Source organism: Camelus dromedarius, chromosome 15 (genome assembly GCF_036321535.1).
Source record: "Camelus dromedarius isolate mCamDro1 chromosome 15, mCamDro1.pat, whole genome shotgun sequence".
NCBI classification, from domain to species: domain Eukaryota; kingdom Metazoa; phylum Chordata; class Mammalia; order Artiodactyla; family Camelidae; genus Camelus; species Camelus dromedarius.
The window spans coordinates 60,626,012-60,697,283 of record NC_087450.1 but is presented as its reverse complement, the minus strand read 5'-3'; the positions used below and the strand labels follow the sequence as shown (position 1 = coordinate 60,697,283).

General features: G+C 50.8%; 1 long non-coding RNA gene across 3 annotated transcripts; it reads left to right on the top strand.

Moving 5' to 3' along the window:
* The first annotated feature begins 36,517 nt into the window (after nt 1-36,517).
* On the top strand, nt 36,518-69,578 carry LOC135323091 (uncharacterized). Of its 3 annotated transcripts, XR_010384310.1 has the most exons (3): nt 36,518-36,749; nt 53,230-53,370; nt 68,371-69,578. It is a non-coding gene; the product is annotated as an uncharacterized LOC135323091 (long non-coding RNA). The 3 variants fall into 3 exon arrangements; XR_010384308.1 differs by lacking the exon at nt 53,230-53,370; XR_010384309.1 differs by lacking the exon at nt 36,518-36,749 and having other exon boundaries at nt 46,741-53,370.
* The last annotated feature ends 1,694 nt before the right edge of the window (nt 69,579-71,272 follow it).

The following is a 71,272-nucleotide window of genomic DNA, read 5'->3' as shown; positions in this document are numbered from 1 at the left end:
ACGTCACGAGGACGGGGCGGGCTGACTGCAGAGGAGCAAGAGGGAACTTCCTGAGTGACGGAAGTGTTTTGTATCTTTTTTGGAGCGATCGTCAATGCACAAGTATGTATTTGTCAAAACTCATCAAACTATACACTGAAAACGTGCGTGCTATGTAAATTATGCAAATTATGTCTCAATAAAGTTGAGTCTTTTTTGTTAAAGGGGCCATTTTACCAAAACCAAGCAAAAACAAATTCCAGGGGCCGGATTAATCTCAGAACACACGTGGAGTGATTCCTTTGCTTGATATAGTGTCAGACACTGAAACCTTGACCGTCTACAGTGTGTCCAAATACTCCGGCCCAGAACCTCGCCTGCCGTCCAGTTAGTGGCCAGCATCCGGCATCCGTGATTGGCTTCACTTGTCTTGCAGTTTATGGATCTTCAGGCATCTTCACAATTGGCTCATTTTCTGCCTGAAGCTCTTGTGCATCCATGCTGTCCTTATTTTTTTTTTTTTTTATAAGAACAAGGAATAACTTGAAAGAAAACAAATCGTTTCTAACAGTTGTTAGGAAAATTTATCATGATGGTATCAGCCAAAGATCCCGTTTTCCTTGCAGAAGCCCTTTCTCATTTGATACACACACACGTACACCTACACACGTTATCAACTTACTTCACTATCTTGTCCTCACTACAAAGAGCAATTCCAAAACTACGCTATGTGAGTTGTCCGAATTGCTAAGTAAAAGGAGAGCTTGTTTTCACCAAACAGTACCGATCCAGCTGAACAACAACCAGGCACGGGGAAGGGGGACCTTGCGGCGGTATACCTTATTTATATATATATAAATCTCCTTTTCTTCAGACAAAAAAATGCCCAAGACTAATGAAATAAAGCTTGAACATTTATGTTAGTCTTGGTTCTTAAAGAATTGTGAATTATAAACAAGACATTATCAAAAATGTCTTCAATTCACATCAAAGAGCTTGTGAAGACAGCAAATCGGTTATTAAAGGAATTTTTAAATGAGATCTCAAAAAAAATGTTATTCATTTCATCCTTATAACAACCTAGTAGAATACAGGCCAAAGTGATAATTTTGCAAGTGACGACACACGGCCAAAGAGTTTCTAAGTCTTCTTATTTTAAAACAAAACTCCAAATGTGTAGCTAGCAGTCCCTGGGGGTAAGCATTAGCCTCGCACCTGTCCTCCAGCTGCTCACAGAGCAGTGGGGGCGGGGCGGGGGGGGGGGAGTCTAGTAACTGGTGATTTCAGCGCGTTCCCTACAACGAAGTCCCAGAAGGCACAGACCTTGCAGGCAGAGACACAGGACACCACCAGTTCAGGGATGGTGTGGTAGGATGGAAGCTGGTTCCTGGGATTCCTGGAGACAACCCTGGAGCTGAGATGTGAAAGAGGAGACATATGAACAGGGGAATGAAAAAGTAGTATGTGTAAGGAAAAGAGGCAAGTGTGAGAAGGAACAGTCAGAGAACAGGTGGGCACAGGGGAAGGGCGAGAGAGAGATGGTCTTGGCCAGCCCCCTAAGGGCCACATTTGGTAACGTACCACCACTGGCCTCTGCGTTGTGTGCTTCAAGTCACTGAAATTGCAATAATTGGCTTTATAACTGCGTTACAAACCCTACCCCGTGTTCAGGGATGTTTAAAAGTACGTCAGCAATATACTAAGCTACACAATCAGGATGCAAGTAACAAAGTCAGTCATCAACAGGGAATTGTGAATTAGCCAAAGGGAGTCACACATGTGAAATGGACACAGTCCACACTTTCAGAATTGTCAAAAAACAAGAATCTTCCTGAAAGGCCGGTGTAGCAGATCCCAAATGTTTTATCTAGTGCTTAAAAAAAAATGAAATTCCAAGAAACAACCAAAAACCCTTGTCTTCTTTTTCGTAATTCTATAATGCAAGGTGAAAATCAAGTTTTACCCGTAATCTATTTTTGAATGCCTAGTTTTCAAAAGCGATCAGAATGAGTCAGATCCAAGAATCTGTTTCACCACATTGCAGCCTATTAAATTTAGTGTTTGGTGGGGTGGAGGCATAAACTTGAGAGAACTGCATATTGAGTATGTAAAAGGTATTCTACTCTGTGGACTTAAAATATCGTTTCTTATTTTTCCTTGTGAAAACAGAAGCGCATGCCGTGAATACTAAATGGCTTTGTATTGCTTAAAAAGACTTTGGCTGCTGTTCAAGGCATTGACTTCACAAACATTAGGAAGGGGACGTTTTTACTGCATGTTCTTACTAAGGCTGTTTAGTACTAACGAACATGGAATATAGTGGTAATCATACTTATGTCCTTTTTTTTGTTCTTTTTGTTCTTTTTTTTTAATTGAAAGCAGAGAACTTTAACAACCATTTAAACATGTCCTTTTAGGCACATGACAGATATTCATTCAAAACTTACAAAAAAATGCAAAGATCTCTATAAGGGAGTGCTTGGCTGTTAATTATTAAAAGTAAGAGTCAATTTTATCCCCAATATTTTGGGAAACTGAAAGCTAGACAGTTTCCCTCGCTTCTCTGTTACACAAGAAGGATTTGAAAAAGTACCGCAAAATATACAAGAATGATAGGTCATTAACTCATGCCTCGCTTGATAACTGCCTGTGATGACCACCGACAGAAGTGATCCTGCTTGAAAACACAATTCCGACTAGCTCTAATTTCTGTTTTCATTCAAAATTAATCACGACAATGGAGACGTTACCTACAAACAAACTTTCCGATTCAGGGCCTGAGTTATTGACAGCCACCATAAAACCCTTCCTACGTGTTGTAGTATTTCCCGTCCTCAGAATCCCTGCCCAGGGCCCAGCTACCCCCAAGGACCTTCCCAAACGTCTCCTGTTCCCTTTCAGACCCCTGCGGACAAGGTCTCGCTATGTTTGCTTAGCTTTCGGATCTGCAGGATTACCTTTTGCTGTTAGTTCTAATAAAAAGTGTGTCTTAGGGATCTTAGACGTAAGAGGATCCTTCTGGGCATTCGTTTCCAAAACCCATCCTGATATCCCATCTCCCTGCAGTACGAGGGCTCCCAGACAGTGCTCAGTGACAGGGAACAGCACTCTGCTTCCACAGCAGTCTGTGTTGGATAATCTAGACTATTAACAATTTTCCCTAAAATGGGAAAGTATAAACATCATTGACCAAACGAATCAAAATGAACACTGGTTGTAACTGTGTTTGGTCTCCTCTCTGTTGACTGCATTTATGCCAGTGGGTGTTTATTCGTTTTGTAGTTCAGCTAACTGGACTGGTTTCCATGAGGCTTCTTTATATTATTTGACAGGTAAATACGGTAGGCTGAACCCCGTGGGGCCACAGGAAACAAGTTCGCGTGTCCACTCTGTCAACACGCAACACCTTTCTGACTTGGCTCCTGACCGGGGTCCAGAGCGACGTGCTTCCTCTCATGGAACCCAAGGCTGCTTCTGTGTCCGGGCGGTGACATCGCACCATGCACTTGTGTACAGTGTGCATTTGTCAGTGACATACTGAGTTCTTCCCACACGTTACGTTTCATCATTCTCTACAACTCGGACAGTGGCAACTGCACTGCCTCTAGTCCACTGTCTCTGGTTTATTACAACACCCACGATAAGTACAAACATTTATTAACTGCTTCCTATGGGGTGGGGAGCGTTCTGAGACTTTTCTGTTCTTTATTTGCGCTGTCTCAGTTAATTCTCAGGGTAGCTCTGTCTGGTAGACCTGTGGTCATTGGTAGCAAATAACTTGAACCTCGGGAATTCAAGAGTTGTATTTGACTCTGTATTTTATCCACTCGTACTGGTTGTGGGAACTTGGAGAAACCACTTTCACTGGAGAAATCTCAGTTCCCTAAATGATAAAACGGGTACTGTAATTGCTCCCTGAAATTATAGAGGCTATTCTGGAGGTTCAGAAATTACAAGCAGAAAACTAAGAATTAAGAGACACTTAAATTTCTGAAAAGTCTGATTTAGCAACACAGGTAGTACCGTGCAAACGGAGCGTGGTTTGAGACCAGCCGCGCTGCCTGGGAACTCGGGGGACAAGCCGATTCTCAGGTCTCACCCCAGATCGAGAGCCACTGAATCAGAGTCTGATTTAACAAGACGCTGGCCATTCCTACGCACACGCAGGTTTGAGAAGCGGGGACAGAGCTGTGGGGCGGCGGGGACGTGGGGAGGCTGCACTGAGGGGCCAGGGCTGACCTGAGTCCTAGCTCCACACACAGCAGCTGTTTGAAAAAACTACTTCAGTCTCTTCATTAAAAAAAAAGAAGAAGAAGAAGAAGAAGAAAGGCAAATGCCACTACCTCAGAGCTGCAGTTTAAAATAAACTAGATTAAATATATGTACGTGATCAACCCCACCCCCAGAATGTCACTAATGTCTTTTACATCTTTGTTGACTCCAAATATGGTATTTTAAAGCAATGCTTTCCTTCCTCTGACCTTAAAAACAATACCTGTTCATTATGGAAAACGGGCAAAATGCGCACTTTCGCATGCAGCTTTATCTCCGCGTAAAGCTGTGTGAGGAACCGGACGTGTTTCTGGGGCTTCTGTCAGGTTAAGTGGCTGTTAGAAAAGAAACCTGTGCTGCACTTTGGGAAATTGGGTTCTATTTTCTTAAAGTAATTCTGTGCTAACACACAGTGCCTAGAATGTGTTTTGCATACAAACCTTCGGAAGAGGTGGAGCCCAGCCTGGGGTGCAGAGAGATGGAAAAGGGGAGTGGCAAGGCCACTGGGGGCTCCTTCTGCCAAAGGCGGAGGAGACCCCACGCCCCAGGGCACGGTCTGTCTTCCCTTTGGGGAGGTTTGCCATTCATGGACCTGGCCTTGTGCGTGCCAAGTGCTGTCTTCTTAACACCGGCCCAGCGGAGGGCGTGACTAGGTTGTCACAGAGCGGCTGCCAGTCCTCTGCGCTAGGCTGAAGGAGGGGGCTTTCCATGGGGGCTGCGGTTGGCTTCTCCTGTGATGAGAACAGTTTTTGGTCACATGGCGCTCCTGGAATAATGCAACAATCAGCTTTATTTTTGCTGAAGGACGGTTGTCTTCAGAACCAGATCTCTGAATCCTCAGCAGTAAAGATACTTGCCACGCCACCACTTTGAGAAGGTAAAGGCTTATGCCGTTAGGTTCTTCCAGTGGAAGGCACCCATGCATTTAGGATTGTAGCTCAAATCATGCAGGGTTCCAAATGGCCCCTCACGGCAAGATGTTTCAAGGTCAATGGCCGGACAAATTGTCCCTGTAAGAAAATCTGAGAATGACTTGATTTCAAGGTAAACTCATAAATTGGTAACTGAGGACTTCTATGCCTTTGGTTCTGCCTTCCCTTGGAGATCATCAGAGTAGACCTTGGTACTGAAAACTTCAAGGGACTAATCTCTCACCTAAATGTCTCGTTCCTCCCTCCCAGTCAGTTGTCACAGTAGCTTCCCTGCTTCCTGAACGGAGTTGTGTCCCTTAGGACAAACCCAGTGACTGCGAGTGCAGACCCAGCCTTGGTCTCCCCAGACGGCGTGGAGTCTGTGGGAGCACCGAGCCAGACTTCGCACATATGGGACTTCAGGGAAGTGGGGGCTCTCTCAGGAAGGCAACTCCAGATGCCAATCTGTCACTCGGCACAACAGAGCGAGTTTAAGAACAGTTGAGTTGAATGCACACACGCACGGCCTGCGTGAGTCCCCCAGGAAGCATTTGAAGCAGGAAGCAAAACGTTTCTTACTATGTAAAGCTCTGGGTTTCCTGGGTGAGAAATCTGTTCCCGCATTTCTTCCTTTATGCGTGTGCTTATCTATATCCACAGAGAAGAGGCAAGTATTTTAGGCAGGAGCATCTCTGAGAGGCAGGCTTGCATTTGTAAGGAAAAAGTTTGGAGGCTATTTCAGTGATCCGAAGTTATTTCGGAGGGCCGAAGGGCTCTGCGGCTCTGTGCAAAATTCAGCTGAAAGTCAAAGCAAGTAAACCACTTTCCAAGATCCCGCAGTGAATTGCTGGCTGCTTTGAAATCAGGGTCCTCTGTCTTGAGTCCCTGCTCCTGCTATGTACTCCTGTGTAACAGATCGCCCCCAAATCCAGCGGCTTAAAACAACAGCAGTCATCCCTGTTTTTAGCTAATTAGCTTGGGCCAGCCTGTTCCATGCAGGCTCAGCTGTGCTGGTTTTCTGGGACCGCACGGGGGTGGGACTGCTTCCAGAAAGGCTCTGCTCTTGGGGCAAACAAATGGGCCAAGGCTGTTCCTGAGGGGTTCAGGTGGGGCTGCATCCAGGGACGTCATTACTTCTTCACCTCGGTCTTTCCTCTGGCTTCTTGACAGCACGTGCTACAGTTTGTCCGTTTGCTTGCCTGTTTGTTTTTTTTAGTAGACTTGTTTTTAATAGCAGTCTTAGGTTCATGGCAAAAATGGGGGGAAGGTACAGAGGTTTCTAAGATTCCCCCTGCCCCTGCACAGGCATGGCCTCCCTCATTATCACAACCCCCCCCCCAAATGGCACATTTGTTACAGTGAGGAACCTACATTGACACATCATATAATTCAAAGTCCAAGGGTTCACTCCTGATGTCGTAACTGTGGGTTTGGGCTGGTGTATGACATGTGTCCAACGTTACTGCATCCTGCAGGGTAGTTTCATGGCCCTAAAATCCACTGTGCCCTAACTATTCACCCGTCCCTCACCCTCCCTTGCCCCTCTCATCCACTGATCTTTTTACTTTTGCCATAGTTTTGCCTTTTCCGTATAACTGGAATCAAAGTCTGAAGTCTTTTCAGATTGGCTTCTTTCACTTGGTAAGACACATTAAAGTTTCTTCCTGTCTCTTTATGGCTTGATCGCTCATTGCTTTTTAGTGCTAAATAATATTCCATTGTCTGGGTAATTTATCCACTCACTTACTAGACCTTGGTTGCTTCCAAGTTTTGACATGTTTCAGCAATTATGAAGAATGTGGCTGTGAACAGTCAAGTGAAGATTTCTGTGAGGACAGATATAAGTTTTCATTTCCTTCGGGTAAGTACCAAGGACCACAACTGTTGCAGTATGATTACTGGATCACGCGATGGGTACGTTTAATTTTGTAAGAAGCAACCAAGCTGCCTCCAGAGCGGCTGTACAGAATCCCCAGCAGCAATAAGAGAGACTTCCTGTCGCTCCACATCCTCGCCAGCGTCTGGTGCTGTCAGTCTTCTGGTTCGTGGCCATTCTGATAAACATGCGGTGGGGTCTCATCGTTTTAATTTGCATGTTCCTGATGACTCGTGATGCTGCCTTCAGTCCTCACGCTTATTGCCATCTGTGTGGCTCTTGAGGTCTTTGGCCCATTGTTTTAATCAGGTTGTTCCTTTTTTGCTTTTTGAATTTTGAGAGTACTTTGTGTATTTTAGATAACAGTCCTTTATTAAGTGTGTCTTTTGCAAATACCTGCTCCCAGTTGGTGGCTTGTCTGCTGATTCTCTTGGTATTGTCTTCTGCAGAACAGAAGCTTTTCATTTTAATGAAGTTCAACTTACCAGTTACTTCGTTCATGGATCATGCCTTTGGTATTGTACCTAAAAAGTCATTGCCTGACCCAAGGTCATGTAGGTTTTCTCCTATGTTATCTTCTAGGATTTTTATAGTTCTGTGTTTTAGATTTGGGTCTGTGATTCATTCTGAGTTAATTTTTGCAAAGAGTGTAAAGTCTGTGTCTATATTCTTTTTTTTTTTTTTTTTTGGCCTGTGAATGTCTAGTTGTTACATTATCATTTGTTAAATGGACTGTCTTTGCTCCATTGTATTGCCTTTGCTCCTTTGTCAAAGACCGGTTGACTATATTTATGTGAGTCTATTCCTGGACTCTCTGTTCCATCCCGTTGTTCTATTCATCTATTATTCCAGCAATACCGTTCTGTCCTGACGACTGTAGCTTTATAGTAAGTCTTGAAGTCAAGTAATGTCAGTTTTTTAACTTTGTTCTTCTTCAGTATCATGTTGGATATTCTGGGTCACGGCTTTCTCTATGCATGAAAGAATTTTGTCTCTGAAAGCTCATGGAATCTCTCCCGTTCCCTCAGTCTATGAGTTTTAAATCCCTCTTAGGTCCTTCTGAGTGAAAATGGCATAAATCAGGTTTCTGTCCCAGCTGTGCCGTTGTTTTGATCCACGGGACCACAGTGAGCTCTGTTCTACAGCTGTTAGCACGCCTCTGTGTTGGGCCATTGTTTACGTTGCTGTGGTCACTTTATTCACATGCTGGGGCCCATGGTGCCATCAGGCCTGCAGTGTGATATCCCTGTGTTATCTCAGAGACACAGCGATGCTGCTGTCACTGGTGTGGTTCCAGAAACAACCTCAGGACCTACAATACTTTCAAGGAAAACCTACCCCTGACGAACTTTGAGTAAGAATAACACGCCTTTACGCATGGTGATTTCTGAAATGTGATTCTCTGGGTTGAGTGTCGTATCCGTGCAATTTTTTAGTTTTAGGACAAACATAGCATTTCAATTTGATTAAATAGGGAGTAGATGTGAATTTAAACTAGTGGAACTCAATTATTGGACTGATTAAACAAGAAATATATGTTGTCTCTTTTAATCTGCCTAATTACTGAAACACGCTTTTCTTTTGAAATGACTCCATTAGTCAAAAGAACAAAATCAATACATATTCAATTAATATTCATTATACAACAATTTGAAAGTTAAGTTTAGCACAGTCCAATACTGTGGTTTTCTTATTGGTAAATTGAAAGTTCATTTACTGGAGGAGGGCAGGGTGCTTCTGCTGCATTTAGCATCAGCGTGAACGCTGAATTCTAAATGTCAAGCCCATCTCCAGCTTGTAGGGGTTTGTTAAGTGTATGCAGGTCTGGGTGGGGGTGGGGGTGGCACGGCTCTGCTCCCTCAGCTCCGAGAACAAAAACTTTAAAAAGACCTATATGACGAACGCATGAGGTTTCTGGACATGAAATTAATTTAGCAAAACGACGTTTTAGCGCTTGAAGAGTAAGGAATGAGAAGGTGTCGAATGGACTTTCCTTAAGCTATGTACAAGTCTACCAACGAGGGGACAGAGCCGCGGTAAGATGTGTCTCTGCTGCTGTTACAGAATTCCCTGAGGGCCACTGCCCACGGCCACCCACTCTGTGCAGAAAGGAAGAATACTGTGCACAGATGATTCGCTTTACCGGCCAAAGTCCCCTGATTACTGAGGCGCGGGATGGGGCACGAGCGAGAGGCCAAGGCTGACCTGAACGCTCCTGGTTACGCCTGGACTGTGCCCGCGTGCATCTCGAGGGCAGATTTGGTTTTGTTCTAATACTTTTGTTTAAATGCCTGTTTCCGTTCTACAAGGCACTTTATTTTCTTACTTAACTTTCATAACACCTTTACCAGACTTATACACATATATGTGTGTGTGTGTGTGTGTATACATGAAGTCACATATTAACTCTTAATTATAGAACATAAGTAACACAGATAAATTAAATCAGTTTAATTCTGCATATATAGACATGCATGTGCCATGATCGGCATTCTTCCTCTGTAAATGAGTAAGCAGGCTCAGGCAGGTGGAATGATGCTATGAAATAGCTTACAAATAGCGCCAGTGGATTTCAAGCCTGCATTTTCAGTATGTGGTGTTCTTCTCTCTGCATCAGACTCCCCGCTTAGTGAACCAAGCTGCTGACTGACAGAAACAGGGAGGATATAACGGCGCCCACATACGCTTTAAGGATCATGTAGACTTTTTTTGCTCATGTCGGTCTAGTTAACATCAAACTGACCATAGGTCCGCATCTCAGCAGGCTTTTAATCTAGAGCCTAAATCATTCCGCTTAGAGGTCCCATTAAATTACTCACTCATTCAAGCATTCATTCAACACATATTGATGGTTGCCTATGACATGCGAGACTCTGTGCTGGTCCCTGGGGACAATACAACTGTGCAAAACATTGACCTGTCTCCCGCCATCATGGAGTCAAGAGGGAGCTAGACTAGAGGTCTAGGGATTAGACCAGTGGAGGAAGGACAGTTAGAAGGGGGCATGCGGAGCTGTGGCATTCATAGAAGGGAGGGAGCAATCTGGAAGATTCAGAGAAACTGCAGCTGGCATGTCTAAGGTCAATTCTCATAAGTAAGAATTAGCAGGCAAAGTTGAAGCATGAAGATGCGGGGAGGAAAGAATCATATTCTCGGCCAAGGAAATAGCACATGCAAAGGACCAAGTGCATTCTCTAGTCTGAGTTTTTCTCAACAACACAACAGCATGCTTCATTGTGCCAGAAGTACATGCGGTTCTCTGTACCCATCCCTGTTTGATCCCTGTGGATGCTGGGAATCAAGAAGGCAGAATAAAAATCTCCCCTTGCAGAAAAGAACAGAGTCAGACTTAAAACTCAGCCTGTCACCATACATATTTTTCTTTCCCTAATACTGTATTAACCACATAATACTAATTACCCATGGTTTATATCAAAATTACCCAAAGTGCAGTTTGCCTTCAAATAAGAAGGTTAACAGCTATTGCTCTGACCAATTAGACTGGACTGCAAAATTATAAATTGAGTCAAGGTCATTTATCCTTGGGCATTGACCATAGAGATGGCTGCACCATCGTGATTTTTCGGTGGTTTCTGTGTCATAAAGTCTGAAAGTGGAACAGAGTATATGTGGGCCAGACAGTTCCCCATCCTGTGTGCAAGGGCTCTCCACACACACTGAGCTCGCCCTTTCTAATTTATCAGTACTCTCACCTCATGATGACTGGACAGATAGAAGGGTAAACGCAGCACGCCTTTTGGGGTGCTTTGGGATTTGCATGTAGAAACAGGTAGAGGGCTTCCTACCTTTTTTCCTATTTTCCTATCTTCCCCTCCAGCTCTCCTGGGCACACACTTGCAAGGATCTTCTCTCAGACCCAAACCACCAAGTTATGTGTACTGTTCTCTGAAGGGACAACATGCGTACTCTGCAGATCAACCCTAAGAAATAAGTAGTTAAGACGGATAGACAGTAATACAGCCATTGATCATGCAGCATGGACTTAGGTCATCTTTGATACCTCACCGCTCATTCACCAAATGCTCACTGAGTCCTGAAAATCCGTCCCCATCTTCACCCTTTTATGTCTGTATTCTTCTGTGAGTGCCGTCAGCCTGGCCAATGGCTGGGCACACCTATACCATTTCCCACCTTCAGGCTTTTACGTCCAGCTCATTTACCGCTGATGTCTGCCACTCAACATCTATCCAAATTCCTTTTACTAAAACAATATATATATTTTTTTGGAGGAAGATTGTTTTCAAGGCTCTTCACCCATGAGAATTGGATAGAGCTGACTTCCCCTCCAGGCGTTGTGATGGGCCCACTCCAATGGCCCAATCGAAAGAATACAGGGGCATTAATCAGTTCAGAGCCAACAGGACACAGAAGACCTCTGCTGGACCTTCGCCAGATGTACAGGTTTTGTGCCTACTGCACATGAACTTGGAAGAAACGCAGTATCGCAGTTGACGCTGCCGTGTCACCCCGACTCGTGACCTGAAAACGAAGCCAAGCCTCCCGCCTGCAGGATGGACCCGACCGAGACTGAGACGAGTAGAGGCTGGTGAAGTCAGCTGAGTCCCTCAGCCCAGCCCTACCCCTGACCAAGTATTAGCATCACTATTCTGTAAACGTTCCCTTGTTCTTTAAGCCAATTTGGGTTTATTTTTGGCTGTTTTCCATCAAAAGCACTTGGAACTGGTGTGCTTTGCCAGCCCTGCCAGGCAGAATGGACGGCTCTCTTCTTCTGCATCTTCAAAACGCTTTGTTTATAGCGCTGTTGGATCGCTTGTCACATGGCTTACGGTGAGTTACATGCGTCTCTATCCTCTGGAGGGCATTAACCACGGCTAATTCCGCTTTCCGTCTCCCCAGCTCTGAGCACAGAGCCCGGCACACGGTAGGGGCTCAGTGAGGGCTTGTTCAATTAGCCAACCGGTTCACCACTCTTCCTCGGTTAGCTTCAAATTGCTTTCCCTTTCTGTGTTTACAAGCTTCGACTCCCACAGAACGAGAACATATCAGTGGATGTTTTAATGATTAAAATAATTAAAAGGCAATAGAGCTACATCATCGTGACAACCTCCTCAAAGGTGAACCACGTTAAACACTGTAAACTAATTGCCATCAGAGGGGAGCCAAATGTGGGAATCTGTCAACTGTTCGCCAAGAAATGTCACCATGGTTTTTAAGGCGCATTTTTCCGGGCTCGTATTATTTCAGTCCTTCTGTGGGCATTGGAGACCTTTTAAAATGAAGTATGCGTATTCTATTGATGAAAAGATAACCTTTAAGGGATTTTAGAAGAGGAGAAATTGCAGTCCCTGAGAGTGCCTTCCAAAGCCTTATAAAAACGCTACCAGCTGAATTATTATGGCATTTCTACTTCATTTCAGAAAATCCACCGCCCTCATGACTGAAGCACACCAGCGAGGCAGCCATCCAGACAGCGTCAGTGCTTCCTTCAGACTCGGGCGCCGGCTGAACCTCTCACCTGCTCCCACACGGAGCGCAACGCTGGTTCTAGAGCCCATGTGCGCGTCACCAACAGACCAGATTTGTCACATTTTCGCTCTGGTTGCTTGGCAAACCTAGACATAGTGAGGTCACTACACACTGCCCAGGTATTTTTTTTTTTTTTGTATCATAATTTTCACAGTAATCCTTCCTCCCTCCTTAAATGGATGGAAAGACCATAGTAGACCTTTATCAATCATTTCTTGCCCTGGTCACGAACGCCTACAGAGGCTGCTTCTGGTTCTCCCGTAAGTTCCTGGCACGCCCATCGTTTTCGGCCTTCGTAGGGCTTTCCTACCATTAGGTAGCAATGCTCCTGCATTCCACCTTGAAAGTGTCATTTCAGGAAGAGAAATAAAGAATCGTCGTGGGTGCTGGGCCAACAGGCTGCTTCTAGCTCGGGGCTCGTGGTTCCGTCCCTTGTGAAAAAGCACTCCTTTTTCCTTGACCTCACAGGCTAGTAAAAGTGAAGAAATTGGTATAGATGGTCTACGAGGATCACGATCGTGTTATATTTCCTAATTCTGCATTGCTTTTCTTTGAGAGAGCGGCACGCTGGTTCACGAGCGTGGAGTTCAGTGAACTTGGAGAACACTCGGAATTTCTTGCTTGGATGCGGCAACACAACTTTTTTTTTTTTTCCTTTCAAGTTACTTTGCCCATTTGTTACCTGGGGGAGCACACGCTCTTCTGAAGTTCTCTTTCTTGCTGTGGGAAGCAAGAACTGTAATCACGTACGAGGAGGAATAGAGCTCTCTCTACGGCTAAACCCCGAAGAATTGTGCAAGTATTAGAATGACCTCTTGGGATATTAATAAATTTCCCAAATTAATAAATGAAATGTGTAACTGTGTTAGGGGTTCTTCTTTTTATTTCCTGATACTTTAACTCAAACTTTCTGACCTAGAGAATTTCTAGGGGCTTGTGGAACCTCCACTGAGGCCCAGGCTGCTCCAGAAGGCCCTCAAGGACATCCTGAGCCTTGGTTAGACACCTCTTCTCTGTTCTCCGTGGCACATGCCAGTCATTACACCCCACACACCACTGTGTTTAAGATCCTTTAAATTAGACCAATTTCCTACACAATGAATTCCTTGAAGACAAGAGTATGCCCTATATGCAGAAGGAACCCTAATTCAAAATGACACCTGCACCCCAATGTTCATAGCAGAAATATTTGCAATAGCCAAGTCATGCAAACAGCCTAAATGTCCATTGACAGATGACTGGATAAAGAAGTTGTAGTGTATTTATAAAATGGAATATTATTCAGCCATAAAAATGACAACATAACACCATTTGCAGCAACATGGATGTCCCTGGAGAATGTCATTCTAAGTGAAGTAATCCAGAAAGAGAAAGAAAAATGCCATATGAGATCACTCATATGTAGAATCTTAAAAAAAAAAAAAAAGAAGAAAACAAATGAACTTAAATATAAAACAGAAACAGACTCATATACATAGAGTACTAACTCATGGTTGCCAGGGTGGAGGTGGGTGGGAAGGGACAGAATGGGAGTCCGAAATCTGTAGATACCGACAGGCATATGCAGAATAGATAAACAAGATTACACTGTGTAGTACAGGGAAATATATGCAAGATCTTGTGGTAGCTCACAGTGAAAAAGAATGCGACAATGAATATATGTATGTTCATGTATAACTGAAAAATTGTGCTCTACGCTGGAATTTGACACAACATTGTAAACTGACTATAACTCAATAAAAAAAAATAAAAATAAAGAGTGTGCCCTGTTCCTCTCTGTACACCCAAGACCCAGCCCGACAGGCAGCACATTACAGAACTCACAGTCAATGTATGTAAAGCAAGTTTAGATACAACTTAATAACAGAAGATAATCAGGACTGAAGTGACAAGGCAAAAGAATTCCCAGAAATGTGTACGGCAAATAGGAAACGCATTGACCAGACACGGGAGGAAACAGAGGGGATGAAACAGCATTGGACAAAGGAGAGCATAAATGCATATGAAAAGAAGGTAATGTGCTTTCTGTGATTAAAACCCGTAATTGGTTCAACATGGCTAAGGAATGTCAGAAAGGAAGGTTGAGAGGAAATTATAAGACTCTCTGAAGGTCAGGCTGAGACTTTATGGACGTGTCTACGGGCCAGGCGAAGACGTTTATGAATACATCCCGTGGGCGGTTCTTTCTGGCCTCTCCGTTGTAAAGATAGGGATAATCTCCTCGAGCCTCAGTTCCTCACACGTGAAGTCAAGAGGTTAGATTCCTAGGTGGTCCCTGAGGTCTCCTTCTCATCCGCTCCCCGTGATGTGGGGCAGGGCTGGCTTGCCCCACGTAGGTGGGGCTCTGGAAAGTGTTCCCCTCCCGGGTGGGTCTCCTCTGAGCCCAGGGCGATAAGTAACTGGCCTCCTCACTGAGCTTCCTTTCCTATCTTTTTATTTGTTTGTTTTCTTCTTTTTTACTGAGGTGTAATTGACATGTAATGTTGTGTCAGCTTCAGGTGTCAATGTAATGACTTGCTGTTTGTATACACTTCCAAACGATCACCACGAAAGTCTCATTGCTGCCCGTCACCAACCTGTCACCGTCTTATTTACAAATGCATTTTTCGTGTGATGAGAACTTTTAAGATTGATTCACTCAGCAACTTTCAAGTATGCAGGACAATATCAATCACTGTCGTCACCAGGCTGTACACTGCGTCCCCAGGACTCATTTATTTTATAGCTGGAAGTTTGTACCTTTTGATCCTCTTCACCCATTTGTCTACCCCCCACCCTTTCCTAACCATCTTGAAGATGATTCTTTACTTTGGGACTTTATGAGCACGTAAGGTAATTAGTTGAAGAGAACCAAATACATTTTGCTCAAGAGAGGCAGCCTGCCATGCAGGGAAGTGCTTGTCTGCAGAGGAAGGGCAGAGCTGAGTCAGAGGCCAGGACCCAGACCAGAGCTGAGATGACTTCTCATTGAGAAGGGCGGAGGCATTCTGACAAGGGGCTGACGCAGGAGCCAGAACTCCGGAGCAGGTCCTGTAGGTCTGGGGTGGCCGGAGCAGGCAAGTTCTGGAATGCTGATGTCAACGTGGCTGGGCTTAGAGAAGGTCAAAAGCGCCCCAAGAGGACGCAGCAGAACCACCAAGGCTGCCTGGTTGTGTGTCCATGGGTTTAAGCTCCCAACCATTTTCCATGGAAGTTTCCACTCGTGCTCCAGAAAAACGGAAAGTTCCCAAGTTACCGATGACAGTTTGGAGGCAAACCGACTCAGCAGAAGCTCTGACTGGCCAATACGAAGGCAGTTTGGCAAACAACTCAGAGAATGCATTTATCATCCTGTACCACAAGCAATCTGCATGGTTCTGTGGCAGAATAAAAATGCAGTGTGGACCTCTGGACATTCAAGTATTTTTCCCTGCTATGGCCTGGACTCAGAAGAGGGCTTTGTACGTGAGGAGCCCCTCTGACTGCCTTTTTCACAGGATGCTTTGACTCAGTCTTTTATTCACACGTGTAGGATAAAATGCTACCCAAACACATGAAGCGAAGGTTTTTGAGCTTATGGGATTTTACGAGAACAATGAGGGTCATAAAATACACGTTTATGTACAGAGCCCGATTCAGGAGCTTACAACCCGTGCCGTCCCCCCAGGCCCCGTGCTCCGCAGGGGCCCACCGCGGGTTGGTTAATGCTTTGCTGTCGTATTTTGAAAGTCTCAGTAATTTTTTTTAAAAAGGCTCAACATTTTCATTTTGTGCTGGGTCCTACAAATTACTTAGTGATTTTGTATGTATGTGTAGATGGGAAGATAGATAGATAGATAGATAGGTAGACAATGATGGTGGTGGTGATAGAAATGAATGAAGGAAATGAACCCGGGGGAAGGGGAAGAGGCTCCTGCTGTAGGCCGAGTGGCTGGACCATCATGTTTCTGCAAACTCTCTCTTCCTCTGCTCATCCTATCTAGAGAGGATATTTCCAGCCAATTATTAATAGAGAATGGAAATACTCTCAAGCAACTATTTTTTATGAGCTGCACCGAGATTAGTTTGCACGCTTCACTAAACGGAGTTAACATTATTTATGTGGGTACTTTAAAAGAGATTAGAAAGCCACTTCTTCCTGAAAAGGTAGTATATTCGTCAGTAACTTTCCTGCCACCTTTCTTTATCGCAAACTTCATGCCTAAGAAGCAGCTAATCCTCAGTGAAAAATATGCCTCGTACGTTGCCACCTCAAGCATCCCTCAGGCCCCCCCAGGTTCATTCCAGACATGCAGTCAGTGGACTTCAGGCCTGAGTTACACAGTGACTAACTGTGCTGCGGGCTGAAGCCTGTTGTGTGACAGCTGGATGTGCGGCTTGGAGACACTCACATGGGGAGAGATGCTCACAGTGATGAGTCTGTTCCAGAGAATAGATGCTGGAAATTCTCCAAGACTCAGTGTGAATTCCCATTGTATTATTATTTTGATGATTTCATATAAGTAATTTCCTATATTTCCGTCATTCAGCCATTCTACATTTGGGCTTACTTAAATGTGTGTGTGTGTGTATACATATGTTTTCTTTCTGATTAAAGAAAATCACTGATTCTGAATGATTAGTGCTAGAAGAACAATTTGGCATTATCCACTTCATTATTTTACAATTTTCAAGGATTTGGGTATTGACTATATATACATATATATATATATATATATATATATATATATATATATATATATGCCACGTCTTTATTTCCCATATACAGAACAATTATTCCTAAATATTACTTAAAATCAGTTCACTTTGAATATTAAACAAATTTAGTCTCCTTTTAAGCAACAATATCTATTAAACCTTAGGTTGAATAAGCTAGTTTTATGTTTTCAGAACACACATGGGCACACACACGTGTGTGTAACTATTTTTCCTAAAGTTTATCTGACGACCTAAAAATGGTTCATGTCTCTCTCTAAACACACACTCCAGCTTGAAGTATAGAGCTATAGTTCCAACTTCTCTTGGTACACATGAGCCAATGGAAGCAGAGTGAACTTATTAAAATAAAGAAAAGATTATCCCATGGCCCAAGGGAAAATCAGAGTGTTAAAAAAATAAATCTTATATTCTTTACCCTGTAATTTCTTACCTCTATCTCTTTGATAAGTTACTTAAAATCCCTGAACCTCAGTTTTCTCTTATGTGGAGCTTGAGTTTAATCACCATCCTAGCCCCTAAGAGATTTCTGACCCCTGCATCAGCCCACGGAGGGAAAATTAACGATGGGGGTGATAGGTACAGATGATGTGTGACCTGGTCAAGACTGTGAATATTTTTTCTGAGTGACATAGGAGACCACCGCCCAAGGTCACAAGGGTAGTTGTGTCCCAAGGCTAGCTGACAGACCATGAACAAAACCAAACTGTCTTAACTCTCAATCCAGTGACCCTGGTGCGGAATGAAATAAATTAATTAGATGTTGAATAAACGTCCCTCGAATCAAGCCTCTGTTTTCAAAGCGTTAGATTTTTATACGGCTGGTAATGCCCGTAGGACATGGATAACATTTTCTAATGAGAATATACGAACGCTGTTTTGCGAAACGATCATTGGTACCTGATTCTTGTCTGACATGATTGCTTCCTGGCCATTTATTGCTTAAGCGAAGGGTAGAATGATTGGTTCGTTTCTGATTTTTTTCTTTCAATCTAAACATATGGTTCTGTTTAAATGTGTCCATGTTTGCAACTTACAGTTGACGTTTTTGGCACGCGGGATAGTATCTTGCAATTATACTTAGTTTAGAAAGAAGGGTTTGCTTTAACAGCAGAATGCATGAAATAAAAAAGTTCAAGTCAAATTTATTGGCTGCTGAGAGCCCTGGAGAACGCAGACGTCTGGTCTAGGGGAACTCAATGGATTTCTGTTCTTGGTACTTGTGTGTTCATGTCCCACCCCCATCCTCACGGCCACTACATGAAAGCATCTGAGTGTCGTACAAGGCTAAAGCTTTTTGTGTTAATCTATCCCATATGGAGTAGGCATTAAACAGACAGCGAATTCACTCAAGGCCTGGGGGCATTTGTAACACGGGGACACTGTCAAGGGACTTGTGTAGCAAAGAATAAGGAAAAAAAAATAGAGAAAAGGGCATATGGAAATTAAGAATACGCTGTAGGCTGCATTAAGCCTGGAAATCATTGTCTGTGAAGACTCTGGTGATACTGGACATTCGCAAACAGCTACGGAGACTCCCCGGAGGAAGGTTACTTCCATTACAACGCTGTGCCCAGGAGACACATAGATTTACCCTATTTCTGTGTCTAACTGCAGAAATTAAACCCAGAAAGAGAATGATTCAGTGAAACTCAATAGTGTCCCCGCACTGGATCCTAGACATATGGAAATTAATGAAACGCAGGAGTTCTGCAAAAGTCATAGACGCGCACATGGTGAACGCTTCGTCATTTAAGCAAAAATATTTTATGTTTTAAGTACGCAATTTGAAGCAAGCGACAGAGATGTTGAGACATCTCGGTGGTTAGAGTGGCTGTACCAAAAGCAAGAGATGATCAGTTCAGCTTGTCTTGTAGCGACAGATGGTGGGGAGTGGGGAGACATCTGGGGCAACGGAGGTTTCTGAAGCAAACCGGGAGAGAGAGGCGTTTGTGCAGATGACCCAGGCTCAAGGACAGAGTCAGTCCCCAGCAGAGAGGGACTGAGAGTCAGTACCAAGGCTCCCCAGTTAGAACGGTTTATTTCCATCATGTCTTGCCTACATTTTTGCTTCTTTATTAGCTTTAAAATAGCTTGTTCTAAAATACAGATTCATTCCTTCTGGGTAATTTTACTCTTTATTTGTCCTTACACAGTCCTTAAAGGACTCTTCCAGGTGATGTAATCCCAGCACCTATTGATGGAGATCTCTTGTGCAGAATGAGCCCAAGCAAAGCCTGGAAAACCATTCGTCCAGCAGAACACATGCCCTAGTGGGTTTGTGAAGAGAGGGAGTCTGGGGCTGGATGATATCTGCAGTCTCTTCTAGGTCTGAGACGATTACTCTATGAAAGTTCTTTGGCTTCAAGGAGCCCCGCAAACACGATGAGCCTGATGGTACTTCTCCCCCTCACTGCCCGGATGGATGGATGGATGGATGGATGATCTCGTAGGGAACAGCCCTCTGAGTCATTCACATCAACATTCTTCTTATTGACAAATTTCTGCTGAACAAAAACTGAGTGCGTGCCCTGAGCCAGGCACTATGTGATGGGCACTGAGGAGACCAAAGGAGACACATGGGCCTCACCTTTGTTCTCATGGAGTATACAGTTTGGAGGAGGAACACAAATGTCACTCAAACAACCGCAGTGAAAAATATACACATAAGGGTGAATATAAGAAGTTGGCAGGACAAGAATGTGATTCCATGCATCATGCAATCAAAGAGCTTGAGCTGAGGCAGACTGGGCAGTCAGGGAAGGCTTCTTGGAGGAGGTGGTATTTGAACCTAAATCTGAAGAATAAGATAATTTAAGGAGAGAAAGGAGGGGATGGGCTTCTGGAGAGATGAAAGAGCTCAGCCCGAGGGATAGGGAAAGTTGTGACGTTAAAAAGCCAGATGGGGCCCAGTGGACCTGAGGAGGAAGTGGGAAGGAGAGAGGTGAGGGAAGTATCCTGGTGCAGGAGCTGCTCAGGGACTCAGAGACCAGGTGGAGGACTCTGCCTTGAACCAAAGTGATGGAGGAAGACACCAGAGGTTTTAAACTGAAGGTTAACATAATTAGGTTTGAACCTGAAAGCATCAATTTGGCATCCACTTACCTAGAGACAACCTAGCTGAGATCTTTTTTGAATCAACTCTATGTTACACTCCCTCTGTAGACAATTCTCAGGAAACCTTCCTCGCGAGGTGGTTGCTCTGCAAATCGGCGGCAGGGCTAATTAGCTCACGGTAGCTTAGGCCCAGTGGATGCTGCCACCCAGGGTGTCCCAGCCATTTTGCGCAGAAGAGCCTCGTTAATTTCCTCGAGAGGTTGATGTCATTGGGAAAAAACCAGGAGACACGGTAAGGTGTCCGAACAAAGACTGTGTTTGGAGAAGAAATTTAATTAGCTAATGAGATGACTGAACAACGGATCTTTATTTATTTATTTATTTTTGGTTGGGGAAGTAATTCCGTTTATTTATTTATTTATTTTAGAGGAGGTACTGGGGATTGCACCCAGGACCTTGTGTGTGCTAAGCATGTGCTCTGCCACTTGAGCTGTACCCTCCCCCCACTGAACAACAGATCTTTGAGAGCATGGGGTAGGAGGAAGAACAGCCCATAGAGGAATCAGAAATCCAGTCCCCTCCTGGACAGAACAGTTGGCCACTTTGGGCTTCTGTTTATGCGCTTAAAAAATAGGGTTTGTGCATTCACTCAGCACTTGTGTTCTTTCTTGTGTTTATTTATTTATTATTTATTTAATTGATGTGCAGTTGATTTACATTGTTGTGTTAGTTTCTGGCGTATAGCACAGTTATACATGTATGTATTCTTTTTCATATTCTTTTTCATTATAAATGATTGCAAGTTATTGAATGCAGTTCCCTGTGCTCTACAGTAGGTCCTTGTTGTTTATCTCTTCTATATACAGTAGTTAGTATCTGCTAATCCCAAACTCCCAATTTGTCCCTCTCCCCCCTTTCTCTGTCAGTAACCAGAAGTTTGTTTTCTATGCCTTGTTTTTAAATAATGCACCCATGTACCAAACCCTGTGCTAAGCTGTGGGGATAAAAAAATAAATGAGCCTGGGGCCAGCCTTCCAGTCACCGGCATCCTACAGGGGGATGTGAGAATCCGGTATCAGAGGAGTACCGACCTCGTTCTAGACCCTGGGCTCGGTGCTTCCAGGTGCATCTCATCAGTTAACTCGGACCACAACCAGGAGAGGTCAATAGCTTCCTCAGAGAGAGGAGGCACCAGACCTAAGGCCGGGCTGTCTGGTACGTGACCAAGCCAGACGTCACGGGCAAGTCTGGTTTCAGGACCTGTGTTCTTTCCACTGTAACGCAGTGTGAGCCAGTCGTTACAGAACAGTGATAAGCAGTTCGGAGGGGGTACGTAAGCGGAAGAATGATGTCAACAGAGCGGGAGACACTAAAAATAGCAGCCCTGCTGCCTCCTGGGGCTGTCCCCAGGGTCACATGCGCTGATGGCCTTGAAAGCGCTTTGTAAACTAAAAAGCCCTATGTAAATATGAGGGGTCACTGTCACCCACAGAACTGGCTCTGCTGCGTTAGGGTGCCATGTCCCAGGGTGAGGGCTGCATGCTGGGACTCTGGCTATTTCATTCATTCGTTTCCAGGACTTTCTCGGCATGCACTGAGCCCCGGGGGTGGGTCTGTCAGCCGGCATCTCATGCGTCCTAAATGGCAGTCGAGGGCTGTCAGCTGTGCGGGGACATTCCTGGGTGCTGAGTGCCGGAATGACACTTAAGGTTTTTATCTCTAAGCTGAAAGGGAAAGGATTGATTTAGCCTGGCACGTCCCAAGGAAAAGCCTCCGTCCCTCCCTCCCTCCCTCCCTCCCAGTTGCTGGAACTCAGAGCTGAGAGCCCTCCCCATGGGAGCCCCCACTGTGGTCCCAGCTGTTTCCGGGCAGGGCTGCCCATGGAGACAAGCGCCAAGCCTGGGGCCGGGGCCTGGATGAGTCACCCGCCCCACCTTGCCAGGGTTCAGGGCAAGGGACGGCTGGGAGACAAGGCCTGTTTAAAATTACAGGGGTTTTCCAGGCAGCCCCGGCGGGGGCTGGGGGATTATCCACAGCTGTGTTCAGCAGCCAGCGTGACAACAGGGCTGTGCGACCCAGTCAGAGCCCTCCAGGGGGGAGGTGCGGAGAGGCTGAGGCCAGAGGTGCTGCGCTGACCGTCTGAGCGGTCACTGCGGGGACCACCATCTGTGTGAATGTGTATTAATGTGTGTGTGTGTGGGGGGGGGGTCTATCATCTCATCACAGACTCAAACCCCGACTCCTGGCACCAGGGTTTTGCTTTCGTTTTTGTTTTCTTCTGCTTTGTTTTTTGAGACTGTGACAAGAAGTAGAAAAATGGAGAGAGGGAGCCAAGGGGAAAAGAAGAAAGACTGGCTGGGGCCCGAGGCCCGGAAGCCCTGCCTGGGGGTGGGGGTGCGGCGGAGGGTTCCCTGGGGCTCAGCCACGTGTGAGGAGCAGTTCTGGAAGTGGCATCAGAGTGGCTCTGTGGTTTAGACAAATGTAAAGGAAAAGAAAAAAAAGAAAAATTTACGGGCTCTTTTTATTAATATATTTTACTGATTGACGATTGAAGCTCGGTCAGGTTACAGTGCTTGTCAATTTCTGGTGGACAGTAATTGTCAGTCATACACATATTTACAGATTTTTTTCATATTCTTCTCCATTATAGGTTACTACGAGACACTCAGTACAGCTTCCCGTGCTGCACAGAAGAAACTGGTTGTTTCTCTGTTTCATATGTGGCGGTCAGCATCTGCAAATGTCGAGCTCCCAGTTTATCCCTTCCCACTTCCTCTCCCCGCCGGTAACCGTGAGATTGTCTTCTATGCCTGTGAGTCTATTTCTGTTTCGTAAATAAGTTCACATGTGTGAGGACTTTTTCAAACCTTATTTTTTATTGAGGTCGCGTCGGTTTATAACATTGTGTGTTTCATGTGTACATTGCACCTCTGCTTCTGTTAGCCCCGCATGTGCTCACCTCCAAAAGCTTAGTTTCCATTTGTCACCCCACAAGTGGCCCCCTTCGCCCGATTCACCCTTCCCTGCCCCCTCCCCTCTGGTGACCACTACTCTGTCCTCTGTATCTTTGTGTTCGGTCTTGTTTGGTTTTGTCTATCTATTCTTTGTTTTTAATATCCCACATATGAGTGGAATTATGTGGTATTTATCTTCTATCTGATTTACTTCACTTAGCATAATACCCCCAGGTCCATCCTTGTCATTGCAAATGACAAGATTCTACCTTTTTAAGCGGATGAGTAGCACCCCCTGTGTATAAAGCACACCTTCTCACGGGGCCCTCGGCATTTGCTCTTTGCGACGTTCAGGTACAGGACCACCTCCCGTTCTAGCAGCTTTGGTTGTTCTGCTCTCCTCCTGGAACACGGCACAGCCTGCAAGTGGCCCCAGGAGGGGCCGGGACGGGGCAGGCCCTGCCGTCTCCTGTAGGTGGGCGTAGTTTTTAGGGAGAGCTCCACACACTGGCGAGTAAACGCTACCCTAAGAGCAAAGACAATGAAAAAAAGTCCCATTGTTGATCAAAGTGTGTTTCAGCAAAACAGCGATGGGTTTGAAGTTCCCAGGACTCCTGCCTGGCAGAATACCACCCGCCGGCACCTAAGTCACCGTTCGCCCGTGAACGACTTGAATATTAAATGCCCACCTTCTCCAAAAGGAAGTTTTAAGAGTGTCACCCCTGAAGGGCCCTGGCCCTGCTTGCTTTGGAAGCTCTACCCACAGGCCCCGCAGAGCTCGCACCACAGACGCTCCAACCTTGTGCTGGTTTAAGAAAACCACACAGGGATCTTTCCTTTGTATTTTTGCAAGGACCTTGGGGTCACAGACAAAGGGTTATTTTCATGTCTGTCTTCAGCATTATTATCATAAGAAATTAATATCAGCCACCTTATCTAGGAATGCTTTCAGGGTCGTGACCTGACCCGAATTGTGAACCCAAAGCTGAACTGAACCATATTAATTTGCAAAACCCGCCTCTGAAACTGAAACCGGGTAGTGATTTTAGCTGAAATGTACACCAAAGCGACATCTTCTAAAAACGTGACTTGGCTTGATGTATCTCAAAAGCTAATGAAATGATGGAAAAATGTCTCTGACCGATGGGTCATCCGAGCGTTATTTGTAACATGAATCAAAGCATGTGCAGTGTGACTAAAATAATTAAAAAATAGAAAAAAAAACACTCAGGGTCTCCCCGTGACTGAGCCATCAGCTTGGCAGACGGTCCTGGGCGGGGGGAGCCGGTGCTGGCGAGGCCGAAGACCCAGTCCAGGAGCAGCCCCAGGGCTGGGGGTGGTGACCCTGAGCTTGGGGACAGCTCAAGGTCAGGCTGAGGAGGACAGGGAGTGGAACAGTGGGGGGGGGGTCTCCTCCTGGGGTGCCCAGGAAAGGGGTTTAAACCTTTTCTAACCCTGATGAGAGAGAAACATGCCAGATGGCAAGTGAGCCCATACACTGAATAAATAATTCAACACAGAGTTGGAAGCTTCCCTTGGTCCACTCCACTTCGGAATACTGCTTTCAGTTTCTAGCTGAGATCTGTTCCGCGTCCAGATTGGGGATGGAGGGTTGGTCGGGGAGGATAAAGAAAGAAAGAAAGTAAAAAGACTGCTCTCATTTCTTGCAAGAGACTCTGCTCCCTGTGGAAACAGCCCCAGCCCAGCCTCCAAAGATCCGGAGGCCCCTCCCCACGTCACCATCGTCCCACCCTGTCTCCTGTCTGCGGCCAAAGTGACGGACCACGTGAGTAAAACAGACTTACAAGCACCGCCTCGCCCTCCACCCCGCCCCGACGCCACCCACACCCCCGTCCACCAACCGCCCCCGCTCCCCGCGCCCCGCCCCGCCTCCGCCTCCCGCGCGTCCAGATGCCCTCCGTCCACTTGCCCAACTTCTCTGAAATAGTCCTTCCTCTAAAAATACACCTCCTATCTGAGCTCTCATTTTATCCCCCCTTTTATTTCAGCAGCTGCATCAGTTTTCTCGGGTGTTGTAACAGTTACAACTGGGTGGCCTGAAACAACCAGCTTTGGAAGCCAGAGTCCAAAGTTAGTTCCCCCCGAAACCTTTAAAGAAAGGTACGGGTCGAATTGTGTTCCCCCCAAATTCACCCGTTGAGGTCCTAACACCCAGGACCTCAGAAACCTCAGAAGGTGACTTTATTTGGAGACGGGTTCATTGCAGCGCTAGTTACGATGGGGTCAACTAGAGGAGGGTGGCCCTGTGCCCGTGAGACCGGTGTCCTTATGAGGGGGCGTCTGGACACAGCCCCAGGAGAACAGCCTGTGGCCTGAAGGCAGAGGCGGGAGTAATGTGTCTACACGTAGGAAACACAGAAGGATGCAAGCCGACTCCCAGCAGCTGGGAGAGCGGCATGGAGCAGACCCTCCCCTAGAGCCTTCGGAGGGAGCGTGGGCCCTCCGACACCTTGCTCTCAGACCTCCACCCTCCAGAGCTGGGAGACAACCTGACTCCGTCACTGAGGTCACTCAGCCCGTGGGACCTTATCGCGGCAGGCCTGGCACACACGGGGGCCTCCTTTCCTGCCTGTCCCCACCTCTGGCCGCTCTGGAAATCCTTACCAGCCCTCGGGCTGCAGCTGCGCGCTCCAGTCCTGCCCCCACCACCGCACGCAGCCTTCTCCGTGTGGCTGGGCCCGGCCTTCCCTCCTCCTGTCAGGGCAGGGGTCATACTGGCTGAGGGCCACCCTAATGGCTTTATCTCAGCTTAATTCCATCTGCAAAGACCCTACTTCCAAATAAGATCACACTCCTCAGTGCTGGGAGGTCAGGATGTCACATATCTCTCTGGGGGACACAGTTCTACCCAAACTCCTGGGAAGGGTGAAGCACGCACACTGCTTCTTCCTCAAACCTGGTTACTCTTTGTCTGCTTAGTGCCACGTGCGTCCTGCCTCTGACACCCCGGAGCTGGGGCTGTAGCACTCTTCTCTTCACCATTTGAAGAGCCCGCACTCTCTTCTCTTCCCTAACATCGACACAGCTGCCCGTGACCTCCCAAACACCGGAAGTCTCCGCCTTTCTGATTTCCGGGGGCACGGATGCCGGACGCCCTCTCCAAGGCTCCCCGGCCTCCCCTTCCAGAACGCTTCTCGAGCTCTTGACCCGATCTCAGAGTCCGCCCGCCCCAGCGGTGCTGCGCTGCCAAGGCCTTCTGCCGTGGGCCTGCTCCCCGTCCCCGGCACCAGCGCCCCTGGGGGGACCCGGGGCTAAGCTCACCAGCCTCCCCCGAGCACAGTGGCCATGCAACTTAAGCATAGACAGGCCTCGCACAGAATAAACACAGGGCAGCTCTTGATCAGGGCTGAAGGAAGACTTGAATGAATGGGACCTTGTGAGTTTTCGGAAAGAAGAGTGAAGCCATCATTCCACAAGGCAGCAGCCAAACATCTCGCTCTGGTCGGGATTCACCCACCGGTCAGGAGGCGCTTTGTGACCGCCGTGGGCTCCTCATTCTGCAGGGAGCGCCGCTCACCGCGGGTGTGGACAGGTGTGCTTTCTTCCTGGGTGGAATTCAAATCCTTGACGCCACATGAAAGATCCTTAAGCCTAAGGAGATTCAAAGTAATGTCTTCAAAGTTACAAGGAAGCAGCCCCACTTTGAGAGCCCGTCTCTAAAACGGCGAAGGATGGTAGCAATTTTACAGCACGTGGCACAAGACATGTGTACCCATAACCTCGTTCCTTTTGACACTGGCTTGTGCAGTTAAAGGAATGAATTGATTTGGGTAATTGAAAATTTGCAAGGACCACGATAGACTAGTAAACATGAGGAATAACTGGTTGCTGCAATGTCTCCTCATTTCTAACTCAGAGCAGGAAATGAGCCAGCACATGAGGTCAGCGGTTATGAACTAACGAGCAAACTGAAAGCAATTTCGTTTGTAAACAGGCCACGCGCAGAACGTGCAACGCCGTCCGTGACTGCAAGCGCCCGGGCTCAGGGCTCGGTTTCCAGGGCAGATAACCCGGGTTTCGGTCCTTGCCCTTTCACTTAATAGCTGCGTGCCATCGGGCAGTTTATTCCTGCTTTTCGGGTCTCGGTTTACTCCTCTGCGATGCACACACCTCACAGGCTGCTGCTAAGGTGCCACGGTGCAGCCGACGCCAGCACCGTCTGTGCCATGCGGGCCAGGTGATCTGTGCTCAGTGCTTTTCATCAGCGTCTGACTTCAGGTGGGGGGCAGCTGGGAGGAAAAGCCTCTCTCTGACTTCAGGTGGGGGGCAGCTGGGAGGAAAAGCCTCTCACTGAAGATGCAAATCAGCTGTTTGGGACCCCCCACCCCCCCGCTCGCCTTCCTTGCTGTGCTGCGTGGTGAATTTCCACATTAGACATTCGTGGGCCTCCTTCATCTTCCCGAATCTGCTGGGGGACCCTGGAGGTAGAAGCACAGCCTGTGTCCTCTGAAAGGCTACCCCGAGCTAAGGGACATGCTTGGATGCTGGTGGCGGGCGATCGAAGGGCGGGCAGTGACAGGATGAGGAATGAGGGGGGCTGGAGAAAAGGCAGGTCAGTTCAAGGGCAGAGCTCGGCTTCCGAGCCCACTCGCCAGCCGGCGAGCTGCCCGCCTCGGGCTGCCCAGACCCCGAATCCGCCTGGCCCTCTCTCGTGTGGGCAGAAGGTGCCTCCCACCGCAGGAGCCTCTGCCTCTGAGGTCACGGCGGGGGAAACCTAGAAAGCACTCAGGACTCTTTCTGCAGCCCAATCGCCATCTCCACGATTTCCCCGAAGTGCCAGGTCAGCTGGTCGTGTCTTCCCAATGATGACCTCAGCCCCGCAGAAACCATCAGTCTCTGTCAGAGGGAGAGTTACCCGAATGACACACTGTTGCTGCCTGTTTGAGTTTCTTAATGCCTTGTCCTAATGGATTCCAGTAAGAAGTGATGGCGGAGGGGAAACGGGGTCCAGAGCCCCGGGGTGGCATGCACTGTGCTCCCGTCCCCCAAGGAAAGGTCTTTACCGTCCGCGCTGAGTCCTGAGTCATACCTGACGAAGCTCACGGGCAGGGCCGCTGAGGTCCATTCAAGGCAGGGAACCATTCTGCCGCCTTGAGAGGGATGAGTGAGTGAGCTGCAACAGCATTCGCAAGACAGCGGGGCAGTTATTTTCCGTGTTTTCAGCAAGGAAACCGATTCAGATCAGGGAAAGAAGCGTGGGGCAGGGCCCCTGGTGTTTGCCCAGCGCATCTGTTCTCTGCTGTCCCCTGGTCCGGAGGCTGGCACGTTGAGTCCTTTAACAGCCCTGTGTGGTGGGTGGTGTCATTTTTGTTTCATAGGTAAGGAAACCAGGGTCCACACAGTTCAAGCAGCAAGTCAGAGGCCGTGTGACCAGTCTGCTGCACCACTGGGGTTTCAGCGGCACGTGGGTGGTTCTACTTAAACGGTACTGAGACACACATCAGTGCAGCTTACTTATAAAACGGCTTCTCCCAGGACGTCTGATCTGAAGGAGAAAATAACTCATCAGGCGGACTGAGGCTGACGACCGTCATGCCCTCCTGCCCTCCAGACGACAGCAGCGCTGACTGCGGGGGCCCTGTGCTCCCCTGTCCCCAATCTCGTCGCAGAGTCACGGGAGGAGGGAGGCCAGGGAGGTGAGGGCCAGGAGGGAGGGGGAGGTGTGCGCGCTGCCCGCCTCCTGCGTGGCTCTGCGACTGTGACCTGGGGCTGGACAAGAGGAAGACCTGTAGGCCTGGCACCATCAGCTGGTCCCCAAAGACGTTTCCGCGGCCCTGGACTCAGGGCAGTGTTGAGGGGGCAGTGCACAGACTTACGGCCGTTCTCTGGTCACCAGAGCTGGCCCACTGCGTCCGCCCAGAGGCTGGGGATGCACACAGGCTCAGTGGGGTGGCTGTGTAGGAGCCAGTGGCCTCTGGGGACCTTACACCTTGTCACCTCTGCCTGCTTTATACAGAGGGAGTCTCTGCTTAGGTATCCTTTGACGAAAGGATTTCTTGGCTAAATCAAGGCTGCACAATCACTTTGTGGGTCCTGTGTCCTCTAAGCTGACTGGATGTTTGGAAAGAGACTCTAGGGAAAAGACCATGCGGGGGTTACCCAGCGCCCTCCAGTGCTTTGATCACACAATCAGATACACTAGCACATAAGAAAATACACGCTTTTTCTTCCCTCCTCCTCCATAAAGGCACTTTAAGCTTGCACTCCTCCTCCGTCTCCAGCCCAGTTAAATTCCCTAGGTGGTCACCAAGCCTGGGAGGACATAATCGTCCAGGGCTGTTCTTCTCTCCTACAGCTCAGTGAGCTTGACTCAGTGTCCGTTCCTGCAACCAAAAGACAAGCCACAGAGGAATGAGGTCTTCCAGGAGCTTCCTCTGTTTTTCTATTGACGCTACTATATTTTTTAAGACACTGTCACTTTGTTTTGTTTACAAATATACTGAATATCCATCAAGGTTCCTGTTTTGTTATTGCCTTTTGTGAATTTCCTGCTCTATTTTGCCTGTCCTTTCGTTGCAGAAAAATGTGTTATAGCTCAGTTATGATAGCAACCTGGATCCAGGCAAGAGACCAAGCGGTGCTTGGAGAGTTGGAGAACTCAGGTTTATTGCACCAGCAGGCCCAGAGAAGTTAACACTCCAAGCTCTGGACCCCGTCTGTCGGTTTACACCAGCTTTTATAGGCTACCAGTTGACACTTTGCCACATCATATGTAAATAAGGTATAAGGAAAGTTGACTAATTAAGAACAAACTTTGTAGAAATGGACCAATCAGGAGGGAGAGAAATAACCAATCAAAAGTGAGGGAAGTGGACCAATCAGGAGTGAGAGAAATAACCAATCAGGAGTGAGCTCCAAGCAAATGAAGTACTACCAATGGACCAATCAGAAGTTAAGGAAATGAACCAATCAGGAGTGGAGGAAATAACCAATCAGGAGCTCAGGGAACCAATAGAATTTTAGGTGTAAGTAAACCGTTTCAGAGGCGAAAAGTGAGGTAGAGTCTCTGGGCCGGGGAACCGGGTGGTGCTGGCAGGAGAGCAGTGGCCCTGCTTGGGGGTCCTGCTGGTCTTTTTATGGGGCTTCCCACCTCACTTTCAGATAAAATTTATGATTTTATTAATGTTGCCAAAGACTGTAAGCAAAATTAGCAATTGTAGAGATAAAATTGTTTTTAAAAACCGAAAATAGAAACAGGAAAATAAAGAGGGAGATGCAAAAGTCCCATAGGTTAATATCTACATCTCTGCATTTAAAAAAAATCTATAGATTTCTATTTCTATGCATCTCTGGCTCTCCGCTTATTTTGAAGCAAATACATGAGAATGTTAGTAGTGGCTCTCTCTCTGACTGGTAGGCTTTTTGATGACTTTAAGATTTAAAAATTCCTCTATAAACATTTATTATTAATAATTAGAATAAGTAAATCATAGTATTTTGTAAAATGATGAACATAGAAATGATTGAAATTAGCATAAGAGTCTCAAAAAGTAGGACGCTTGAAAGAGTAATATACAGGGAATGAGCTGTCACTTGTAACCTTCATCCCGTGGTGAGGATAAAGTTCTGTTTTTCCAGAACAACAGCACATTAATTTCTCCTGGTTTATTTACGCAGAATCAGCAATGAGTCATGTAAACACGCAATGTGAGACGCCACCCCCGTCACTGGTTCCTAAAATTTGTACAGGGAATGATTATGTTTCTGCAATTACACTACGTGACGTTTGATTTTAGCTGTGACATTTTTTATTCATTCTAAACCATGTAATTCACATATTATTTGACTGGAAACGTAAAAACTGAGGCTCAGCTCTGATTGTTTGCAGGTTGGAGCCTGGAAGGTGGGGCTTCCCTTCTTGTTTAGACTCCCCACATCCCTCCCCATCATTTCCTGGAAACTACCCCATGGAATAAATCACCAACTTAGGAAATACTCGAACCAAGAAGAAACTAGGAATTACAATAATGCTGTAATTAGCTTAACTACTTAGCTCTTTGCGCCTTCTGGAATCTCTGCTTGGATTGTTGCAAATGGGCGTTCTGACTGGCCCCCCTTGTTTTCCATTCTCATTCCCCTCAAGTATTCTTCCTTCTCAGAGTCACTTTGATTTCTCTGAAGTTTATATCCGACCGCCATGCTCCCATGGTGAACAGCTTCCCGCTGTTTTCAGGATAAAGTCCTAACAACAGGGCATGACGCAGAAGGTTTTCCATTAGATAGAAGTTTCTCCAAGGAAGATATACGAATGGCCAGCGAGCAAGTCCCAAAATACTCAGCGTCAGTCCTCAGTGGGGGAATGCACGTCAAAACCAGAATGGGGTACCTCTTTACATCCCCTAGGATGACTCTAATAATAATAATAATAATAAGGAAATAAGTGTTGATGAGGATGGAGAGATAGTGGAACCCTCGTGCATTGCTGGTGGGAATGCAGACACGCCAGCTGTGGGAAAGAGCCCGGCATTTCTTCAATAAGTGAAACATCGAATTCATAGGACCCAGCAATTCCGCTCCTATGGATACACTCAAAAGAATTGAGAACAGCTATTCAAACAAAGACTGTACAGGAATGCTCACAACAGCCAAAATGTGGTAACAATACAAATGACCATCAATTGATAACTAGATAAAATGTGACAGAAACCTACAATGGAATACTATTCAGCCATAAAAACACATGAAGTCCTGACATGTGCTGCCATGGAAATGAACCAAGGGGAAGAAGCCAGACTTAAAAGGCCACGTGTTCTGTGATTCCATTTAAATGGAATGTTCAGAGTAGGAGAAATTCATAGAGACAGAAAACAGATTCGTGGTTGCCAGGGACTACGAGCAGGGGGAGGAGAAGGAAATGGGGTGACTGCTCACTGCTGTGCGGGCTTTGGGGTGGTAGAGATGTTCTAGAGCTAGACAGTGGTGATGGTCACACAACATTGCGAATGGGTTCAATGCCACTGAATCGGGCACTGTAAAATTGTTAAAATGGTGACTTTTAAGTGATGTTCATTTTTTTCTGTAATAATAATGTTTTAAAGGCTTTCCATATCCAAATCTAGTTTTTTCTCATTCTTCCATTCCAGGCCTGCCCTCAGTGGTCAGCCGGGCCCAGCACACAGAGTGTACAGGCCAGTTTGCCTCTTCCTTCTGGTGCTCACACTGCTCTCTGTGCATGAAATCCCTCTGCCCGGCGGACACTTACTGGAACATGTATTCGTCTTTTAGGGAAGAACTCTTCTTCTCACTTCATGGAATCTTGCCTCTACTCAAGGTAGACTGCACAACCACAATAAATGTGCGGAGTTTTATCAAATCCACGTGACATTGCTAAGGGCACTCTGGCTGTGTAACAAACCACCCTGAAGCTAAGTGGCTTCCAACAATAATATTCATTTTACTCACAAATCTGCAATTTGGACGGGACCTGGGGGTGAAGCTTCTTTGTTCCACTGGGCCTCAGACAGGGCACCCTGAGGGCTGGAGTCACTGAAAAGCTCACCCACTCATGGGTCAGGTGGCTAATGTGGCCACTGACCACAGCGCCAAGTGGGTCTTTCCATCTGGATCCCTGCACAATACCTGGCCCTGTCACCTGAACTCCCTTAAGCATGGTGACTGGGCTCCCAGGCAGGGTCCCCAGGTAGAGAGGGACGAGCAGACTGTCCTGCTTTGGATGGCCTAGTCTCCCGAGTCACGTGGTGTCCCTCCTGCCACATTCTATTAGAGGTGAACCACTAATGGCTACCCATATTCAAGAGGGGGTGAATTAAGCTCCACGTTTTAGAAGTGGGGTGCCAAATGATTTATGGGCGTCTTTTGATATCATCACCCCTCACCCCAACCTAAGACAGAAACACCCACCTCGGGTTCCCATGGTCTTCCTTACTGCCACTGTTAATGTTCTTACTTACTTCTCATTTTGTGTCTCATCCTTTCTAGACGGTTAGCAGCTTGAGATGACATGGCTTTGCTCAATATCATGTTATCAGCATGTAGCACTTGGCCTAGATATTTATTGCACAAATACATAGTATTTTATGGCATTTATCCGTTTGCTGTATTTTCTCATCCTACTGTGGCCTGAGGGCAGGAGCTGGGTTTTATATTGCTTCATAATCTGTGCACAAGTCACAGCAGAGCAGCGACGGCCGTTACCTGAGAAAGGAATTAATCAGGGCATGGAGTGACGGTTGTCTTTGGTACCTGGGCGTGTGTGTTGTATTTGTGGGGGTGTGTGTTTGAGAGACTTTTTGTCAGCTAGCCTCAGCGAGAACAGACCTTTTTCTTGCAACTCCACACACAAGGCTAGAAAATTATTCAACAGATAGTTAACATACAGTTTAACAGATTTCAGTGTATTGATTTGATTTACTACTTAAATGAATGATTGAATTTGAAGTGAGCACTTTCATAGGGAAATAAATTGGTAGCTATGAATTGTCAAATGGCTGCACCTCATGTTACATTTAATAGATTCTATTGTAATTTAATATTTGTTCAACAATCACTTATTAAAATATTAGCTGCGACCCAGTAATCAGACTGGAGCCGTGTCTCCCTGGCGGGGCCGACTTCGCCCTGAGGCACCATCTTGCCGTGTCTGGAGACGTCTCCAGTGGCCTCAGCCGCTCAATGCCGCAGCCACAGTGTGTTTGGGGCCAGGGCTGCTGTTGGACATCCTATGGGGCACGGGACAACCCCCCCTCCACCAAAAAAAGAGAAGATTTCAGTCACATATTTCAATATTGCAGAGTTTAGGAAACCTGAAACTAGAATTCAGGGACCTACAGATGAAGAAGACAGCCTTTGTCCCTAAAGGCACCACGGAAAACTAGACGTGGAAATGAGTGCTAATCTCAGGGTGGCTTCCCCACAACAACAGAGCACGTGGGATGGGGTGGGTGCTGTCAGCTGACCTGGACTCATTGAAACAGTTACACTGGCAGCGGAACAGCTTGTGCAGAGTCACATGGAAGCACTGAGCCTGGAGGCACACACGTCAAAACATCCAGAACGAGTAGGAACTAACTGGAAGGAAGTTGAGGTCCCTTTTACTGGAAAATAAACACTCAAGTTGGCCATTAAGTCATCTTCCAATATCTATAAAAGGTCTTCAGTGCTGCGACCGGCATAATGGACTTGATAGTGCAAATTTTTGATTTAATGATTGACAAGATAGTGAAAGGACGGTGTCTTCTTCCTCCCTTCCTCCCTACCTTCCTTCCTTCCTACCCTGTCCCTCCCTACCTCCCTTCTTTCCTTTCTTTTTGCTAAAACACAGAGCTTCTGAGGTTGGCAGTGGTCATGACTTCCTGTCTCTGCCTTTCTCCTCCCCTGACGTCTTCCTCCGGGTCGCGAGCTGGTGATCACGGGGTTGCCTCTCCGCTCTAAATCCATCCTTCTTCGCCCTGCCCTGTGCTCTGGCAGCTGGGCCCTGTTCACATTCCTCCTCTGCAGCTGGTGGAGTGTTGGCTTCACCAACAAAGCAAGGAAGTGCCCCCCAAAGGGCTGGAGGCTGAAGACTGTCCTGCTGGATTCAGGGCCGTGGCTCTTACTGCTCTGCTGTTACTATGTACAGTGATTATTGTTCAGTGTGGTGTCTGCTTACACATATGTATATGTGTGTAGTTTTCTATAAGGCCATGCAGCAGTAAAAAGTTGGAACTCACTGTTATCCATGGAAAAAGAAAGCCTGAAGAGAAGACAGCCAGTCTCTCCCTCTCCCCTGTGCACAGCCTTATCTCCGTTCCTGCTTCCTGGCTGAGCTTCTCCTCCTCCTCTGGTAACTCACGTGGTGAGTGAGTTTAGGGAGCATCTCAGTCAGACCTCCTGGGTTCCTATCCTGATTTAAAACTAATTAGATCTATCACTTTGGGCAGATTACATGATTTTTCTACGTCATGTATCATGATTGGGACTATTTTAAATGAGTATTGAAAGGAAACAGTTTCCCTAGTGCCCTGAGACGCAGTGGATAACATAGAAAAGGAACCTTACAGAATCCTCAGCACATGGTAAATGCTCAAGGCTTTGTTTACTTGTTTGTTTGCCTGTTTTGCTAAAATAAGACCCTGCCCAGGGAGCACAGGGAGGCGGCTTTATCTTGAAGCATCCGTGGGGTCTCGTCTCAACAAGACTGTGACTTCAAGTGTACACACCACAGCAAGAGGGAGCGTTCATAAGACAGCCGTGGGCGAGCCGGGGCCGTAGACCAGAGCAACAAAGACAGCTCACTGAGCGCCACCCCCAGACCCGGCACGGCGCTAGGTGGCTGTGACATCTCAGCTCCTTTGATCCCGGCAGCCACTGTGTCAGCCCAGGTGGCGGATGATGGCTTTTCCGTCTTGGAGATGAGGGTGCCAAGGCTTCCGTCTCTTCCGGGACCTGTTTGAGCTACAGAGCTCAGGAGGGGGCAAGGTGATGGGTGGAAATCTGTGAGTCTTCGGTGGTGCCAGCGCCTACCCAGCTGATGGCCACGCTGCCTCTGGAAGCTGTGAGTAGGTACCTTTTCTTGGCTCAAGAAAAGAAAGCTATTAAAAGGGTGACCGTGAGGATACTTTGGTACAAACTAGCCTAAATTCTTGGAAGCCTGGGAGCAGAGTGGAACCTAAGGGCCAAGTCACCTGCATAAGTCTGCACAGTGGTCCCCATCCTATGCCTTCTTCTGTGTCTCCCACGTTCCGCCAACAACACAATCCCCATTCTAATGTGCATTATTAATTTCCCACCTGGTTACATTGTTAAAATATCCGTGTCTTCCAGTCAACCTTATCCTTTCCGCATGGAGTTTAAATGCATATAAAGCGAATGCGAACAGGGCATTTTACAGGAAGGAAGGAAGGAGTGGTTGCTGGATTTCTTTTAAGAATAAAATGGCTTCGACTGATAGGCATTCCCAGGAAAACACTTGCTTCTTTACCAGTATCTAAACGCTGAACACATATTCTAATTGGCTTAACTAATAAAAGAGAAGGACTTTAACAGAAGCCTTGGGATTAATCATTTCTTTGCTGAAAATGAAGAATTTTGGGCTGGCATCTTTCTCAGGGGGTGGGTTGTGAACCCCTGAATGTCTGGAGCCCCGGCAGAGGGAAGCTCGGGGCGTCAGAACGGTGGTATCGCAGGCGTGTGCATCCTTCAGAGACTTGAGGGCTGTGAGCTTGGGGACGAGACGGTTAATGCCTCCCTGCGCGAGCGAGTTATATCACACAGCGCCAGTGCCAGGTCAGCAGTCTGGCTGGAGCTCGGACGTGGCTGGTCGTGCCAGGCGGTGCCAGGCACCCCAGGCAGCCCTGGAGAGGGCTTCCAAATGCACGTTTCATTCTGCAGCCTGGAGGATGCTTTGACGACTGCCTTGCAAAAGGAGACTGGGAGCTGCATTGGTGATTCCCAGACCAGCCACGATGGAACGTGGAACTCTCCCAGCCGGAAGCCCCGATGCTGGGACAAAGGGAGCCCAGGCTGCGCCCTGCTCAGGTGAGACGAGGCTGCAGGATTAGCTGCTCTGCGTGGTCCTGCCTCTGCCGCGTAGGCGCGCGAGTCGGTCTGCTGGGACTAGACACTGCTATCAGGCAGATTGATTGCAAACGCCTTTCGCCTCTTCTCTAATTCCTTTTTAAAAAGGCTGAACTAGGCTGCTGGTGTGCTTGGGTCAGAAAGCCCCTCTAAAACCGGGGAGCCGGTTTCCTCTAGACTCTGGCTGTGGGGGAATTCCAGCTCAGGCTCCCAGATGTGCCCCCAGCAGACCAGAGTCAGATCAGCATGTCCCCAGAGGTGACTGCTCACACTGCCCCCGGATGAATACCGGGATGGTGGCGACGGAATATGCCAGGGGGTCTGGGGTGCTGAGTTCTAACCAGGAAGCTGTGAAGTCTTAGAAAAAAAAATCGTAAAACCTCTTGGCATGTCAGTTCTTCATGGAAAAAGATGATTAAATATTTGCTGCGACAGGTTTGAGCTGGTTGGGGTCATAATCGAGTCCTGTTTACCGTTGCGTGCTGAGCCGCTGACACAGGATCTGGTGACCAGCACGCCTTAAAATTACCCATCCACTCGCAGTGAGCAGAGGACATAACACAGAATACGGGTGTAAACACGGAAAGGCCGTGGGCATCTTGCGGACGTCAGTTAGCCTTTCGGACCATTTGCAAAGTGACAAGAGGACAATGGTGTGCTGTGATGAGTGCGTGAGCTGAGCTCTGAGCAGCCGTGAGGTTGATGCAGGAACGGAGTGGGTGCCGTGGCCCATGTGGCCCGGGCGCTGGTGACATGAGACCCCAGTGAGAAGTCGTTGGGATGGAGAGCAAATGGTGGAAAGTCTGGAGCTCTGGGATGAGGGCATTTGGGGAACTGTCTGGAGGAAACCCAGTCCCAGTGGCCCAGGGGTATGGTGACCTTGAGCCCGACCCACACTGGGGTCAGCCTCCAAGATGTCCGATCCCCTGGGTGGGCTCTTTCCTTAGGAAGCCCCGTGGCAAACAGGGCTCAGAATCCAGCAAATGTTCTGGTTTTAATCACCAGCAAATTCATCCAAATGGCGCCTCTAACTGAACTCTTGAAAAGGCACACAGGACGGCTGCTTTCCTGACTGAGTCACTGTGATGTCTCCTTGCTCCCTTGGGGCTGTGTTCGGGCTCCCTCCGACGACCCAGCAGGCTGGCCCCAGCCTCCGTCCTGTCCGCCCCTGCTCCCCTGTGCCTTCAGGGCTCGGCTCCAGACTCTGTTGTCCGCCTCCTGCAGTACCTGCTCAGTGCTCGTGTTTCCTGCTGGCTCTCTGGTGTTGTCATCAGCGGCTGGACCCTCAGCCTAGAGCACCCCCTCCAGCTGCCTATATGCATTAAGACCGAGCTTAGCTGCAGTTTCCTGCAAAAAGCTTTCTGGGGCTGATCTTGGCAATTCCCTTCTTGCCCTAAAGCGCCCTGTCTTATTTCTACTACAGAATTGCATGGTAATTACTTGCATCCCCCACCCATCCATGCCCTGGAGGCCAGGGGCTGTGCCTCAGATGCTGCCACACCCAGAGTCTGGCCCTCAGCAGGGAGAACCTCACCCAAGTGCAGGTAGAAAGAGAGAGTGTGCACCTCTGGGGAAGGCTGCGGGGGCCCCCAAGAGTTCTGTGGTCCTCCAGGAGTGGAAACCAACTGAAAAATCAGGGAACCAAAGCTGAAATGTAGCATCCAGACACCAGGACTTGGGGTGCAGGTCCCACACTCAGGAGGCTGAGTGTGACAGGTGCCCAGAGCTCAGCACAGGAGGGGAGGTTCGTCAGGTCGAAGGCACCGAGAGCCTCCCTCCAGGCTCCAGGACTGCCAGCCTGGCTCTGCACTAGACGGGAGTGGGGACCAAAGCACTGAGCTAAAGGCTGAAGCCAAGACACAACAGCAGGGCAGGCAGCGGTGGCCCAGCACCTGGGGGGAGCAGCTGCCTGTTTTCCGATGTGCGTTCCTGCAGCGCTTCACTCTCACGTGAGGGGGCCCTGTGATCGCCCCGCGGAAAATCTGCACAGAGGAGCCCGTAAGGCTCCAGCTTTGTCCCAGGATCAAAATCCAAGGCCGGCGGGTGTGGAACATGAGGAGGCTACCCCTGCGGGACCTGGGTGCCCAGGAGAAGAAACACGAGTGGGCGCCCTGGCCCCTGGTGCCACCCTGGTGCCACCCTGCCGCACTCTGCACAGGGCTGCGTGGGAAGGGCAAGTTAGAGCGCGTGAGTGACAAGCAGGGCCTAGCAGTCAGAGTCCGCGTGCACGTCTCAGACTGGTTTAGATGAGAAAGGACATTTATTGGGTGAGGGAACCGGGAGAATCATGGTATGATTTTGCTTCCGTTCCCAGCGGGATCCAGGGGCTCAGTGAGGTCCACAGACACCTCTGGGTATTTATGTTTGTTTGTTTATTTTTTTTTCTGTCTCTCAGGTCTGCTTTTTTTTCTTTTCTTTTCTTTTTTTTAGTTGATTTGATTCACAAGCCAACACTCCCTGTGGGGTGAGCGGGGATGACAGTTCTAATTAGTAAGCTCAGCGATAACAGAAAACCTCTTTCCCCAGCATTCAAGCAAAATCCTAGCATCCTTTTTTGGTCTCGTTTGGGTCCCACTCCCATTCCTAAATGCAGCCCTGGGGTCAAGGGAATGCAGTGTTTTCAAGGGCCACTCCTGGGTCTGGATTCCTCCCCAACCCCAACCCCAAGAAGCAGTGGCAGAGCCATCCACAGCCACATGGGCTCCGAGCTGGCAGGCACAGGCCGCCCGGACAAGCAGGGAGCTTAGCGATTACCTGGTTAGCTTCCATCATTTTAGGTTTATTAGTTTTGGGGGGGGAAGGAGATGTGGAAATATTATACACGTATTGATTACAACTTAGAGAATAAAGAAAGAGGAATGATGAAAATAAGAACCATGCATGGTCCTCCAGCGTATAGATAACACCTCTCATTATTCAGTATTTTCCCCAAACAATTGAAAAGTTTTCTACCTAATTTGAAACATTTATATTTTGGAGTCCTGACTTGTACAGTAATCATTTTCTTTTATCATTTATATTTTCTTTAAAATATACTTTGACGACAGCATGGCCTTCCCAGAAATGAGCACACAGGCTCATCTCAATTCTTTCTGCCTTGTCCGAGAATCAGGCCCTTCTTTCTGGAGGTGAGGAAGCTAAGGGCCAGAGAAGGGAAGTAATTTTCCAGGATTGACAGCAGGACAAAGATGAGATTCCAGGTGCTTCAATCCTGGTTCTCTCCCCTCTCACTTACCTAATGTCTGTATCCTCAATTATCTACCAGGGATGCTGAAGTGTTCCATTTTTCTCTTTTTTGATGGCAAGAACTGATGGGTACTGTTTAAAGAGAGGCACATCTTAGCTAAGCAGGATTTCCGTCTATTGTAGGCACTGCCTGAAGTGCTAAAGAGAGAGTCCTACGGGGCCCTGACCTGCACGGCAGGTAGAAGGTCATTTCTAAAGGGGCAGCAGAATGAAGTCTTCTAAACTCTGTGAGGGTGGAGAATATTTTGAAAACACATATTTTTCTTTATAGGATGGTGTGTGGGGGTGAAAGTTCCAGGTGGTGCTTCTGCCTCCCCATTTATTTTCTAAGATGCCTTTTATGCCTTTTTTTATTTTATTTTTTATTAAAGCGTGGTTGAGTTACAATGCTAGTTTCAGGTGTACAGCAGAACAGCTCAGTTATTCATATACATACACATACATATATTTTTAGATTCCTGTTGTAAGACACTGACTATGGCTCCCGGTGCTATGCAGTAGGTCCTTGTTGTTATATCTTCTATATATAGTAGTGTGTTTGTGTTCTGCCTCCCTGTGTTCATTCATTTAGCAGACATTTATTGTGCATCTGCTGAGGACAAGCTGTGAGAGGAGAGTGGCTGTGCCCTCGGGGAGATCAGATGCTCTGCAGGGGAGGCTGGACAGAAGGTTAGACAAAGAAACAAAGGGAAGGGAACACTATCAGATAGCGAGGAATACGAAGCAGGGAATTTAAACAGAAATCTCTGATGAGGCCTGGGGCACACTGATTTTGGACTTAAGTTGTCAAGATAGGCAACTTGGGATGTAAGCACCTGTTTGAGCTGGGAACAAGGTGAAGCATCAGGAGCAGGAGGGACCCATGCCAAGGGGAGAGTGAGTGCAAAGGTCCTGGGGTAGACTGTTCAGGGCTCATGTGAGGAGCAAGAGAGGCCAGCCAGCATGGCCGAGGCGAGGGAAGGGGGGGGCTGTGGTCCAGGCGGAGGTCAGGGAGAGGCAAGGTCAGTCTAGAATCTGTGTTTGTGAAGAGTGTACAGGGTGATGCTGGGAAGCTTTATAACTGGATTGTGACAACTGGATTGTGACACTGATTGGTGTTTTGAGAAATCCCACTGGCTTGTGGGGAAGGATGGATTTGGGGGGCAGGGATGGCGGTGGGGATATGGCTTAGAAGGTTACTGAGGAGGACCTGGTAGGAAATGATGGGCCCTGGACTTGGGCGAGAGGTGGCGGGGCTGATGCCTTTTGGAGTCCAGGGGACTCCTGAAGGGCTGGATGGGGACGGGCTGGGGATGTCGGTGTGTCCAGGGGGAGTGGGAGCGGAGGGGCATCACCGAGGTTTTAGCACACGGAAGCTTGGCACCTTGTCTGTTTCCCCCAGTTTCTACTTTGTTCAGAAGGAAAGGTGAGAAAGAGGGAGAAGTTCAGAGGCAGGTACTCCAGCGCTCCCTCAGACAGCCCGTCTTCACACTGTGCTTCCTCACGCACGCTCTCTGTTGTCTTGTACAGAGGAGTTCTGTCCCTTCGCGCCTGAGGGGGCCCTGGGCTCCCTGGTGCAGGGCATCCCCGTGGAGAGCAGCTCACAGTGGCACCCATGTGCGGTGGGGGTGCCCTGCCAGCAGAGCTGGGGCCACCGGCCCTCCTCTGCAGAATGACACCTGTGTTGTCATTTCGGATCCCCTGCCCTCCTGCTCTAAACGGTCTTAGATGGGAGGCCTGCCATCTCTCCTCTTCAGCAGCCTCCCCAAATAGAGGGGCCAAAAAGCTGACAGTGGATGCCAGCTGAGTTCATTCTTATCACTGGGACAGGATGGACACTGGGAAGGGACCTCAGAGGCTGCATCTCTGAGGTCTGGTCCAGGGCTGTGAGAGGTGGAAAGCCGGCCTCCATCTACGCCTGCTCTTACACAGTTTTTATAGTTTTATAATAAAAGGAGATTTAATGGCCAAACGAGAGAAGTGTCAGGCATCCAAGACCGTTGGAAATAACAGATCAGGATGGGAATTGAGTTCCCCAGAAAGCTGAGCGTTTATTTATTTATTTTTTAATTTTGACCATTTTATATAGAAATTCTTTAAAATTAATTCTATCATTTTCTTTCTCCTTAAGAAGAGCAAACACCACACACTGTGATGGAGTGCAGTGGTCTCTTCAGGGCTCTGCAGGAGGGTTTTCTGCTCCTTTAAGTAGCCTTAAGCTACCATGTCTCTTGAATTTTCATGTTCGTTTCAGGTAGTTCTCAACGTTTCATCATTTGTTTTTTTCCCCAGTCAACTGTCAGTTCTTGCTTCTTCCTCCCTTGGTGCATTTCCTTATCATAATAGCAAGGTTTCTCAGTGTGACGTTTTTCTTCTGATCTGGAGAGAACTAGGGATGTGCACGATGAAGCTGGTTACGACATGCGCACACGGGGCACGCTGGATCGCAGTGCGGGCCTGGAGCCGTCTAGGGAGACCCGGTACGCGGTGTCTGGAACAGGGCCCTCGCAGCTTCTGCTTCAGTTGATGCAAAGCGGTTTTGTCTGTTTATCTGCGGCCTTGGCTGTTTCACTGGTGGGTGAGATTGCTCGCAGTCTAACTCCCAGCCGTTTGAAGTATTTCAGCGGCAGCACAAATACTCCACTCCCCACAGTGGTGTAGGATGCCCAGATCCAATCTCACTGTTCAGATACTTGATTGACCCACATGGGCCTCGCAGGCTTAATGACCCTGTCCAGGCCGCTAAAGGGAACCCAGCAAGGGGCAGGGGGTTCACAGACACCCTCTCCCATCCTGGACAAAGCCCTGATTCCCTTGACAGAGCGGACACCCAGGCTTTCCTGATGGAACCTTTCTGGATAGTTGAACTTGTTCTGCAAAAACAGGCCACTTTTTTTGTTTTCTTATTTCAGTTTCTCAATAGGCTTATCAGTTACTCACCTGTTTGTGTGATGTTTTAGGTACAAGATGTCTGTGCTCATCTGTGCAAACAGGGGAGTGTGAGCAGATCTTCTTTGGTGCCCTGTATCTAGATGGTATTTTTGTTGTTGTTTTTGGCATAACATTTACAAAACTGATGTTTGGGAGTCCCTGAGTGGCACAGTGCCTGACTGACTAAGTTAAGGACTTTGTGCCCTCGGTTTGGGAATTACATGTGCGCACCATTCGTGTGACGGGAGACTAAGGCTCCTGTCACCCTGGACCTGAACATAGGAGATTGGTCCCCAGGAACCTTGGTCCCTTTGGCACAGAGGTGACGCAGTCAGGTAGCCACAGGTGAGGCCACCGGCCCAAAGGGGTGAGGCGGCCCAGGTCCAGGGCTGCAGGAGCGCCCGCCCTGCCTGAAGCCAACCACTGGAGACCCCCAGTCCCGAGCTGCACGGGGAGCCAGATGTGGGAGCTGAACTTGGAGTCTTCTGACCCTGAGAGCCCCGGGCGCCACACCATGCCAGCTGTGGGAGGAGGTCTGAGGGTCCCCACTTTGCGACACCTGCTGGGTGCCATCCACAGAGTGCAGAGGTCTCCCCTGGAGGGCCCCGTCCCCAGGCCCAGACCCAGAACTCTTTCCTCGGGTTGGCTTAGTGATTAGAAAGTAGAATTTGAGTGGAAGTGTCTTTGAGGGGAGCTTCATCTCCGATTTTCCTCAGGCCTCACCGCGCCCCGCTGCACGGCACCAGCGCCGGTGCGCCCGTCAGCGCTTCCCATCTGACCCCGCGGCCGTCTGTGTTTTCTCCGTGTGTGCAAACAGACGCCTGTCGTAACCCCTGGTCTGTCCCAGGTTGCCCATCTCACTGGAGATCTAAAGCAGGAGGCCTGATAAATAAGCAGAGATAGAAAGTGTGATAAATGATGTCTCGGGGCCCAGCGAAGTCGGGAGGCCGAGTGCTCGCCGCCAGCCTCGGCTTCTCTTCTGCGGGAACCATCCCGTTCTGGCCTGTAACCCAGTTAATTGTGACACTAGAAACAAAACACCCAAAGCGTGGATTACGATGCCTAACGCGTAACAGGGACTCGATATACGGAAACAACCGATGGTTGCCCTGAGTGTCTCAGGATGATGATTTTTTCTACAGTAACCCACGTCAGGGGACCCAAATACACAAACGGCCTTAGAATCACCCGATGCAGAAATGCTTATATTCATAAACTCACACAGCCCCTCGGCAGCGTGCTTCTTACAGACACACACAATGGAGGTGGAATTCTAAAGCCCCAATTAAGTGGAAAAGGTCGCTTTCGTGGTAACAATAGGGCAGAGCTAAGCGACAAAAAAAAGCTACTTAGTTTGGCAACCTTTGTTTGGAAGAATCCTCTGACAAAGCCCCCCTCGGAACCTTCTGAATGGGGCCTGAGCCAACCTTCTTAATCCCCTGCCTGTCTCACATAGGGTTAATTGAATGCTGGGGACGGGGTGGGTCCCCTTTTGTGGCAGGAGCTGGTCATCAAACAAAAACCAATTGCTAGGTTCCAAAGGGCTTCTCGCTCACACTCTGTGACAAAGCAAGCCCTGTGAGTCCTCTTCCTTCTTGGCCAGGAGGGCTGGAGGGAACGTTAGATCCTTCGAACACACAGAATTTGCTGGAAAAGGTGAACGTTCCATTTCAAGTTCCAAATTGAATGCAGACCCCCGGCCAGATGCATTGGTCCCTCTTTGTCCCTGTGCCGTCGGTGGACCCCACCGCTGGCCCCTGCCTCAGAGAGGGCGGGAGGGTCCCCAGCGCCCACCCCCACCCCAAAACAGCAGGCTGCACATGGTAATTAAACCTCTGGGGCCTGGAGATTCTGGACTCCGGTTTGGAGAAATATTAGGCAGAAGACACGCCCCATCCCCTCCTGCTCGCCTGTGGGGATTTCCTTTAGTTACACATGGCTTCCCAGGTAAACAAGCTTGGGGAAAAAAAGTCACTGGTGGGGATCAAATTAGCACCTTAGTGTGGCTTGTAATGAACCAGTCTGCTTAATTAGATGATCATGAAATGATAATATTGGAAAACAAATTGTGGCTAAAAAGTGAGGCTTCCCCTGTCATAGGTCTCCTGCAGAACATCCTTTTTAAAGGTGCTGTTTTCTGAGATATGAAACGTGCTTTTTCCCAAGAGACAAGCGGGAACCGTGAAAGGCCGGGCGCCCATCACCGAACGACTGTGCTTCTTCAGCGATGCCTGAGCCCTCGTTTCTCTGGGCCTCCTTTCTGCAAAATCTGCGAGACTCTTCCTGGCTGGCATCGGTCTGAGGACAATGTGAAGTCATCGTAAGGGCCACATTCTGGACACCGAGGACGTGCGCTGCGCTGGGCTCGTTCACCGGCACCTGCAGGCTCGTCTGGGACAGGGACACTCAGGGCTCTCCACGTGCAGACGGGGAAACATGGGGCACGTGGCGGGGGGCAAGTGCCCAGGACCACAGACAGCACGTGGTAGATGGAGCCAGGCTCCGAGGACTCAGAGCTTCTGCTTTCCTCAAGATGTGACCACTCCCGGCCCCGGGGCGCTCGGCGTGCATGGCTCGTTCACACGGACCAGCTGCCTCAGGGCCCTCCTCCTCCTTCAGGAGGGGAGGGGACGTCTTACCCGGCCTGTGGTGTGAGGTCTACCTGGGAACGGTGGAGTGTTGCCCCAGGAGCCCCCGAGTCTACAATGAACAAACGGGCAATTTATTTCTGAAGTAATCCCAGGGCATCGCTGCTGGTCTGGGAGAGAAGGGAAGACCAACCTGTCATGAGGATGTCTTCAAACACACGGCTGGGACTGCCATGCTGGCCGCTCTCGGGAAAGGCGTGTGTCCGGGGACACGCGGAGGCCTTGGACGGGGTGGCACTGGGTCCCCTGGTATTTCTTTTATGGGTGGGCGTGGGCACCCCTGGCCTGAAATTCATCCCTCAGGCCTCGTGGACACACAGGGAAGAGGCGGGCTTCTCTAAGCGTCTTCCGTTCGCCTGAATTCCCACCGCTCCTCCAACAGGGAGAGCACGGCCTGCAGGCGGGAAAGGCCGGGGGCCGAGAGCTGGGCTCCCCGCCCCTTCCGGGAACGTGACCAGGACTGGACGCTGAGCCGGCCTCGTTTCCCCAGTCATCTCTGAGTCCATTTCCGGTGAGACAAACCCAACAGTATCTGTCCACGTGTGGGCCCCACGGTCGTGATACCATCAGCAGATAAAAGCAGAGCTGGGGAGACACAGTGGGAAGGCCGGCAGCTGCGAGGTTCGCTGCTGACCCAAGTCCCCGCGTGGTGTGAGCACGTTCGTCGTCGTCAGGACGCGGGGCTGGTCCGCTCGGCTGTCGCCGCCGCCGTCACCCGGCGTCCCCATCCTGCCCTGGGCATCCTGAGGGTGGGGGTGGGGAGGGGCGGGGGGAGGGGAGGGGGGGAGGATTTAGGGGAAGCGGGGAGACTTGGTCTTCGTTCTCTCCCCGCTCTGTGTCGGGGGACGAGGGGAGCTGCTCAGAGAGGGGGGGGGGGCTGGGGAAGCCGGGGTCCGGCGGCAGCAGGACCCGCCCTGGGCGCGGTGGTAGCGGAAGCAGCGGCGGCGGTGCTGGTTCTTACTGCGCGTCCCAGTGCCATTTTTACACGGATTTCTAAGTGTCCCAAGAACCCGGGAAGGTAGCATGGCCTTTCACTTTCCCCACTCACAGTTGACGGACCTGACGTTTAGAGAGACGAGAGACTTTCTCAAGGGACAGAGCCATCGGGGGCCCTCGTTTCAGCCCAGGCTCCGACATGAGCCCGTGTCCCACGGGGGGGGGGGGGGGCTCTGTCCTCGGGGCTGGAAGGCCAGCTTCCAGCCCCGCCCAAGCCCGCCCGCCCCAGGACGCGCGCCGCAGCCCCGCGGACAGAGCGGGTCTGGTAGGCCCCCGCGCCCCGCGCCCCGCGCCCCCAGCGCCCGGGCCCCCCATCAGTCCCGGCAGAACAGCTCCTCTCCTCTGCGCTGCTTTTCTTGGAAGCAGAGGCCGTGGGGAAGAGACTGACCAGGTGCACGTGTGTGGGGCGGAGAGCCCTGTGACTCCAGAGAGTTCCTGTCGTTGTTCCCGACCCTGGAGAAGGACCGCTTTCATTCCGGTCTAAAGGTCACATCCTTGCTCTGCCTTTCAGCTCAAACCCTGGTCCAGCCAAGGCCCCCAGTCTCATCTGAAATTAGGTAGCGGGGCAGGGACCGGGGCTGGCGCTCCCCCTGGTGGCGGTCCTCAGAACCGCCCCGCGCCCCCAAACTGAGCTCACCTCCTGGACTTAGGCTCTCGGAAGACCAAAAGCTTCTTGAAGGCAAGGCCCCTGCACCCGTTTGCCACTCACAGAACTCTGCTAGAAGCTGGGGCACTTGGCATGGAACAAGGCATGGCGACCCTCTACAAGCACTTACCATCAAAGGGGGACCCGGGATGTGCACCCGGGAGTAGAGGACAGACATCGGAGCAGTATTTCGGGAGCACAGAGAAGGAACGCCCCATTCTGCACAGGGGAACCAATCGGGAGAGGCTGCAACGGAGGAGCAGCTCTTGGCCCTGACCTAAGGAACGAGGCTGCTTCAACAGGTGGTTCCTCGGCCGTTGTGGGTGAGGGGTGAGGCCACCTGGACCTAAAACACCGCGGGAGGGATGGAGTCATCTTGGGCAGCGGTGGAGGCGCGATGGGGAGCGGGCAGGTGGCTTTTCCCATCTGCTGGATCCCCTAGCATCTGTACTTTTGAAAATTGTCTCTAAGAGTCTAAGCGATGCCTGGGTACTTAACAGAAGTACAGAGTTTTAAAATGTTCCCAAAAACCAGAGACAAAAAACGAAACAGGAGTAAGATGCACAGAGATAAACACTAACTTTTTCCCCAAAGTTTCACTTCTCGTTTGCCTTGTTAGTGAAGACGGTGGCTGGTAGTTAAATGAGTGAGTGTAAAGCTGGAAACCAAAGGCCACCACAGGCCTGGTTCACTGAGCTGATCGCGTCTGACCCACGCCACGCACACGTTCCGGCCGCCAGCCAACACCCAGTGAACTTTCTGGCTGAAAGCGTGGTACGGGCTCTCCGGCAGAGTGGGGCTCAGAGGGTCAGCAGACCTGTGACAGGCTGGGCGTCCAACAGAGGACAGAAGAGACGCCCGCCTGGGCTCCCGGACTCTGGGTATCCCTTGGCATTGGCTGTGTGGTTTTGTGTGGAGATACCTATCCTTTCGCCCCGACACCCCCCGTGAGGGGCACCTCAGTCAGCGTGACCCGGCTCCCGCAGGAGGCGCTGCGGGCCACCCCCGCCTGGACGCATCCTCCGCGGTGGGCACGCGAGACCTCATGGGTCCCTTTGGTCACGGAGCAGGTCAGCAGGGGTGCAGGCAGGCCCAGAGCTACAGACAGACCCTGACCGCTCCCCCACCCCAGCCTCGCGGAACGTCAGCTCAGAAGTCGGGGTGAAGCTCCTTCTGCACTTGTCGCTTGTGCCCGTGGCGGGAGCCACACGTGGTGAGTCCCACAGGCCGACCTGGCCCTCAGTTCCTGCCCTGCTTCCCTCCCCCCGGCCGACGGGCAGGGGTTTGGCAGCAGCTTTGCCCTGGCAGTGACCTCCATCTGGAGTCCAGGACCCATTTTTGTCCTTGTTGGGGAATTTGGCTGTCCCAGCACAGTGGGTTACTGAGGGACTGTGCCCTGAATGGTCCAGTTCTCCGAAAGCCTGCTTCCAGCTGCCAGAGGACACTTTTGTGAGAAAGCTGTGTCCGTCCCCCTGGCAGGGCAAGGCGCTGAACCTGCCCACCCAGCGGACCGGCCGTGCCCTCCCTGTGCTGGCTGCGGGGCCGGGCCAGTGCCAGCAGTTCCCGGGTAGAGCCTCGGGGAGCACCGCCGACGGCTGGATTAGCGTGAGGCTGTGCCTTCCCTTTTTGCAAGAAAAGCCTGCTCCCCAGGGTGGGGCGAGGGGAGCAGCTACCAGCCCTGACTGAAGGCTGCTGCTCCTTGCACAGGCGGCCCGTCGGCATCTCCCAGCCAGGCGAGGGGAGGCGGCGGGGGAGCCGCAGGCCGTCCCGGGAGAGCTGTGCGCGTGGCCAGGGGCCTCCCCCACCCCGTGCCCACAGGGCTGCCAGCCTTGAGAGAAGCCCCGGTGGCCCTCCTCCGGTCGGGCGCGCAGGGAAGACCGTCTGCCCGCCTTAGCTGGGTGTGAGCTCCGGGGGCAGGTCCCCCAGCCTCCCCGCACCCTCCGGCCCCTGTGCGGCCCGGTTCCAGGTCCGACCCTGGCCATTTCATGGCATGGTAGTTGGTTGGCCAGCTTCCTCTTCACGGAGGAAAGAGACCCTGCAGGGAGGGCTTGTGCCCTTTGTTTCTGTGCGTCGCCAAGATTACTGGATGAAATCAAGATGCTTGTGCTCAAAGAAACACACTTTTCCATTCATGCATCAGTTCCCCTCATTTACTCTCTACCCCCTCTGGCTCTGGTGGGCAACCTCTCCTCGCCCAGCCCTACTGCCATTAAAAACAATGACATCAAAGATCCCCTGATGTCAGACGTTTACTCCTTAGTATAAACTAGCCGGCAGGTCACGTCCTCTCTAAGAGAACTCAGTTTCCTGCTGACCTCTGGTCGTCCGTGTGCACCAGGTGCCCCAGCTCAGGCCCTGTACCTGTGATGTCCTCTGTGGGAAATGCTCGTCCCCCGGATGCTTGCGTCGTCCCTTCCTTGCCTCCATTGTCCTTTCAGCCTCTGCTCAGTGTCACTGTATATATACACTGGCCTCCTGGGCACCGTGTTCAGAATAGTAACTCGTGTCTCCCTCCGCACACGCTCCACCCCGGGCCGCCCTTAACGTTTGACCACAGCCCGTGCCTGACTCACAGTATTCTCTGCCCTTTACTTGGCTATAGCCCGTGTCCCCTTTTAGGCTGTGTGCTCCCGAGGGCAGGCACGCTCCTGTGTTTCACCTGCTGCTAAACCCCCAGTGCCTGCACGTATGTGGCATCTAGCAAGCAGAAAGCGACTGTTGAATGAATAAGTGAGTGAACTGTGGATCCAAAGGCCCAGCTGGGAGTTTATCTTGCTGATGGCACGTTGCCCTCCTCGGGGGGCAACTGCTGCCCGGCCCCAGGGACAGCCCAGGGACGGGAGACTGGCTCCTTGGAGATCCTCTCTTCCCGGAGGATGCAAGTGGGCAGGGGCGGCAGCAACTTGGGGCAAAGCCTGGTGCTCCGGGCCCTGTCGGAGGGTGCGTACGATGCCAGGCGGGCGGTGTGGTCTGAGGCAGACGAACCAGCACGGCCTCCCTCCCTCCTCTCCCGCGTCTGGGTGGGTTTCGCCTGGTAGGTCTCTCAGCTTTTTGAAGTCTTCCTTTTCTCATCTGAAAAATGAAAGCAAGGGAACCTGTCTTGCTGGGTTTCTGTGGATGGTTGTGGAATGGCTGCTAGGAAGCTAGAAACACACCCCTCCTGGAGCACAGGGGCACTTCCTGTCTGCAGGCCCCGTGGTGCTGGGGAGCGGGGTCCTGGCCTCCGACAGCCACAGCCACAAAAGGCACAGACGTGCCCGCTGTCTGCCCCGCGCCTCCTACCCCGATGCTGCCCGGGGCACATGTTCCGTGGACACTGCAACCTCGCCACCGGCAGGCCCGAGTGATCTGCTCTCCTGGCCTCTGCTAGGCTTGGCTGGAGGCCGGGAGAGAGGAGGTACTTCCCCGTGCTTGTCGGGCTGAGGGACCAGCTCAAGACTCAAACCTCTGCTCTGACTTCTCAACAATCCTGGCCCTTTCTGCCTCAAAATCTCCATAATATCAGAGGTTTTACAGACAACATTTTTCAAAACAAATGCTCCAGTAATTTTAATTTTTTTCCAAAGACTCTATTATTTGAGAGCAGGGGGAGATCAGAGATTCCCCTCCTCACACGGGCACGGTCCCCCCCCGCTATCAGACTCCCCACCAGAGTGGGACCTTTGTGACAGCGGGTGAACCCACACTGACACGTCATTATCACCCAAAGTCCACGTGAACCTGAGGGTTCACTCTTGGTGGTGCTCATTCTACGGGTTTGGACAAACACGGTGACATGAATCCACCATTATAGTATCACAGAGTGCTTCCCTGCCCTAAAAGTCCCCTGGGCTCTGGCAGTTTATTCTGAGCCCCCAGCCCCTGGCAACCACTGGTCCAGTTTTTCCTTACTTGATATCTGTTGAGGCTTCATTGTTAGAGGTTATGTGAGGAAGGAGTTTAACCATCGCAGCCTCAGGATCGGGTCTGGTGAGGCGTCCACCTTCAGGACAGAAGAATTTCAGAAACGTCCTGACACCAGCTTCCCTGTAAGTATCGGGACGCTGTCTCCATGGCGATGAGACTCGGCCCCTGCTCTGGGCGCTGTGGAGTGTCCTTCTCCAGCACCTGCTCCCTTCGCACCTTGGCACGTGCCCCGTCTGGGGCACAGGGATCCCAGATCCGTGCCCGGCTGTCTGGGCTCTTCCATCCCTGTCCCAGCCCACTTCCTCCAAGCGGGACCTCTTTGTCTTGCTGAGCTGTTCCCAGCACAGGGCACGCTGGCTGGTGACGTGAGTGCCCCGTGGATAAATCTTCCAGGACAGAACAGATGCTGCATTCAGATTGGCCTTTCTGATGTGATACACTTTCTATCCCTGAGTTTTGAGGTCTTATCTCAGGGTTTGTAGGACTTTGGGGTGCAGGGTCATCACCTTCTGAGCCGGGCCCCCTGGCTTCATCTGAGTCAGCGTGTCTGGGTTGCCTAGTAGTCTGCTACCCACTCAGAGGGGGCCCTGGGTTGCTGCAGGAGGCACTGCCCTGGGGAGGACCCCGTGGGGCTGGCGGGGTCATTGTCCCTTACCAGTGCGTGGTGACTGCAGATGTGCCAGGGCCGGGTGGGGACGTGCTGGCTGTTTTGTGGGGCCTCACGGGCTGAGTGAACTTGGGCAGGTTTCCTCCCTGTTCTGAGCCTCCTCCTCACCCTGGGAGGAGGGAATTCGAATATGTGAAGGTCCCTTTCTGTCCTTAAGAGCCCAGGAGAATAGGGAGCCAGGAAATGGCCTGGCTGTTGGCCAGTTCTGTGCCCATATCCCCAGGCTGCCAGGCAGCGGTGAACCAGGGGGCAGGTCGTGCCCTCAGCTCTGGGGGAGGCTACCCCCAGGGAACCTGCCTGCCCCCAGCCACCTCCACGCGGCCGCTCCCCTCCCCTCCCACCACTGAGAAGCAGAGCCCGCCCTGGGCCTCTCAGTCTCTCCACCCTCCGCTCCCACCTGAAGACTTGCCCTGTGCTCCTGGGTTTGGGGTCAGCCTGTGTTATGGAAACCACTCAAGACCAGGAGTCGAAACGCTCAGATTCCAGTCTGCCTCTGCCCCCGTGAGCCTGCGCCCGGCCAGTTACTGGACCCGACTTTGGTTTCCCGTGGACACAATGGTGGGGTTTGTGTGCGTTCCTGCTTCTCCACCTGGAGCCCCCGCCGGGTTTCTTTGTGTCAAATATTCATCAGTCAGTTTTAACCTCTGAGTTTCTGGCTCAGGAAGTTTGAAGCAAGGTCCAGACGAAAGATATCTGGGCAAAAGCAGCCGTATTGGGGAAGCTGAAGGGCTTGCTGGCTCTGGGCTACGGGGGTTCCCTAAGCCACCCTCGCTCCGTCTGTAACTCACCCGACACCCGACTGGCAGGCGGGCCCGTCAGGGCCACGCCCCCACATTTGGATGTTTCGCTGTGAGACTCAGCCTGCTGTCAGAGACCTCTGCCTCCTACCTAGGCTGCAGGTGCACGTGGACCAGTTCATAAGTGAGACTGAGTCGGTCATAAAAATACCATCTATTTGTGTCATTTTTTTAGATTCCACATATAAGTGATATGATATGATATTTGTCTTTCTCTGTCTGACTTACTTCACTTAGTATGATCATCTGTAGGTCCATCCATGTTGCTGCAAATGGCATGATTTCATTCTTTTTATGGCTGAGTAGTACTCCATCATGTATATATACCACAAATGGATTTATTTACAAAAAAGAAATGGATTCATAAGCATAGGAAACAAATTTATAGTTATCAAAGGGGAAAGGGTTGGGGATGGATAAATTAGGAGTTTGGGATTAGCAGATACAAACTACTATATACAGAATAGATAAACAAGGTCCTACTTGCACAGGGAACTATATTCAATAGCTTCAAACAACCTATAATGAAAAAGAAAATGAAAGGAATATATATATCTAACTGAATCACTGTGCTGTACACCAGGAACTAACACAACCTTGTAAATCAACTCTACTTCAATAACAGTGCCGTCTGGGGCCAGCACAGAGGCAGCCCTTGTCTGGCAAACATCTGCGGACCCCGTAACCAGGTGTCCAGGGCTGGGACCTAAATCACCTGAGGCCTCTCCTTGAGCATAGAGGGGCATCCTGCTGAAGAGTCCCGGAGGTAAGTGCATCAAAGCGGTGTCGCCGAGTCTCAGGAAAAGCCCAGGGTCGCGTTAGGCTCCATCCTCTCTCCTTTTCCAGATGGCAGCTGGGAAGTGCCGTGAATTGTGACGACCCTTTGATCTGCATCATTGTGATGTCCTCACCACGGTACGGCTTCCTACTGAACTATTTTATAACCACAGCAGTACTACCAGGTGCAATCTTTGGAGCATCTGCTGATGCCAAATGCTCTTTTAAGCCCTTCCCATACGTGACCTCGTGCGCACACATGGGGTAACTCTCATTACCTTCACGTCACGTACAAGGGAAGCAAAGACCTGACCGTCTGAGCGGCTCCGCCGGGGGGTGGAACTGAGACGCTGTGACCAAGGGGGTGGCCTGGCTCTAATCACTACCTCATGTGCCCCCCGAGGACTCCGCGTGGCCTCGGAAGGGAAGAAACCGTCGCGGGGCCCGACCACCTCCCTTCTGCGAGCAGGTTTTCTGTGTTACAGGCATTGAGGTTATGCCTGCCGAGTGCATTTGGGGGAAGGTATTATTTTGGCCTCTGGGGAGGTTGAGGCCTCAGCCCATTTAGATTCAAAATGAGAACAACCCAAAAAAAGTCAGAAAAATGATGGTGATCTGAGCCACCCAGCCCCTCTGTTTGGCTCAGAAGGAACCCCTGCTCTTTGACACCGTTCTGGAAGAGGGCTCACGCTGCCACGCTGCTCCGTCTAGGGGCTGGAACCGTGCACGGGTCGCACGGCGTCCTCCGGGCTGAGGCACCCGGTGTGACGTCGCGTCCGGCGCGGGGAGGTCAGCGCTTTTGCCGAAGCCCCTGATCTTTGCCGCGACTGCCGGAGGGAGCCGGTCCGTCCTGTTCCCAGACACGTGCGTTTGCTCTGAGCCATGTGACTTTGTGAAGCGGACTTTCCAAAGCTTGAGCGGCTCCTGCTCCTTCAGGTGGGGGCACGGAGGCCCCCAGCACAGTGCGGTCGGGAGTGGAGGGGCCGCGTGGTCTGACCCAGTCTCCAGTCCCGCTCCCCCTCTTCTGCTTCCTGAAGGGACAGCCGCCCTGAAGGCCCCGCCGGCTCAGTTTCAGGCCCGAAAACAAACCACTGCAGCCCTTGTGCCCGAAGGCAGGGCCGGACCAACCTTTATTGTGTGTAATTCTAGCGCCCGGCGCTCTGCCCCGTTCCTGCCGCTGCCAAACCCCCCTCCCGGCGGCACAAGTTCTGAGGTCCCTGGGGCGGCTTAGAAGGCTGAAGCCCAGGAGATGAGGGCCCGAGGTCGTACAGTGAGTGACAAACGGGGCCTCAAACCCGAGTTTCAGATGCCAACTCCCGTGCTCCAGTCACATCATTCGGTCAGTACTTCGAGGCTACCGCAGGTCCGCTCTGCTTTGCGTCAGGGAGTAATGGGGTTAAATTGGATTCTCGCTGGCCCTGCAGCCATCAGTGTCCTTTCTCTCTGGGGTGCAGGTCCCCTGTTGTAAAGCGGGGGTGGATTTGTATGAAGATGGACGGGGCGGTGTAAAACCCACTCTCTCTCATCCACCAATCTGCGCTCCAGATGCAAAGGAAAGCTGAATAATTTTGAAAACGCCATAGGTGTGCCTAAGAAGCGTGGAAAGGCATATTTGCAGATGTCGGAGAAGAAGGGGAGTTTAAAGAGGGTACAAGCAGGGATTACAGCCAAGCACCTCATGAAGCTGTCGGGGCCAGAAGGACATCTTAGGGCCTGAGGCCTGACAGCTGCCCGTACATGCTCGGGGAGCGTGCGGATGCTGTGAGCGATGAGAATCGGGGAGCAGCTTTGCAAAGCCTGGAGCTGGGACGGAGCGACCGTGTCTGCCTAGAAATGAGTGACGCTTGACTTTCTGCATCTGGGAAGGCAGAGCAGTGCCTCGCGCCGGCTCTGGACCCCAGGCACGCCTGGTGTGTGGGGCCTCGATTCACATAGTCTGCACTATTTGAAAAATTTGAGAAGGAATTGGATGTAAAAGCTGATCTGGAGCTAACCACCACCCCCACGGCCTCTGCCCGGCAGAAAGGATCACCGCCCCCCGAGAGGTGCCGGCACAGCCCCGGGCGCTTCCGGGACTCCGGGGGAAGACGTGCTCACAGCACCTGCGGGAACTCATCACTGTGAGGCTGAACAGAGTCAGTAAAAGGAGAACTCACGTCCAAGGACCTACAGATGAAGGAAGCATCCAAATGCACCTCTGATCATTCGGAACACGTTTTAAAGGGGAAAATAAAGGAACATGGCCCACATTCCAACAGCAGAACTTAAAAAAAGATAATCACTTGGCTGGTGGGTGTAGCTCAGCGGTAGAGCATGTGCTTAGCATGCATGAGGTCCTGGGTTCAATCCCCAGCACCTCCATTTAAAACAAGATAATCACAAAATAAAAAATAGAGTCACTGACAAAGTGAACGAGTTGGACTAGAATGTCCCCTGGTCTCTGATGTCTTTGTCCCCGATGGTAACGTCCTCGGACTGGGGACGGGTCTCAGCTGACCTTGAGTGTTAATGCCTCACGCAGCGCTCGGGGCTGGGTAGGTGCACAGAACGCGTGCGCCTGCTGAACCGGTGAGCCGTCTGTGCACGTGTCCCGGGGGAGCCGCTCCTTCCAGAACCTTCACATGTGCACGGGGGTCCTGCCTGGTGGATTCCATTCCAGCCAGGCATCGTGGGCCTCAGCTTGGTGTGTGAGGGGGCGGCGTGCACGGCCAGAGAGGAGGGCGGCCAGAGGGGGACGGTGCCCAGTTTCCTGTCTACACTCTGCAGGGCCTGAGCACAGCCTGGCGCGTGGATTTCATTACAGCCGGTGCGGTGGACACACAGAGGGTCTCCCCGCTGGGCCGGTGGACACGTGTGGGTCCCCTCAGCAGCGCGCCTCTCTGCCCTTTCTCCGTCACTCCACTGATTGTGATCCCGTGGTCCTGTGCTAACGAGGACCTTGGAAAAACGACGTGGGCGGCATGATCCGTATGGAGCTTACTGCGGATGGCAAGTAAACACGGTTAGCGGCCGGCCTGCCCTGGCACATCAGGGAGCCTGCGGGCTGCCACGTACGAAGACACTTCCGCTGCCTCCTTTGGATCTGATGCATGACTCCAGTTTCTGCTCAAGGGGTCTAGTCTTGGGAGGGGATGACTCCCAGGCCTCCCTCAGCAGCGCGGTGGCTGCCTGGCTACCCCAAGCCGTGTTGGCGAGGCTTGACCATCCTTACTGCACCCCATAGTGTCCTCAGGGTGTCTGCTGGTCTTCACCAGCGCGAAGAGACATGAGCTGGCAAAGAGAAAGCTTAGACACGCTGCTGGGCGCGGTTCTCGCCCGCGGCGCGAAGTGACTTGGTGGCAAGAACTGAGGCTAAGCTCTAGGACCTCGCTGTCCTGAACTTGGCTGATGTCTAGATGTATCAGGCATTCGGCCCCAGCGCGAGGATGCAGAGTGGGCTCTCTCCCCCGTGACCAGCAAGCTCCGGAGAGTCAGACCTCATTCATCCTGCAACCTTACTGACCGGGAGACTCCAGAAGGAAGAGAAAGTTTGTGAGAAGCCAAAACGAGAACTAAGCGTGTGCCACCTGCTCACAGGGGAACAACCAGGCAAGAGATGGCCAGCCTGGCTCCCCCCACGCCCCGCGCTGACCGACTCCTCCCCCTGGCGTCGCCCTGGCCGAGGCGCGCACTTTTCCTTCCTGAGGAAATAGCCAAGACCGTGTGCTCGCTTGCCTCTGGGCTGTTGCCTACAAGATGCTAACAGTATCGTGCCATAGGGGCAAAGGCAGAAGAGGCCAGGCGGCTGACTTTGAGAGCCTTGGTCTCCTGAGGGGAGCCGTGCTGGCTGGGCCGGCGGAGGAAGCTGCAGAGAGGTGGGGTTTTCAGGCCAGGCCAGGGCAGAGGGTGTCTTGGGGTGGAGGGTGGGATGACTCCCTGTTGTTGACGTCATTGTGACTGCCGTCCCGTGAGTCCCTGGGACCCCAGTTCCGTCAGAGACGTTAAGGACTGGGAGGATACTCAACACAGAGCCACCGCCGTGGGGAAAGAGGCAGAACACCCCCAGACTCAGCTCAGACACGGCCCACCGCAAAGGGAGCACCGGGGGTGACCAGAGAGCTTATCTGGGGCACACGTGGGGCTGATGAACAGAGAGCACGTCCTTGAATGTTTGAACTGCATAGAACCTTCTGGGATTTTGCTCAAGTCCAGGAGGAATGGCTCAAAACACGGCTAATTTGCAGCCAGCAGGTTGAAGAGAAATTTGGATCAGGTTTTATTTCATTTGGAGAAATCACAGCATGTGCTAGTTCTGCTGGGATCTAAAGTTCTATAGAGTTTGCTGGTGAAATGAATTTCCTCCGAGAAGCAGGGATGCAGGGGGCGGTGTTACGATCTGTCTCGGCAGGGAGCCGGCAGCTGTCTTCGGAGTGGGACCGGCACAGGGGCTGCAGAATGCTGGGGGCAGGGACAAAGGACAGGTGCCGAGGGCGCTCCAGGTTGTGACCCCCTTGCCAGAATGGAAGGGATGGCTCCACCAAAATCAGAGTTTTGGGCTTTTTATTTTTGCAGCTTTATGGAGGTATCATTGACAAATAAAAACTGTCTATTTTCACACAGAAGGTGTACAGCCTGATGCTGCGATTTACACTTACGTTACGAGCTAAGCACCACAGTCAAGCTCATTATGTACCTTGCTCCACAAAGTCGCATTTTTTGTGCGTGTGGAGGAGGGGCACTTCACCCCTAACCTCTTACCGAGTGTCAAGGACACAGCACGGTATTGTTAACTAGAGTCACCAGGCGGGACATGAGACGCTGTGACCAACGTCGCATTTCCGCTCCCCTGCCCCGCTGTTGGCAGCCGCCGTTCTGCTCTCTGCTTCTGTGAGTCTGACTCTCTCAGGGTCCGCACGTAGGTGAGACCAGGCAGAGGTTGTCTTTCTGAATCTGGTTTATTTCATTTAGCATAATTTTCTCCAGTTTCATCCAGGTTGTCTCGTGACAGAGTTTCCTTCTTTTTAAAGGCTGAGCATTTATATGACCTCGTCTTTAACCACGCATTCCTTGATGAACACTCAGGGCATCTCCATGTCTTGGCTGTTGTGAATAATGCTGCAGTGAACGCGGGGGTGCGGGTCTCTCTTGAGATCTGACTTCATTTTGTTTGGGTCTGCACACAGAAGAGAGGTTGCTGGACCACAAGGCAGCTGAAGTTTTAGTTTTCTGAGGAGCTGCCGTGTTGTGTCCCACAGTGGCTGCACCGGTTTCCATTCCCACCCGCAGCGCGCCGGGCTCCTCCTCCTCCACACCCTCACCAACGTTCATCTTGTGCCTTTTTGATGACTGCCATCCTGACAGGTGTGAGGTCGTCTCTCACTGGGGCTTCGATGTGCATTTCTCTGACGATTAGTGATGTGGAGAATTTCACGTACTTGCTGGCCATTTATGTATCTTCTCCTGATAAATGTCCATTCAGGTCCTTTGCCCATTTTTAATTGGATTTCTTGTGTGATTTTTTTTCTTTTTTTTTTGGATATTGATGTGTAGTAATTCCTAATATATTTTGGATGTGAACCCTTTATAAGATCGCTGACTTACACATGTTTCCCCATTCCATAGCCTGCCTTTCACTCTGTTGATTGTTTCATTTGCTGAGCAGAAGCCCCATGGTGTTTTCTAAGGCTGACGCTCCTGGGCTAAAAATAGAGACATTTGAGCTTTACCTGGCATCCCACTGTGAAGCTGAATCAATGGTCAGCCTCTGAGGCCAAGAGACGTGTCAGCTGATGGAGTCTCACAGGTGCTGGTGTTTGTTTGGGTACCAGGTGTTTGTGGACCTGGGGAGACTTCCTCTTCAATGACTGTGCGGTGAGGATGCCTGGATAATTTAAAGCAGGCTTTGAGCATGCTGCCAGTCAGAGAAACAGCACAGGTCACCCTTCTAAATACCCAGGGGGAGGTGGAGTCTGTGTTTTTCTGAGAGCAGAAACACGACATCAAGGCTCCGGGCAGGGAGCTGTGACAACGGAGGGATGGCTTGGGCCTCAGTAGGGTGGGCGTGGCGGGAGCAAAGCTGGGGGTGTCCAGCACAACTGGGTTTAAACTCTGTAAATATCCTCAAGTAGTGGGGATGTCAAAGGGAGGGAGAGGGGAGGAAACAAAGCGAGGCAGGAGGCCTTGACACCACTCACTAGCTGCGGCAGGCAGGGACCAATCTCTGCAGCAAAGAGATGTTCCAGAGAAGCCAGCGTGGGCGCCCAGGAGCCGGCCTCTCAGCGCCGCTGACAGCAGAGAGGCCACTGTTACTCGGGGTTTCCTTGCACACGTGTGCAAAGGCTTTGGAAGAGGAGGCTTGAGGCGGAGGCAAATGCAGAAACAGATTCACTTGCCTGGAGCCTGAGTGGGGAAATCCACTCAGAGACGAGCTCCCAGAGCTTTGGAGAGCACACCCTTCAGTCTCACACGGTTTGTAGGGGCTTTGGGGGGTGGCACTGGGGAAGCAGAGATGGGTATTCTATGGGAGGCTGACCCAACAACGAAGATGCCTGAGTAGTAACCTGGAAGCAAAGGAATTCCTGGACAATGGCAGCCAACTGCAGGAGTCTCAGAGACTAGAGCCCTTTGGAGTTTGTAAGAGATTAGGTTTGCCCATCTGGCCCCAAGATGCAGGAAGTGATTGACCAAAAGGCCCAAATGCCCTCTGCCCCCTGCTCCCCCAACGACTGGAAGCCAGATCTGATGATGGTGTGGCTCTGAGTCAGGGCTGGTGTGGTGCAGGCTGGGAACCGACACTGTGGCAGTGCAGACTTGTTTAAATGATAAAGTGTTCCCCTTGAATTTCAGAGAAAACCGAACGGTCTTACTGACCTACCTCTTCTGACACACGTGGCACCCATCGCTTCTGCTCGCACCCTGTTGCCCAGAACCCCCAGCCACGGAGGGGAGGCGGAGGGCTGGGGGATGCAGTCTTGTTCCGATTGGCCACACGCCCAGCTAAGTATTGGGGGTCCTGCTATGACGAGAGAGGAGAGGGGTACGAATACTGGGAGTTGTCTAGCAGTCCAGACCACAGGGACCTTTCCAGTCCAAAAGAGGGATCAGGTTAAAAATTAAATTAAATAAGATATGAAGGTAAGGAACCCCTGAGAACCATGTCGCTTGAGTGGAACTTGAAGCGATGTATTTGCTTTCGTTCAGATCGTCTGCTTTCTTGAAGTTAATACTCTGATGATCGTGGAAGCAGTAACAATTCCTTGCCTTTGTTTAGGGGAAAAAAAAATTGTGGCAAGCCAAACAGAATTAACTAATGACCACACCGCCAGGAGGCGACTGTCCCTCTGTGCTGACGTCTCTTGTTCCTGCGTGTTCCGCAGACGTACACTTTGTAGGTGTGTATTGACGTTAAAAAGAGACCCGTACTGTATCCGTTATCCTTTGACAGGACTGTTTTCATTTCAGTAATTTGGCCAGTGTCTCTGTGTTGGCTGTCTATGTCCTGAGAGTCCTTTCTTTCCTGGACGGAGCCAAATCAGAGAAAGAGGGAGACGCAGGGAGTGTCCTGAGGGTGCTCTCCCTGTGGGGCTTTGGGAGGGAAGATGCTGTAAAGAAGGGAAGTGTGGATACCCAGCCCCCCAGGTGCTGGTGGAGGTGGACCCAGTGTCCAGGTCCTGCCGCCCACATGACCTCCACTCACTCAGCCCAGATGGGTTTTTCCACCAAGTTTTGATGACACTGCCCCCTTCGGCCCCTTTGGCAACCCCCGTCCAGCACGCCTGCCCTCTGGGTGCTTAACAGAGAATAGTATGCATGTCACCTCCCAGGCGGTCTGCACTGAGAGGTACAGGTGTGACCAAAACTCATGAAGCCTGCAGTGCAGACCCAGGTCAGCCGAACCACTTTTGTCTCCCAAGCTGCTGTTCTTAGGGCATCTTATCCAAGTCCAAAGACAGTGACGTGAGTGTCCGTGGCCGTCTAAGGCCTGAGGACATGCTGAGGGGGCCGCTGGCACAGCCTCCTGGGTTGAGCTTTAATTTGAATTGGAAATTACACTCCTCAAGGTCAGCTTTTCCTGGGGTCGTAGGTTAGTTTTAGCACCTAGGTGTGTGCCTGTGTGTGCCCGTGGGTGTGTGTGCGTGCGTGTGTGTGTGCGTCAGGGATTGTGTGAAAGAGGAGGGCAGACCCAGCTACATAAACATTTTACTGATGCTCAAGTCAGTCCTAGTTGGGAACAGACACTTCACGGCTGGTAAATGTTCCCGAGGATTTCAGTGTGAAATAATATTCTTTAGACACACACGCACACACCCCTCCATGCCCTGCCGCCCCCGCCCTGACGTGGCCGACAGCAGGCTCAGCCCGGAGGGCAGAGGCTGTGCCAGGAGCCAGGCCTGGGCTCTCTAACTGAGCCCCCAGGAGGGGAAGGAGAGCTGTGCCCTTGCTCAGCGAATCCCAGGGTCTTCCCAAGTGCTGTCTCCCCGGCCACCCAGAAGGCAAAGCTTTTTGTTAAGGATCCAGAGGACAGGTGTGCAGATGCGGGGGCTGCAGAGGGGAGCGGAGGGTGACGCCTCCAGGCCCTCTGCTCACAGAGCTGGCTACCAGTAGGTCCCCGTGTTCCCCAGATGCTGGCATAGATTTTTCATAAGAACCACGTATCTGGAGAGAGCTGGGAGTGGGGGAGAGAGGTGGCTAGCCAGGGAATGAATCAGCCCCACATGGAGAGTGTATACATTGAAAAAGTCTTCCAGATCGCCAAGAGCCCGTGAAGGTCCCTGCACGGTGATGCTCTGAATAGGAGCTCCCATTCTCTGCAACGTCTCTGCTCTGTCAAAAGGGCTTTGTTGCCATGTGTGCTTTCCCCACACCTCCCTGTCTGTCTCCTCCTGGCGCAGCTGAAGGAGGGTGGGGAATTATCTGCGGCCAAGGGGGGGAGGCGTGAGCCTGCAGGTCCAGCGGGTTGGCAGGAGCCCAGGTGTCCTTCCCAGCACCTCCCATCTTGTCTGCGGAGATGGTCCTAAACGGGTCGAGGGAAGCCACATCCCAGGTCCATCCACAGGGCGAGATGCTGTCTGAGTGAGAAGTGCACAGCAACCCCAAGTCCCCTCCCAGCATGTGTCACCCTGTGTGGTGATGTCCCCTGTGCCCGTGGCGCTGACTCAGTGTGCTTTTATTCAGATGAAGTTGACTGCCCAGCGTCCCCATGAATGTCTCAGGGAAAATCCCTTTCTGCTTTTCTTTTTTTTTTTTTTTTTTTTTGAAGGAATCACGTTGGCTTTGCTTCTTGACTCAACTCGATGTAATGTGGTGGCGTTGCTCTCTCTGCTTCAAAACTACACAGAAACATGTGGAAATGTTTTATTCTTTTCAGATCAAATACCACGTGCACCAGGTTTTCCCAGACCTGATCTTAATGTTGAGAAAAGTGGGAAACCCAGAGAGGCGTGCGCTCTCGAAGCCCTGCGTTATGAGCTGTAACGCAGTCAGCCTGTGTTGCAGGGTTTCTGTGCATAAATCACAGCCACAGTGATGATAGCACCACTGTCACAAAAGGTGGTCTCTAGTCGACTCAGCTCTCCGAGGGATGGCCAGGTTGCTCAAAGCAGAGAGAGGGACCGCACCCGGGGCTGGTGGGGGACACTCGTGCAGCCGCCCCATCCCCTTCCCCCACCCCACCCCCTGCCGGCTCTTTGCCTATTCAGCTAATTTTCTTTTTCATCTTGAGATTTGCTACCTGCCTGGTTTTTATTTTCCAGGAATAAAGGGTTATGGGTAACGAGCACCACCCCAGTGTCTAGAGGAAGGGCTCTCTAGGGTGGCCTCCCAAGAAGAGATACTGGGGGGAAGGTAACCGCCCTCTTCCTCCCCCTTCCCCCATCCCTCGGACAAACACAGTTTGTAAATTCTCTGCATTTTCAACGCTCTCGGGTCTTCATCTGGAAAAGCACGGTCCCTGTGCTGCTCTGAATGGTCCTGGGCTCCTGGCCTGTATCTCCCCGGCCCTGAGCCCCCAAGAAGAGGGTCTCCCTCAGAAGGCCAGCAGCAGGTTTTGTAAGCCTCTCTATTGAGCCAGCCGTGCGTGTCTGCATTGTCGTGGTCCCAGCGCGGCCTGGACAATCCCTTTAAAAGAATGCGCTTGGGAAGATTCTCAGGACAGAGGCAGCTCATTTCCATCCTTGGAGCTTTATCTCACAAAGGACATTTGAGCTAAAGACAACATTGGGTCTTGCGGGAACTTGGCTCCTGCTTCCAAATGGGTTGACTCTAGAGGAAACAGAATTTTCTTCCCCCACATTTTCCCAACAGAGTGATTCTTTTAGTGCCAAAATCCTCAAAAGAGAAGATCACATATCACACCTACACGTGCAACAGCAGGAATGCACGATGGAACGTCAGTGGCTACAAGCAGAGAGCCGCTGTTCAACAAAGGCTGAACGAGGGAGTGAAAAATTCAGCATTGCCACTGCTGCTCAGAAAAGCAGTGCTTATCAGCATATGCAAATTTACACCGCCTTTTATTGAAATATTGTTGATTTGCAGATACACTGCATTTTATAATTAATGCAAAGCCTTATCTCCTATCAAACCACCATGGGAAACATTGATATTTATTCGTGGGGCAAACTAGGAGACCTGCCACCCTGTGCGTTTGTGTGCATGTGTGCAGGTATGCGTGTGCATGTGTGCACACATGTAAATCCACCCTGACAGCCTGTTTTGAAAGAACTCCACTTGCCTTGTGTATTTTTGGTGGGAGCTGGGGGGTGGTCATGAGTGAAAATGCTTCCAGGGAACCATGTAGGGGATTCCAGATAATACAGCCTTAGATGGAAGTTTTCCTCTGACTCCATTTATCTGCATAGATAGGAGGTCCTGAGTGGAAGTGAACACGGGGACGGTTGGGAAAGGCAGGAAGCACAAAAACAACAGACTTTTATTTCTTCTTGGAAATCAGGTTGTCCCGTGCTCACCCTTTGATGCTCCTACGAGGTCAGATTCAATTGATGTCTGGACTAACAGCCCAGTCAACCCTGGTGTAAGAGCGTGTGTCTGTGTGTGTGTGTGTGTGTGTGTGTGTGTGAGTGTGAGTGTGTGAGTGAGAGTGTGTGCGTGTAGGCGTCCCCATCCGTGCGGGGGGACTCGAATCGGTCTGGCCGCCAGGGCTGTGCACTGACCCAGGAAGCAGCCCCTCCTCCCCACTTCAACAGGACCCGCCGACCGGGGAATCCTGCTGAAGGATTTGTGTTGGGGCCGAAAGAAAGCTTGGTTTAATAACATTCCCCCGTTTTGTTCGTACATTTCCCACATCCTCCACTTTCCCCCTTCCTTCCTTAGATTAAGAAAGCAAAATCTATTGAATGATTCTGTGGGGTTTCGCTTTTGTTAAACACAAGCCCCATCCCTCAGGGAGCCCTTGGTGCTGGGGATGTGAGTGGCACCAGCTGCGGAGTCAGGCAGACAGGGTGCCCACCCTGACTCCCTGTCTGCTTGAGCGCCATCTCTGCTGCCTGCTTTGCTACGTACGACAGGCTCCTTGCTGAGACTTTTCTTACCTGCAGAACCGAAGCAACAGTTCCCACCTTCTGGGTCTAAGTGTAGGATGCAGTTTCAGAAAAACACACGCCTCACCACTGGAGCTTAATAAAGAAATAGGAATTATTACTTGTCTTGTGGGTGGATATCAGTGTATGCATTGCCCTTAATATTTTTCTAAACTGAGTGCATTCCAGATTAAAGACAGAAAAGTTCCAAAATGCTAGAAACATGCTTATTCGAAATATTTGCAACACTTTAAATAAGGAGACGCTATGTGGTCTGAGCGCTGCCATGAATTACTTCTGCAGCCTTTGATACATCATATCCCCTCTGGATTTCGGCTCGAAACAGAGGCTGTGTCATAGCTGATCCTGAAGTCGTTAGTGCGATATGGAAGGAGCATCCAGCAGGGGCCTCGGTGACATTGCCCAGAAGGAAGTGTGCGTTTTTCACCCCAACCAAGCCCACCGGTTTCCTGGACCTGCTTCGAGATCCTCCTCTGGGGAGACAGAGGCCCTTCTCTCCGTGCTTCACTCTCTAGAGGATTTTGAGGTCCGGCATCGTCCCCATCCTCGGATGCAGGGCAGCCGGGCCTCCTCCTCTCCCGCGGCTGCTCTGATGTCAGGCCTCCTCCCGCTGGGGCGTCCCTGCCCCTCCAGCTCCCAGGTCTCTGCTCTTCTGGTCGGGAGGTCAGGAGGGCCCACCCCTCAGAAGCCTCAGGTCCTCTCTCCCATTTCATACACTGGGAATCAGCATTCCTCAGCTCACGTTCTGGCTGGGCCTCAAATTCCCTCACCTCCTGGACCCTCAAGCTCCGCACGCACCCCTCACAGGAGCAGGCTGACCCCCAGACTCCTCCGGCACTGCATCCCATACTTCCCACGAGACCGCACGTGGATGCCCGCATTGGCAGAGGACCTGGGGGGAACCTGTCATCCAGGTGGTGCTCCCTGGAGCAGACGGCCCCGCAGACCCACACAAGCAGATGGACAGACCCCCCCCCCCCCAACCGTCTGTAGGTGCACAGACGTAAGATCTCCAGTGAAACAAAAGGGAATCCTGCCAGCGTGAGCCTGGAGGGAACACAGTCGGCATAGATGGCAGGGCGGACAGTGACCAGAAGGCTGGGACCTGGTGACAATTAGAGGGGCCAGCAGGCAGCAGCTGAGGCCCCAGCCCTGAGAGCCATTTCAGTTTCCGAGTCACCGCAGAGGGGCCTGTCGCCCCGCAGCACCTCGGCCTGGCCTTTTGTCCACAAGGGAAGTCACAGCCCCGGCCTCATTGCTTTGGGCTGCCGTGAGGACAATGCCGCCGTGAAAAGAGTTAAAAAGATTCTGAGGAAGGGGTGAGGGGCCCGCGCAGGGGCAGTCCAAGGTCTTTTAGACGCTGTTACAGTCTCTTTAATTAAGCCCCTCTTCCTGAGCTTGTCCGGCAGAAACGCACCTGCCTCCCGTCTGCTGGCCAAACTGGCAAGCGACAGAGGGGCTTCGCATGGATGGGCCCGGGTTCTGCTGTGGCCCACGGGGATGGGCTAGGGAGGCGGCCCCAGACTCCCTCGTGCCTTCTCTTTTTTTCTTGCTCTGATAGATTCTGTGAAAACCACATTGAAAAGTGTGTGAGCCAAGCGATTCCATTTATCAAAGGAAGAAGGTCAAAAATAGCATTCATTCCGAGAATATCAAAGTGTCCTGCCGGACTCCTGGGTGAGGCATGAGGCCGGAGCTGCCCGACTCGACCTCATCTCCGTTTCGTCCCCCACACTGCACATGTGCCTGAAAGCTGGGGCACCCGACCTTCCCCAGCAGAAGAGAGTGTTTTCCGCAGCAGCACGCGGTAAACGATCAGGGCCCGTGACACGGCTTTGTGGCCCTCTCTGCACACGCCCGTTCTGTTTGGTGTCCCTGTGAGGGTTGCCTTCTCAGATGGCTGGGTGCTGACCCGCTCTGCAGGTCGGCTCCCTCCACGGGGGCCTGGAGTGGGCACGGTTCGCCTGTCCACCCTCCTGGAAATCCTGCTGCCGCCAGCACTGCCCTGGTGCCCGGCTCCACGCCCCTCGGCCCCTCTCCTCACAGCGCTGCTGCTGCGGTTCCCGGAGAGGCCCCGCGTGTGCTGGTCCCCACCCCACCCCCGCGGGAGCCCGCTGTCCCTCGGGGCCGGCTCCGGGGGACCAGCACCCGGCCGCCGCGTCGCAGAACTGCTGCCCTGTCCCACCACTAGGGAGGTTGGGGATGCTGAGGTTTCTATGGATTTGTGCAGGATGCAGGGAAAGCGTGAATCAGAGCTCCTCGTCTGGGCTGCATGGAGAAACGACCGTGCCCCAGAATCTGCAAGCGGAGCAGCGGGAGGCGGGTCCCTCGGGCCCCGGGGAAAGCCGGCAGCTCACGGTCAGACTCCTGCCCCTGCACGCCGCCCGCCGCCCGCCGCCCGGCCCGCTCGCGTGCGCTCTGGACACACCCCTCCGTCTGCACAGCGGCCTCGGCGTCACCTGTCACCGGGCCCCGGCCGCAGACTCGGGCTCCCGCGGACGCCGTCGCTCTGCCACTGTGCGACCCTTCCGTCATCAGCCCCGAGCTCGCCGGGTCTCGGGAGCCGAGGGGGCATTTTTGTCAAACGCTGTTAATTATTCAGATAGAAGATTGCCAGGCCCAGATTTACCTCCACTGCCTGAAGATAAATGGAGGATTAAACGCAGCTCCACTTTGAAAAATGGAAGCTTAAAAACAAAATTATGATTCCATGCAAGGTGTACGGGAAGATTTGCAGAATGAATAAGCGGGATGGCTTGTAGCATTTCCAGCAGATTGTGAGCCATGATCATCGTTGTGGAGACTGTGAACTTACGATTATTTGCAGACAATCAAAGGTGTCCACCGTCTCGCAGGGTGGGGTCTAATTTGGTGGCTGGAGAGACAGAGAGAGAGAGGAAGAGAAAACTGCCAACCCCCCCAAAAAACAAACAAATAAAAGCTGACTTCTTAAATGACATACAAGATGGTTTGTGAAATTCAGGAAAGGAATAGAGACACGCTCGGGTGGGGCCTATTTATGTCCGGTCAAGGGTCTGGGCCACTCTCTGGTGCAACAAGGTTTGAAATCAAGAATCCAGTGTCACAAGTCACACAGGCACACGCCTTCACACACACACAGAGGCACACACACGCTTGCAGGTTAGGAGGGTTTGAGAAGAACGTTCTCCAGGGGGAGGGGCTACGTCTTACTCCCCCGTGGCTCCCCCAGCCTCTTGCAGGTGAGCGGGGCCCACTCTGGCTGGCCTGGGCCCTCCTGTAGGCGCTGGGATGTGCCCCAGCCCAGCCCGCCCCTTCCCCACTCCCAGCAAGTGCCCACGACACACCCAGACTCAGCGCCCCCCTGTCTCCGGGGCGCCCTCCCTCCCCCGTGGGCGGTTCTCCCTGGAGCAGCTTTCCAGCCACGCTCACTGTTTGTTTGTCCACGTCTTCAGACTTGTCCTTTTCCACAGAGCCTCCTACTGCCTGCCTTCATCAGCGCTGCACCTTTTTCCTCGATATTCTCACTGACATCTAAGACTTTGACTTCCAGTTTTACGTTCCGGATTCTAAAACCTTTCTACCCAACCCACATGTCTCTGCTGAATCCCGGACAGACAGCATCAAAGCCCGCTGGGCACCTCGCTGCCGAGTGGCCACCCGGAGTGAAAGTTCACGTTGGAGCATCCCAAATGGCCAAGGGACCGTCTCTGCTCTTCTTCCAAGTGCAAAAGTTAGTTTGATTGCAGTGGACTGACCCCTACTCCACCCTGGCTGCTCTGGACCCCAAGGCAAGCACAGTGAGGGTCTGCAAGAAGCCTTTTCTGATTTCCTGTGTGTGTTCATTCAGCAGAGGGACAGGGAGCAGCCCCTGCATTCGCTCTGCCTCCAGACAGCAGCGTCTTGCCGGTGGGAGACAGGGACGCGTCAGAGTTGCTCAGGGAGCAAAAACGATTAAAGAAAACTTGGAACCTGACTCCCACGGCTGTGTGCTTCCTCCAGGAGAACAAAAGGCACCTTCGAAGGTCAAAATGAGGGTATGCATGCTGGCGGAATCCTCGGTGTAAAGACGTGTGGAATCCCAGGAAAACGTGCGAGGCTATTACATCCACATGCTCCCATCTCCCCCGGAAATTATGTTCCCTTGTGGCTGTTACTTCTAAGGCTGAGCCGCGAGGCTTGTGGCCCCAGAGCAGGAGGGAGAGGCTTCTGTGTGAGACCAAGCCTCGGTGAACTTACATTGTTTTGGAAGTCAGGCTTTGGAGAGAAAGAAGAGATTATTAAATGTTAGATTCTCCCTTCTGCATATCAAGATTTAGATTCAATCACAACGTTTTCCAAAGATGAGTCTGTGAGAGGAGAGAGAGATGGAAAACAGAGAGAGACAGAGAGACAGAGAGGACAGAGAGACACAAGAGAGACAGATGGAAAGACGGGAGAGAGAGGGATATTGAGACGGAGGAGCTTAGGGCTGTCCATTTGCCCTGGAGAAGCTGAGACCCAGGAAAGGGAGGAGGGGGGCGGGTGCACTGGGCAGGGTGGGTGGGGTGATCGGGGACTTCTGGGAGACAGGTACCCCAGTATCACCTCCATCTTTTCTCAGCTCTTTGTGTGACTGGCTTGCTTTCTTTGCCTTGTCTTTAATATCACTTCCTTAGAGACACCTCCCCTGATCATCGTACATGACACAGCACCCCTTCCTTCGTTTACTGCCGTTCCCCGGAGCCTGGACGTGGTGCACCGCCATGCTTCTACAGTCAGTGAGTGCGGGAAGGCTAGCATTCCAAGGTGCTTCAGTCTGCTCGCCCTCCGGCCTGTGGCAGGAGAGCACCTCCCAGAGTGCCTCATACACCAACGTAGGGAAGCCACAACCCAGCCAAAAAAGCATCATTGGCCAGAAGGAAGGCAACCCCCTCCCAGAAGGAAGGTGCCCCCCGTGAGTCTCTCTGAAGGAAGGTGATGATGTGAAGGTCAGAAAGTATCAGAAAAACAGAGACCAGATCCATGTGGACCGGGTCAGACACACTCAGGGCCATGGGAGCTTGATCCAGAATCCCTGGAGCTTCGATTTTTCTGTGACAGAGAGGAAACTATCGTGATTAGAGACGTGACTGTGCGGGAAGTATCCCCCAGTGTTTTCTAAACATCCTTCTTATCCTGGAACAAATAAAGACATATGCATTTTGCATTAACGTTAAGGAATAAATAGTAAATTATAAACAGAATAGAAATTATACTACAGTGTCATGGTGTCTGTAGATTTTGACAGTCTGTGGAGTGTGCCTCTCTAGAAATGTGCATTCGTCCCCTGTTTAGAAATATGTGCAATTCTTTGTCAGTCCACTTTACCACACCCGTGTAGGAACACGGGAACAGAAAATATCTTTCGAATCCTATGGGCCCCATTCTTCCATCGCATTTCAGTTAGAGACGCCGTGTGTCTTGTGTGTTTTATCTCTTGGAACATCCTCCCGGGTGCTGTTGGAAGGTAACGCCGGTTTCAGGTCTCGGAAGCTGCTGGACTTTACTCTGTGTCTCCTGACGCCCCGTAGGTGTGCGTAGATGTGAGTAATCTCACTGCAACAGAATGTTGTCATTTCTTGTTGACTAATTGAGCTCCTTCAGTCCAGATCTCAGCAGCTGAGAATTCAAGTGTTAAATGTTGGGATGGTGAATCCAAGAGGGAGTGAACAAGGACACAACTCAGGCACCAGCCGGGTTTCACTTCTCCTCCTTTGTCTTCTCTGTTTTCCCTCTGTCCTGCCAGGGGCTGCCTGGCTAGAGATGCTCGTAGGCTCGACCTAGAGCCAAGGGTATCATCCAAACATGAGGTTGGGAACCAGATCATATGTAACGAGAGACAGCAAATTCTTATTGCTTGGTATTTCAGCAGGAGAGTGTAAACTGTTGTCATCAATTGTTTGTTTATTTGCACAGGAAACACAGTGTCTACTGCATGCCAGAAACTGGGAAAAATATTGGTGTGACAGCCATCCATAAGACAAGCAGGATTCTTACCCTCAAAGTCCATAGTCTGGTGGGGAAGCAAGACAGACAGACAATTACAGGACAACATGGCAAGGACTGAGGTGGGAGGCTGCTTAGGGGTCGGGGGGCTGTGAGGACAGAGGAGACTGGTGTCACTAAGAGGGGTCAGATCAGGGAAGGTAACATTGGACGGTATGAAAATCAGTCCAAAGCATGGTGTGGGTTGAAGTAGAAGAGGAAGCGGGGTCGAGAGCTCCCTCGAGGGCCACCCAATTCACAGAACCAGCTTTTGGTGAAGGGCTGTTGCACAGATTCCAACTGGGAGGTTGCAAGGGAAACCCTGAAGTTGAAACCACGCCTTGGTAACTGTGTTCAAGAATCAGCTTC